This window comes from Falco biarmicus, chromosome 7 (genome assembly GCF_023638135.1).
Source record: "Falco biarmicus isolate bFalBia1 chromosome 7, bFalBia1.pri, whole genome shotgun sequence".
NCBI lineage: Eukaryota > Metazoa > Chordata > Aves > Falconiformes > Falconidae > Falco > Falco biarmicus.
In genome coordinates this window covers 65,083,176-65,155,264 of record NC_079294.1, presented here as the reverse complement: position 1 = coordinate 65,155,264, position 72,089 = coordinate 65,083,176, and the positions used below count along the sequence as shown (strand labels likewise).

The following is a 72,089-nucleotide window of genomic DNA, read 5'->3' as shown; positions in this document are numbered from 1 at the left end:
GAAGACAGAAAAGCTTCTTTTAGGGAGTCAGTATTAACTCGTGCCACTACGGAGACCCAAGAGGCTATCTATTACCACTGAATTCAGTGATTATTGATTACTCTTTAGGATTGACAAAGCCCGTGTGTGTATGGATTACCTGCCATATAAATGCCAATCATGTGAATTTAAGATTCAGGCCAATATGAAACTGCAAAAAAAAAAAACTTTCTAAAACATATTTCACCCTTTGTTCCCATCCTATACATCTGCGCATGTTCCTCCTGAAAATTAACAACTACTGCTTTGTACAGGCAGCTCAGCATCGACATCATGCAAACGGCATACGCAAATCACAGCGTGTTGTTTAGCGCTACCCCAAAGTGACCTGCAGAAAAGGGGTGTTTGCTCATGTTGTTGAGCTGAGGTGAGAACAGAGTTCTAATTACCTGGGTTTGTTGGTTGCTTTTTTTTTTTTCCTGTGGTAGTTTACAGTTGATTCTCATTATTAGATAACTGTTTAATCTGCTCTAAAAAATACAGTATAATTAGTACTGCTGCAATGTAGATACTCTATGAGGCAAGCAGTTCCAAGAATGGCAGAAGCCTTTTCAGTATTTTGTGAATATCTTATTTGAACCAAAATTCAGACACTGAGAAATATTTTAAAAACACATGAACGTGTATTTAACAGTCTTATACTACACCTTTAGGCATTAAAATAGTTGTTCAGAGTCCCATTTGAAGTAAATTAACATAACTTCATTTAAATCAACAGAGATGTACTGATTTGCCCAGTATGAGGCTTTGACCCACACACTTTTTTTTCAGTAACATACCGACTCTGGGCCTGATAATGTTTTCACTGAAAAAGAACACTTCAAAGGGATTTTTGTGTGCTTAATGAAATTCAGGATGAGGCCTTCTGCAAATAACTATAGTGAGTAATTTTAAAATATCCTTCATTAAAAGGACAAACTTTCAGAGCCAGCAAATGAAATTCTGTAATTAAAACAAGTTGGTTAAAAAAAACCCAACAACACAACACTGGATAGGTCTTGGACAGTGAAATAATATCCTTTAGATTAGTGTTTAATTGAAAACAGTATTTACTGGTCTACTGCATTTGATAGAGCTCTTTACTGTGTTTCTTTATGTATAATTGTATTTTGCAACCAATTTAAAATAACTAGATGGGTACAGTCCTTATATAAGGTGAAGATGAGTCTTTGCAAGGATATCAACGTCTACAGGGGTTTCTTTCTAACAGATATGAAAAAGTAATTTCCATTCTGCTACTTTCGTGTGATCCTTTCTGCATATAAAATGCCTTTCACATACATACACACACACAAGTCTCCTTACCTGAGAATTATATTTCCTAAAAACCAACATGCCCTACTCATTCTCTGCATCTTTGATTTAAGGAGAAGTTAGGTCATACTAACAACTTTTTTCCTTTAAAGGCATAATTTTTTTTGCTTTTATACCTATAGCTTTATTAAAATCTGAATGCTGCAATTATAAAAAAGAAAAAATAAGTACAATTCTGACTTCGTTACAGTATGTGTAAATTAACTACAAGATTTCCAAATTCCCAAGTGGCAAAGGGGAAGTTCAGGGTCAGTGACACTTCTCCTAAAGCCATTCCCTACCTTAGAGGTATCAGTGGTTTTACCCGACTTCAAATCACAAAGCTGTTCGACCTGCATCCTGCAAAGAACCCAAGAACCCAGATTTCAGCCATATCACTAGAAATCACGAGCTTTGTTTTGGATGATTATCTAGCCTACCTCCTCATCCCACTGACAATTTGTCTTCTTGCGTCTTTGACCAAGTTTAGTTTAGACACACTTGGATCAATAACCCTGTCTTTCTTCATGCTCATGAAAGATGAGTTTAATATGATGCTATTGAAACAGTAATAATAATGCCCTGCCACACTGGAGAAAATTCTGCTATAAATTGGAGCATTTCTTGGTAAAGATATTACATTTTTAAAGGTGTTTTTAAAAGTGGGAAGAGGACCTCAGTATGACTTATTTGCATGTGATTGACACAGGCTCTTTCCATTCATACCCATGGCCTGATTGCATTTAGCATATTGGCCTACTGTTACAGAAAAGCGAACGTCCAACTCTCTCAAGGTTAATTGACTGCTATTCTTTGAAATATACATGAGAAACTTTATTGACTGTCTCACATCCAACCTCACCTCACGCAGGAGAACAGTAACAGGGGAAAGGACTCCACAAAAGAACAAGAAGGACAAAGGTGAAATGCAGAGAGCTGCACTAAGTTTTGCCAAAATCCCTTCACTGTTGTTGTCCTGTGTATTTTCTAATTTTTTTATTTTATTTTTTGCAATTAGATGGAGTCTTTAATTTTAAGAGATTACTCCTAAAAATTTACCAAATTAACTAGTTCTCCTAGTGCTACAGGTTCTCAAGACAACTAAAACCAACAAACGGATATGCAGACGGTCCAGACTAATTTGCAAAATTAACACTGGTAGATTTTAAGCCTTTCCTAAGAGCAGTAATTTCTTCACATATGGAAATACTTCCATAACATTTTAAAATCTACACTCATACTGACTTTCATAAATAATTACTTTGTATCAGATATTACAATAGCAGGACCTGAATTACCTGAATCACATAAGGATAAAATGACAAACATGTCACATTGGCATGGATGCATTTCTGACAGAGTCCCATAAGGAGAGTAAATTAGACCATCTCATCATCCCTGAAATGATACATAACTTCCTTAGCTCTTTTACATCAAATTTCAGCCTTGCAATATTAAACCAGAATATGCAACTATATCTGCAAAAAAAGCATATAGATTATCTGCAAGAGTTCTGTGAGGGAAATAGTGCTTCCTCTGTGACTGTTACTTGCGATCTGCCTACATGGGTCTCAGAAGTGCAACATCTCCTGGACATATCTCATAGAAGAAATAACCTCACATAGGAACTGGCATTCTAAACTGAAGTCTTCCCCAGCTCAAATCTGCAAGAATTAAAATTTGCCTTAAATATCATACAACTTCTTGTGTTTTGAATGTTCTGACACCAGGAAAACAGCTGTAATTGTTAAACCTCAACCCACCTTGAAAATAATTCCACGTAAAACTGGAACAAAAGGGTTTTTTCCAGATAAAAGCAAGTATTGTTTCGTACAACACACTTATATGTCACTTCACACAACAGCAATTATTGTCATGCTCAAATTGGAAAAAGGGTTTGCCTTAGACTGCTGACACAGCCCTACCTGCACAGCACATCTCCCTGAAGAGTGTATATAAGCCAAACACACGTCTAATTTTTAGCACATTCCATGACTTATGTCTCCACAATGACAAGCATGCACAAGACACATTTTTGATGACAACGAGATAACCCCTTGTAATGCCTCCACCATGATAACTGGATTTTTTGCTAAGCTTTCCATGACCAAATTACAGCCATAATGATGACACACGCTGCACACCACTGCCAAGTGGCATAAAGTGACACCTGCTTACAACAGCTTGAAATAGAACTTGTCAATATGACCAGAAACATTACTGATAACTAAGACACTGTTTTTTCTAAACTTTACTCATACTGGAGAGTACCCGCTCAGCCTGGCAGCCTTTACAGAACCAGAACCTAGGTTTAGATCACCCAGAAACTCCAAGACCAAAGAAACATTTGTTATGTTGTTGATCGAACCAAAAAAAATACTACCCACACCATACAAAGGAGTACCAGTAAGACAGATCCAATTAAATCTCTTTGGACTGCATTCAACCTCCATACTACAGAAAACCCACAGACTCAATCTGTGCAAAAGCCAGAGGTAGAATATTTTCATTACTCAGTTCAGTACTAGGAGGTTAAAAATGCCAGTGTCCTATTCCCTTTAAAAATCTCTCATCTCCTACCCCCTACCTGCCAGCTGCATAGAGTATTTCCCTTGCCACTAATTCTGATAGCATGCCCTAATTAACTCATTTTATCTTTTGGTATAAATCAATTACAATTAAAATATAGTTTGTCAAACCTCAACGGAGTATTGTTTCATGTTAAAAACATTTTTACTCATGAGAGAAAGTGTGATTAACTTCAATAGAAAGCTTAAAGTTCAACTTACTATGAGCAGAGGGAATAAAGCACAATTCTTCCTTTGCAGAACACGTCAAGCTTCATCTCAGTGCAAGGAAATTAAATGAGTGAAGAGTTCTGTGCTGGTCATTCAGATCATTAACATGTGGCAGGATCTAGGAAAAAAAAAATGTAAAAGTTGGTTTGGGTTTGTTTGTTTGCTTTTTAAAAGCATGTGGTAAACAAGATCATGAAAGAATGTCCAACACTTCAAAAGGCAAAAAAAACCCCAACCTTTTTAGGCATTACACTATTTGAAACACATTTAAAATGTGAAGTACTGTATTTTCGTTTCAGATGGTAGAGAAAAACGCAACAAGTCCAATGTTTCACTACAGATAAGGGATTCAGATTCTTTGGCCATGAGTTAGTAGTAGCAGAAAAGTCTGCCAGAGCTACCTTGTTTTAAGAGCACCAGAGGTGCACTGAAGGTGCCCTGTCCCAATGCTTATCACCACAAAACCATTTTGAATATCAAATATAGAGTAGAAGAACCTTCTACACATTTATAGCATTATATGTAATACATAACACACTATTTTCCAAATAAATGTGATAGAAAGGGATGAAACATAAAAAAAGCTCATACCTAGTTAAGCGCAACTGTAATAAAGATAATTTTTCCCTCCCTTCAGGGTGGGGTAACACATCCCCAAAGTCACAGCCTACAACGGGGCAAATCCCAATCTAATGGAGTTAGCGGTGGCACTGGGTACGAACAGGAGGGTCTGGTCCCAGGGGCTGCAGGGTGCAGCGTGGGAGGCAGAAATCCATGCCCGTGCAGGGACACAGCTTGCTCCACACTACTGATTTGCAAGAAAAATGAGGAAATCTTTTAGAAAGATTCTTCCCCCTGGTTCAGGCTACAAATAGATGCCACTATTATTTGCAGCCTGTGCATAATCTGTGAGACCGCACAATCCAGATTCACTTGCGTTGGAATAGTATTTTGAGGGCAAACATCTGTAACTGTACCAGAAAATACTTGTGGTTTAAAAGCTCACAGCAACCGTGACAGGGAATACAAGAGTGTAATATTTTTAAGACCCTCAAGAAAACATCCTTACCATTTCTGATTTACACCAAGATACCATGGCTTTGTGATTTCCTGTATGCCTCTAATTCTACACAACACACAGCTTCTAAAACACACACACACACACTTATTGTCTTACACTAAACTGCTTTGTGCCTTTATGCAGCTGTGGCAGAACATTGCCGAGCGAGCTGAAAGCATTGCTACTTCTGTGATGCAAAGTACTGAACTAGTAGAAATCCCACCTGCCCATTAAAGTGTTCACAAAAACCTGAAGCGCAGCTTCATCTCAGCAGATTTTACACTAAATACAGAATTATCTGCTCATGCTACTTCGCTTTATGTTAGCTCAGGCACCTGTCTTTCTACAGGTGGTATAAATCTCTTTTCACACTTACATAACCCATTCTTTGCTCTGCAGAACAGTGAAAATAAAGCATGTGTATGCCACATACAGGTACAGGTACACACATACAAACACATTCACACAACATTTTCCCTAGATAAGTGACATGCTAGCCCCCTCTTACTCAACGTAGCTATGATTTCACCCAGTAATTCTGGCACTGCTCCACAATAGTCTTCAACATGATGATCAGCTGATTTTAAAATTCTTAGTCATCATAAAACTCGGTTGTTCAAAATGTAAGATGACTCAGGGCATCATCAGACACATGCACATGAGCACACAGTCTGCCCAGCCCATCCTGCCCCAAGTTTTCTGCTGGGTGCAATGATGTTCAGCATCCTCAAACACAGCACTTGAAATCTAGGTGGCTGTACTAAAAGTCAGTTTTTATTCCCACCAGTGAAACTGCAACGCAATAAAAAAGGGGCATCACTTGACAAATGGATTTTTGATGCACACTTACACTGTAATGAATAAGATCATTGTATTTACCATTAGCTGGGAGGTTGTGATGACTGCTGCTATCAGAAGCTTGAAATATTTCCTTTATGTATTTATCCTGTAAGATTCCATGGGTATTTTACTGCACATTTGTAACAAGTACAGCTCTAGATTACCAAACCACAGTTTTGTTTGACCCCAGATACCATGTAAGCTTTTAGTTTTCTCTAGTCTAAAGTACACTGAAGTATTTTTCTGCTTTCCTGCAGTTTTTAAGTAGATAATAAGTCCCAAACTTCACCAGCCTTTAGCTGAAAGAAGCTTGTCACGGTGGTTGGTAGCTAATGAAGATCCTTTTAGTTTATCTTCATCAATTGTCAAATATTTGAGTCCATGAAGTGGTGTGATGAGGTACAAAGACAGATATTTGAAGGGATTTTAACTCATTTGAGCAATTACATGCTTAACTGCCCTGCGATAATCTGTCAGTCTGAGTCTTTTCTACACAGCAGAAGTGGGGAGTATTAGAATAGCTGGATTTAGAACATAAAGGCCTGGCCTGAATGGAAGAAAGGCACCAGAGAAATTAATTGCCAGTAACAAACAGCAGGACTGCTTGCAAGTTATATATCACATAGTTACCTACCAGCAGTGGTAGAAGCCAGCTGTAAAATAACATACCGAAATGTGACAAAATAGTCACAGCTACAAAATCAGCAAATACCACGAAGAATTTAAACTAATGTTGGCTAATCAAGTACATTGTATTACACAAATTATATAGATACAGAGATAAAAATCTTGTATTATTCAAAGATTTGCTGAGTGTAAATTTCAATAAAACAAGCATGTCTTTAATTATAGCTCTAGGAGTTTTAAGAGGTGATCTTATAATTTATGCTTGTGTTTGTTTATGCACGTGTTTCTGCCATGCTCAAAATATAGCACTTGTGTAGATTCAGGAATAGAAAAATGAGTAAAACAAGAAAGGGAAAAAAGAGGATTCCTTTACACATTATTCTTTAACTCTGAAATATTAGAGTCAGATTATTAGAAAGATCTAATTGATAACGTAGATCACTTGTAATGGTATGGTTAGAACTTCCTTGGGTCCCATAAGTTCTAAGGGGAGCCAAGAGAGAGCTATTATAGAAGAGCCACCTCAGTTCTGTCCAGGCTCAGTGCTACCCTGGGCCATCATTTCCAGAAACCTGATTTACTGTCCTTTTTCTTTTCCTTCCTCTCCCTGTCGGGTCCCTGATGCCATCTCCTCGCTCCACCTGTTGCCTCGCTCCCTATGCAACCTGCCAATCCACCACTGCACAGCAGAGGAAGACCTCTTCAGATAAGAGTTGGTGGTCTTGACTGCCGGTGACTGTAGCCAGGGCACAGGAATCCTCCACAGCATCTTTTTCCTACACTCAGAATCCCGTCTAACTCTGTAACACTCTGGGATTCCTGCAGTGGGGAAGTATCAGTCCCAGCTGCGGTCTTTTTACATCAGAAATTAAGCAGTCCCTGACTTGCGCGCATGTCTGGGTTCGTTTTTCCCCCTCCCCTTTGGAATTACACCATGACACCAGCCTGAGGAATATGGACTCGAGCCTTCGACTAATGCAAGACACGTCAAAACACACACACTGAAGTCTCTCATTGCCTCCCTGGTAACACTGACCGTAAATGACAAAGTGTGTTTCTGTTCAGAGAGGGCCATTTCATCCACATTACTCATGTTAGTTATGATGTTTATTTTAGATTTGCTGTCTCCTAAGGTGCCAGCTCTGAGGGAGCTAGTTAGCATGGTAGTGTTAGGTACAAAGCAAAAGCCCTTCACCTCAGGGACCGTGCTTCAGTTCTGACCTAAGGTCAGAAAGGAAATAAGATAGGTAATCTCAGCTCTGTCCCTAATGACCAGTATTCCACATCACAATGCTACACATGGCTGTCAGCTTCTGCTCAGGAGAGGCCCAGGACACAGCCAGCATGGAGAACTAATTACCCTCCCATCCCAGGGAACAAATGGGCAGCCCAGCTCAGCAGGCTGGGATCACTGGCGAGGTACGGTAGCAGGCTAATAAAGTGGAGGAGTGTCACATGCATGGCTGTGGCATACAGTTCATGAGGCGCTTTATTTTCCCTTCATTAATGAGGATTTTATTTTAGGCTCACTGTATCACATTAACATATTAAAAAAAAAAAAAAAAGAATAGAGCTGATTTATTCAGTCAGCCTGGTGTTGCAAACATCACCTGCCTTTTGTTTTTACAGGCCTAATTCACATGGGCCAAATTAAGTCCAGACTTTTATGAGTGGGGCATAAAGGGCACAAAGAGCTGCTTCCCCCATCAGTGGGAGAAGGAACCATAAATTGGCTGCTTACACTGGAGAATCCAGAGGTAAAAATCATGCAGTGCCAGCAGCATTAGTTGGGTCAGACAGGCCATGTCTGAGCTGGATGGACTGGGATGTGTTCGCATTCCCTCCCAACAATAAGGCAGGGAAACCAGTAAGGAAGCAAAGTCTTCAAAGAGCTGCTGCTTAGCACTCTCCTCTTGCACCCCTAGAGCCATGACCACCATCCCTGGGTATCGCTGCACGGTGCACAGAAGGGTCTCTCCCTCCATGAGGCATCTGAGGCTAATTAGCTCACAACCCAATATTTATTGGGATGCAGCAGCTTACTGTAATTACAGCATTCACCAACCGCCTAGACCAAGGGGTAGAAATACCCAGCACCAGGAACACAGGTCACCGCCGGTACCTGCATGCACGGGTGCTTACAACTCCATCACAACCAGCACCAACACCAGGAGAGCCAGCAGGACATTTCTTTTGTCTTACACAAACCTTTACAGCAAAGCACGGAGCAGCAAGCACAAAAGAAAGGGGTATCTTAAAAAGTTAGGGGGTTATGGCTGTTATAGTAGCAACAGTGTTAAATGAAAATTAGATACCGAGGAAGCAATTACACATTGGGAAAACCACAGGTAATAATTACCAGAAAGTTACCTTCACACAGAAGCACTGGAGCAACACATCTGCCTACACCCCAAACCCACTCAGTGACCCAGCATCCTCCCCTAGCACCCACCTGTGAACATTTATACCTGGGAGTAGGTTGTGCCCTCTGCTCCCACCTGTGTGGGATCCTGGGAAATGTAGTCTGTCAGGTGGCCCCTCTTCTGCATGGGTTACTTTGACTCCATAAAATAACATGATTTTAAAGGATTTTAAGTATTTATATGAGTACATAGGATGCTAGGCTCTTTCTCAATTAAAAAGAAAGTCTGAACTTCTTCAGGTGATAGGAATTATAAACACATCTTTAAAAAATAATAACTGAATTGGGAGGAAGCTAAGCCACATTTGTCTTGACCTGACTCAGACTCAGCAACATAAACTAGTTATTTAGAGTACTGAATTTCAGAGCACCAGTGTAGCACAGGTGAATGCCACAGTAGCCACATGCCCTTGTTCTCAGAAACAGATTTAAGAGTAAAGGAGAGGGACATGCAAACAACAGCCATCCAGTATGAATATATCAAGTTATTGTATATTCACCTCCTTCCACAGGAAATGAGTTACTATATACATTGCAAGCAGTTCTCCCCTGTATGGACCAAAAACCTAATTTTTAAGATGCCCAGGCTAAGAGATCACTCCCTGTGCTCTCACTGAGAAAGGATGTACTGGGCCATAATACAGCTCTCCAGTGGCATTGTCCCTCGTGTTGTGGTGACACTGGGAAGGACCGCACTATAGGAAATGAACCACTTAATCGTAAGAGTAGGCTACCAACTTTGTCTCTATATTTCATGTCTATCATATCCTAATAGCAGCAGCAGCATGAGGAAAACACCTGTAAGCTTCAGCGGTAATCAAGGAAAATTAATCACACTGTTCCCACCCTTTCTGAAGAAGACAAACCATTTGCAACTGGTGCAGACTTCCTTCCAACTACATGTCACATTAAAATGTCAGATCAGCTGGGGATTAGATCTAAAATCAGTCTGGAGTCTGTTTTACTGGAAAACAATCAGCAGCAGCCTTCTTATCGCTGTGAGGAAATCTGTGCAGACAGACTACTAGACCAAAGATGACAAGCAATGCACCCTCATGGGTTTTTTTGTGTTTTGGTAGGAGCATGTGCCTCCACCAGAAATAGTCATCTAGTTCTTAGGTCTTCAATTAAGCTTAAACATTAATTTTACTTGCTGCAATGTCATTAAGCCACAAATAAATGCAGTAGGTTCCAAAACTGAATCACTCCTTGTTGAACCCAGTCCTGGCAGATGCTCGTGTTTTTCTGGATGAGAAATAAAACTGGCAGAATGAGGCACAGGCTGGACTTTGTGTCTCTACACCCAGTAGCAGAACTGAACTGGCATATTTAGAAATAAACAGTGGTGAGACACAGATCCAACACAAGGATGCCCTGGTTCATAGTATCCCTCTCCAGACCATAACACAGAGCAGTGATCCTTACACAGGACAAATCTTAATTGCACAGGTTAGTGCACTGTGTTCATAATTTGATAGGGAAATGGTATACTGGAAGGTACAGCAGTAAAACTACTGAACTCCATAACTTGCATTTAGGCAACTGTAAAAAAGGGTAGTGAATGGATTTTTTTCCCATTGAATTCAGTAAGGATTTCACCCCATATCTTTTTAGTTTGCCAGTTCTATAAGCTCAATTTACTGACATGCTGCAGAAAAAAGGACTAAAGTAGCAGGTGTATGCTCATCGCCTTAATTCACCTAGTGAGTCCTGGTGTAATAGAGATTTTATATTGCAGCCAAGTTTTTCTGACAGAGGCAAAACCATCTTCCAGTAACACTAAAAATTCCTACCACTTTCATTATCACAGCACATGGGAGCCTTAGTTGATGACTAGAACCTAGCACAGACAAGTAAGAAAGACAGAGCAAGAAAGGAGTTTCCAGAATGCAGCGTCTTCTATTTCAAAAGTGACAAAGACAGCCCACTAAAAACTAAATCTGCAAGAAACGTGAAAGACAGAAGTTTTGTCTGAGATCTATTTCGTATTCTTATTAGCAGCATTCCCCAGGGTCAAGTAATTTTGAGTGCAATACAAAGTTGATAATATGCTGAGTATAATTATAGTGAGGATTGATTAAGTTGGTAGCCAAAGTACAGTAGCTTTATATCTGAGAGAACATCATAAAAGAAAACCACATTAAAAGTTTTGGAAAAAAACTATGCACAGGGATTGACAACTAGCTCCCTGGTGAAATAACATCAAAGCTGATATATATTGTATGCAAAACAACCCACAAACAGAGAAATTATTATAATTCTTTTAAGGGTTCCATGTCAAAAACTTAAAATCTGCATACATTAGATGCTGCAAAAGAGAATAAAGTATTGACAGCTGTAGCTATTCCATGCAATTAAGCTCAATGTGCCCCCTTTTTCAGTGGCTGTTGAACAACTATGTTTGCCTTTGGAATTTTCTTATTAGTTTCACAGGAACATTTGGCAACAGAAAAAATTTTTGAAGAAATCATTTCAGGAACTGATTCATCCCTGATTCTAGGGGAATTACAAGAGCTAACAGTATAAGGACTCATTAATCCAGTCCACTGTTTTAAAGTATTTCCTCCTTTTGTTTTCTGTTTTTATTTCACATTTACCTTGCAGTCCTGCTCTGGGTCTGACATTTGCATGTGTTCTGCATTTATAACAGTGAATCAAGCTGGCTGAAGCCAGCCAAAATCTGAACATTTCACATGCCTGAGTCCTGCCTCTCTGACAGGTAGAACTCATGGATACAACTGCTTAATTATTATTTCCAAATCACGTTCACTTAAAAAAAACAAAGCAAAGAAACAAAAGATTATCTGTACCCATTGCTGTAAAGTGCAATGACCACAAAGACTTTTGAGCCTGGTTCTCTGATGGGCTGAAATGCTGGTCTCAAAACAGCAGTGAACTTCTTAAGTGCCTCCCTTTGTAGAGAATTATTCCATGAGTGCAGTTGTGGATGCCAAAATTGATGGAATTATTCAGATGCTGAACTTAAAGCATCTGCTTTGAAAGACCCGCATTACCAGACCAGCTTGCTGCAGGGACAATATCATTCTAGTCTGAAGTATGAAATATATTTGTTTTCTTTCCATTTTAACTGTATAGCAGGTATGGTATATGACTGTGAAATTACAGGGGGGTTTTAGGAACCTAGGACCTTCTAGTTCAGCAAAGTCATGTCCCAGTTACTGCAGGCAACTATTTCATAAAAAACAACTTTAAAATAGTTCACGACTCATCTTAATGCTACCAAAGCACTTTCCCCCTATTCCTTCGTTCTTCTGATTTCCAGCCTCAGTATATTTGTAGCTTATCATATCTATCTGTCCTACTGTTCTTCCTCTGTTCTAATACTATCCTGAGTTATGAAGACCTGGGATAATGTCTACATTTTTAAAAAAATATGCAAGAATATATCTGCATGATCAATGAACAGGTTATAACCATTTGAAAAAAATCCATGGGGCAGAAAGGATGCTAAGTGTCACTGAACTGGATATTACTGTGTTGATGTATAGATGCAGCATAAAAAAAGGTAATGTTGGCTTGTGCAGCAAAATTATATTGACACAATTAGTTCAATGCTGGTTTTAGAGTTTACAGAATATGACCTCTGGATTTTTCATCTTCAAAGGTTACTTCTAATTAGCATCCAGTGATAACATGTTAGAGATGCTTCTTTAAAAGATATCATAGCTCTAGCAATGAGTACTGACATGGTATCTATCAAAGTCTCATGGTGCCTGCAATTCTGACAAAAGGCACTCCAAAGGACTGGCACGTATCACCTCATTTGCATTTTTGCATTTCATTATGCTCATAATTGCATACCACCACAGCCATTCTTCCCCACTATCTCAGAAAACATTATCAGCAACGTCTGAAATAAATGCTTAAATGTCAACAATTGATGAGCAAGAAAAGCTGACCTTTGCAGGATCTCATTCTTTTGAGAATTGCCCTGGTATGACTCAGTCCATAACTTTCTGTTTGTGTTTGATAACACCAGAACATAGTTGCTGTATGGATTGTTTTTATGTATTGGAAATAGAAAGAAAGTCAAAGAGCTGTAAAAATACAATCCGTTTATACTAGCAGTCAGCTGGGATTGACTGAACATTTGCAATGGCAATTCTTAAAGTCACCAAAACATTAAAGTGGACATTAACATTAAGCTACAATGGAATTTCTGTGGAAATATGTGTTACATGCACATTAGAATTAAAGTTAATTTATCCATAACTGATGTTATGATAGTGAACAAAACATCCTTCCTTCCACAAACATGCTGGTTTACACATTGTGAGAAGTGTTCGAGAATTATAAATCTCTAATCTAAAACCAAGGAAAACTATTCATAGTCATCTTACATATACTGCAATATTGACTGGCCTTCACTAAATTGACCTAACATTTTACTCTAGTTTGTTTTTCTACCATCATTTCATGGCTCCATTTACCTTGATTTGCATAGCAATTTTGGTGCACATTTTTCAAAAAAACACTAATCAATTTTAGTTTAAAATAAATTACACCACCACAGAAATTGCTGCCACTGTCCAAAAATGCTAATCAATTTTGAATATCTACATCATGGCTTGCATCCCAGATTTTTTCCATCCAATCCACATCAAAAAGAAATGATAGAAAATTATGTTAACATGTTTGACTGCTTGTTTGCTTGTTTTAGTTGAGGCATTGGTTATGCTTCAATGGCAAACTAATCGCCTGTTTGGAATCTCATCCAGTTTGTGTTACTTTTTTTAATGGCAATATGGAGATACTGCAGAAGATTTCAACACAGTCCGTAGTGAAAGTTGTATATTCTCTACCAGGAGCATTTTTCTACCTCATTTTCAGAGGTATTTATAGAAAGCAAATTAAACTTTTTGTTTTGACCAGTATTACATTCTTCTGTGGAAGGACTTCATTTCCCTGTATTAGAGTTTGTTCTAATGAGGCAGAGACTAGAAGAACAGTTCAATCTGAAAAATAAAGAACCAAAATCTGAGGAGTGTCATTTTTTCAAGGACTATAAAGCATCATTAGTGGGGGTTTTTTAATGTTTCAAATGAAACAATTATTTTAAGCTGCTATTTTCATCCACTTCATGTCTTTGGTACACTCATAGCTTTCAGTACCGAGTGGGTTCCTTTTCACACAGCTTTCACACAGGTTCACACTTATTCCTAATTACTATCTGTTATGGTAACAAAGCTACCTGCACCTCAGTCCCCACATCGGTTCTGTCTTGTGGCTACACCTTTTGTGAATATATAGGGACTTTTTTTCCTTACGATAGAACTATGTAGTTCAGTATCCTGTAGAAACAGCTGAGCTACTTCAAGATTAATTAACCTTAGTGAATATATGCTAACAGAGCTATTGAGCTTTGGGTACTGCAGCTAATTTCCATTTCATGGGTGCATCGCCTCCAAGTGAAACAGTGTACAGATAAAGTAAGCACCAAAGATGAGCCCAACAGTATCCACAAATCCAGAAAGAAAAAAAAATTAACTCTTGTTCTCTGCAATTAAAAGCATCTTATAGAGATTCATTTTCACAGCCAGTACTGTAGTTCAGTCTATTAACTGGTCAATCCCTATTTTGAGGAACGTTAAACAGCATTAGTATGTCAGTGTTCATACGTAGGTGTATGCTGACTTGACTTTAAGGGACCAGGATATCACCCGAGGTGACTAAGGACCTGAGAGGATCACACTCGCAGGTAGATTACTTTCTGAGGTTTTCCTGCACATTACTTTGCAGACAAAAGAGCTCTACCTTTAGAAATAACTGGTAAAAGGCATGTGGGAGAAAATCCAAGACAACTAACAGAAATATGCATTAAGATTTCATTTAAAAGTCCTATTTTGCACATGCGACAACACATGAAAGAGGATTATTCTTCCAAAACAAACCATTGTATTGCACCGAGTCCTGAGGAGCTTCCTAATTCATTGATTCACCTCTTTTGAACTACACATCTTTCCTATTGTTGTAATAAATGGCACAACCTCCAGACCTCTTTTAATATGGCTCATGTGAAATAAGGATGCACAAGCACTATATATTGCATTGTCCTTTCCTTGTTTAAATAGGGGGGGGGAAAAAGGGAGGACAATAGCAATAGGCTTGGATCCACCAACTATATCCATCATCCTTATGCAGTATGAAATACTAGAAACATTTCAGTAGTACTGACCAGCATTTTCTAAAAAAATATGTATTGGTTCCCCTATTTTAGACATTTGAAACATCACTTTTTAAAAGCACTTCAACATGATTTCCATTTTTAAATCTCCTAGACCTCATTAAGATCGCATTCTTTGTTTCTGGCTATTGAGAGAACTTGAATAAAGCCGAGACTCCTCATTATAAAATTTTCTGCAACATGATTTAAAACAAGGCATGAAAAACTATCTATAAAAACAACTTCCCACATGGATATGATTAACAACCAAGATGGAAGCATTTCTTGTTGTCAATAACAACTTCCAGTAATGATTAAGATGGGCCATTATAAATGGGGAAAAAAACCATAAAGCAATCCCCACATAAAAAAAAATAAATCAATATTTCATATGAAAAATAGCACTGGGATTATGTAAAGCAATTCTTAGGTTTATGTCCTTTTTGTCCAAAGTTGGAAAATGAATCTTTTTTTTAGTTATGGTGTGTTTACTATAAAAACATTTGTCACTGTTCTTCATTGAGAGATAAAATGCTGGAAATACACAGTGCACTTATTGGACAATTTAACATGCTGGGGTCAGGCACTCTGAGACTTCACAGTAGCACAACAAGAACAGATATTGAAGATGCTCGAAATCCAGATTATGGCTTTCAGAAGACATGGCGTATTGTTCACCCAGGTTGAAAGCAGATGTATGTTTATATACTTTAATCTTGGCTCAGATGTGAGCTACCATGTTAACAATTTTGTTGCCAGACCGCCCTGGCTTGGGATTTAAATAAAAACAAATTACAGGTCTTAACAGTGATAGATGGACTTCTCTTACATTTGTGTAGAGTATTTTTGCCTTAAGATTAAAGGCTTACGCATTTATCTGCATAAACTAACCCCTGGAGTAGGGTACTGCTGACATTTTCCAAGAAAAATGAATATCCTAACTTATTCCAAAGAGAAGACTTGGTATTTGTATGGCCAGAGTGACCTTTGCAAGTGCCCTTTCAGATTAGGTGCACTACATGGAAAATTGTGCTCTTACAGTACTCCATAAATCATACCTACCAATTTTCTTTAAAGGGGTATGTAAATATCAGTGTACCAGGTGGGTAAACAACACTAACCTCATACAAATGGCTTGAAAATTGAAGAAAAGCACCTTATTTTGCTGCTGAAATTGCTTTTGAAGCCCAGCATTGTGGCTTGGGTTGTAGAATACATGAAATGATTTGTGCACTGGGAATAGAAAATGGGTTGATGATAACCACACTCGACACAGTTCCTATGTTTCTGAGTTCTTTCGATGATCAAAGATATCATTGCTGTATATTACTTTTCTTTGCAGATCCCAAATGCATGTGAATTTCAAGTGACACACATTATCTGCGTGTTCCCAAAATGGACAGACAGCTTTTTAGTTTGTATTTCTCATTTGAGCTAGTTAATGTTTCTGGTCCAGTTTCAGTCTGAGTCTTCTTGCAATAGTTATGTAGCATTTCCATTTAACAAAAACAAGGCAGAGAAGTTCATGTGCTAAAGAAGAAAAAAATATGAAGTTACAGCCTTTGAAACTGTCAAAAGTGTTACCTGAGTAAGTACTGACTATGAAAGTGAGAAAATGTGTTAATTGTTGTTGCGCTGCAACAGGTAATAGAAAAGATTCTGGATGGAGAAAAAAGCCCTGGATTTAGACACATCAGCACGGTAACCTGTACGCCACGGATATCGCAGCACCTTGGTGAAACTCCACGAACCAACCTCAGATGTGATCCACACAGGCTGATTTCAGTTTTAACTTCTGTAACTTTTATTAAATCATTTCTACGCATGTGCTGTTGTCATTGCATTGCTTATCCCACAACATTCTAGATGATTTAGCATAAATATCTACAGCAAACATGGGTAACTCACTTTGTAATGATATTGTAAGAGCAGAATTTGCAGCATTCTCGGCCAAGGTCTATAATCTCAGCCTTACCTTTAAGTACCTGAAGAGACCAAATGCAACTATCTGGTTTATTGAAGGATTGCTTTGACAACTAGCAATCAGAATTCATGTAAGTCACATCCTAAATACCTTTCTAATAATTTTTCAGGCCTGATTCACCTGTGTCAATAAAATTATTCAGGATCCTCCTTTGGCATGGCAAATGGCAACAGCAGGAATGTACAAATTACATTTCCAGGAATTTCCAGTCATTTTGGCTTTATTTTTACTATAGAGATGGACAGCATTTATAAGTCCTGGGCTCGCTCACCTTCAGTTGCACTGATTGATACTCAAACCCCCTGAGGACCAGGCTTTGTGTGTCAACATGGTGCCAAACCCCAGACCAGCTCCTGGGTTGTTCTGAAGTGCGGACCTCAGTGGTGCGATTGCAATCCTAGTAGTAGTAGAAGCTGAGAGCAGACACAGGATGCCCACTTCATGACGTTGAAATAAGCAGATGAAAATTGTAATCAGCCATTTGGAAAGATGAAGTGTGAGTAAAGAATAAAAGCCATAATCCATTTTTAGCATACACTTAAGAAGGTGCCTTAGAGTTATATTGTGTATCAACATTTCCAGTGCCCTCCTTCAAAATCCTTAAATCAGCTCAGCTCAGAGTGCCTTTGGGGCATAAGACAGAAGACAGAATTGCTCACAGGAAAGTATTTGAAGCATTTCTGAAAACAGATTTATTTTTCACAAGGGGAAATAAACCCAACAACAGAGGAATATCATCTACCTCCCAAAGAAACACAACACTGGAGGGAGAAAAGAGCTGCAAATGCTGTAAAACCAAGCTTGAAGCATTTCTGGTAAATTTGTTCTCACTGAGAAGGGAAAAGAGATCACAGAGGGGAGGAGGGAAATGTCTGAGGACATCCTCAGCCTACACACTTCTGAAAAAATCAGTGTCTGTCTCCCAGAGAAGCCTCCCTGCCAGCAGCAGATCACTCACTCATATTACCACTGGTCCACCCAACAACAGCTTCAGCAGGACAAGTCTACAGAGGAGATCCAACAGCAAATCCAGCATGTTTCAGGCAAGATTTAAAACCAGCTTGAAACACTTATAACATTTCCAGTCACAAAAGGCCACACAAACACCCCAGAGATACAGACTGCCTTGCTGGGAACATGCCACGTGTTTATCAGCTGTTCTCACCTCCTCGCAGCCTATGACTTGATGTGCTCAGCAGCACTCTGAACTTCCAAGAGGTTGGAGTTTGGAGAAACAGTGATACTGAATTTCTGCTCTCAACAGCCAGTATCTTAAAGGCATTTGCTTCCTGCTGCTATTCTGTTTTGGTTTGGGGGTTGTTTTGTTTTGTTTTTTTTCTATTCCTGTTTATACATTGCATTAAATAGGGTTAAAAATGCTCTGAGAAGATGTTGCAGTGTCACTAATGCACTGCGTGGAAAAACTTTGGGAACAATTCCATTGGTTTGGGGTTAACAGACAGAGGAGTTGCCATAAGTCAGGTCCTCCACTCCATCTAGAATATAAGGACTTAGAATTTCTTTAAGATTAAATCAGAGACAAGCATACTTCAAAAAGGGACAACACAGCCCTGTTATGATAAAAGTATGCAATGCATTTAAGGAAAATATTTAATCCTCAGAGCCTTTTGTTAATGGAAGTCTCAGTTCTCATCTGTGTTTTGCACTGATGCTGATTTAAGACAAGACCAGGAATAATTAAATTCAACACAAAGACTCACATTAGTGTCTGGAAACTTGCACCATTTCATCTAGCTCTGAAAGGCCTCATTAGAACGGAGCAGTGAATTACCCTTAACTTTAGAAATCATATGGAAACACCTGAGAAAAACTCCATATTGTAGGAAAAGGAATAGTTAGTGGGGTTTTTTTCAGAAATGCCTATGTGAGTTAGGTAGTATGGGAGCTTATTAAAAACCACTGATGTTTGTATGCATGAGCAACTGAGATGTTTTTGAAAATTCCCACCTTTTACAAACATGTTAAGGTAGTAATTTTCAAAGGAGCTTATGGATTTTACAGAGATGTGTTCAGTTATTGGTAGATTTAAATTTACTCACAAGTCGTTGAGAGTTCAATGTGATTACTCTGAGGTATAAAAAGTAAGCAAGTACACACACGTTTGTAGGCTCAAGGCTGAAAACAACCCTGGACTCAGAGGCAGGCAGAATACGAATATTTTCAAGGTGACTTCTTCATGTTAGAAGCATTTTTTGAATGCAGCACAATGTTACATACAGCATAATGTTGGAGGGGCTATGGAACACGTGTTATTTTCTCTAGTGGGGACAGGAAACAAATATAATGCTATTATTAGTTATCCATTTAAAGCACTTTTGAGCTTAGGAGGAGCTGCATCATGCCAGGCTTTAGAAACGTCTGTCTCCAGTCTCTCCAGCTTCCAATATTTAAGGTCTCGTTCATTATTCTAAAGCCTAACCCAGTTCCCAGCAAAGTCACTGGTTTCACCACACTGTAAGAATGCTACTGGAGCCTGCATCCAGCTTTCACAAAATCACTAATTAAAAAAGAAAGTCTGCTGGCAAAAATACCATCTTAAAATGTCTGTTCTGCAAATACCTTGGTAAGCTATAACTCACTTTCTGTTTACTGAAACCTCAAAACATCACATGACCTTGCATCTACTTGCACAACAGGGAATAAAAAAAAGAACTGTATTTGACAGGCACTGCTAATAATGAAAATGTTTTTAAATGTAAGCTCTAGCTGTGTACCAATCACTGCCTAATCAGGGTTATGCTTTTCAAATTATATTGTGTCTTCTTTCACCTCCCGCCTATTATGTGAAATAAAAAGAGAAGTGCTTAGGCAAATCCTTGATCTGTTCACATATATTTTTAATATTAATATGTCAGAGCAGTGGCAATAATGATATTAGGCAAATGACGGAATTCTCCCCCAGCTGGACATGTTAATTGAGAAGCCAAATTTTCGAGGCAAAGTTCACGTCTGTGCAGATGGCAGGACAATGCCGGATGGCAGGCCTAGGTCAGTGTCAATCCCACACCCGACTTTAATGGCTCACTTCTCTGCTTTTTCAACATCGGCTGGTCCCTGTGGGGTGTATAAGTTGGGGAAGTCTGTGTCTGCGGGTTTTTTCTGCCCTTGACTCTGGTGCACTAATTTCACGCCGAGAAGATGCCCCTGTGTGTGATAATAAAAAAAGAGGAATTTGCACTCAGAAGCTCAAACGAGAGAGGTGGGTCCAGCATTGCCCTTAGAGCTGAAGTAGCTGCCTTAAAACCAACACCATACTCTTGCTCTGGCAGCCCTTCATCCAAAGTTTGCTGACATCGAGGGGAGCATATTCCCCACTAAAATCCTGGTATTTCCTTAGTTTAGTAATATTTTTGGGGCAGGGTGGTGGGGCTGTCTTTATTTACATTTATACCTAGGCCACTTAATATTTTGGCCAGGCTGGTCAGATTTCAAGATGCTTTATTCTGCTGCAAGCATATAAAGGTGTTTTGCCCTTTGTCAAAAGGACATGAATATTGTTCACAGTTATATAGGTATTATATTATATCCTTTAATGTGATCTGTGATTCTAAAGCTGGATGTATATACTTATATATTTAGAGAGATATATAGCTATACCGCGTCACAAAAAAGACTTCAGTAGTTTCAGTTTCCTAAGTGATATAATTATTTATTATCTCTAATTAAAATGCAGAGCTTGGCTTTCTGCATGAGACTAGATGAAAAGCCTTTTTAATGAAAAGAGCAACTATGAGCTCTAAACTTCTTTATGGAAAAGATAACTTATGTAATCACTAGTAACCTTTTTCAAGAATATTATCTCACTGTTTATAAAACAATACCTTCTTTACTTTAGAAATTCCCATTTACATATGAAAAAGAGCTTTATTTATTGATGCCTTTGACTGATGTGCATTCCTCTTTCAGGAATACTCTCTTTTTGCCATCTTATATATGCCAGAGCACCTACTTTCCTTTTGCCGTTACCTGCAGTGGTATCTTAAAACCATTCTCTGCTTGAATTACCAATAAGAACAAAATTAGCTCATTCTTCAAATAAAATCACCTCATATTTCCTTGGTTTATAATGTTATATTTAAATGTTTTCTATTCTTATAGGTGAAAGAATGCCACCTTTAACCACTAGAAGCAGGTATAAACAAAAGCAAAACCATATTTGTTTTCCTTTCTTATTGTATGAAAACCTTTCCTTAACATGTCCTGCAACACACACACATACACACAAACACACACACATTTCCTGGTTTTATAAATTTAACTACTTGATGCATCAGGAGGATATAAGCAACAAAGAACTGAAAGTACATTCCAGTAAAACTTGCCCACATCTACATTAAAGATGAGTAACAAACTTATATATTAACATGATTTCTTTAATTTTTATATTGATAAATTCTCCCTTTTATTTCTAAACAAAGAGGGGATGCTATCATTTATGGAAAAAAAATAAAATATTTGAAGGCTTTATGGACTAGTATTTTTCTCATATTTGTGTAATTTCCAACATGCCTACGATCCAAATCCGACCCACATTAAGCACTGCTAACATATTTTTCTGCTAAACTTACAGCAAAAATGTCAACTAGTTTTATATTAATAAAATACAAATGTACAGTATCTCATACTATAGATTGATGTGCAGCCAAATATCTTATGGACATTTCACAAACATACAAGATTTGATTCAAAGCTCACTGTAGTCAAAGGAAAAGACTTGGACTGGTTCTAATGGCCTTTCAATCAAGCTCTCGACTATGTGTATTTTTTCATGAAATGGAAAAATTCATCCTCTGAGGAATTGCCTGGTATGACTGAAGGCAGCAAATTACTTCAGTGATGCTGCATTTGTGCAAATCTGGGCAAAATTTGACCTTGTATACTGACAAACAGGAAAAGAGGTAGGCAACGTGTTTAACTAAACATCTCTGTTGTGCTGTAATCATCTGGTCTTGTGTTTCACTAATTAATGGCTGTGTAAAGCAAGACCATTCAAATAAACATCATTTTAAAATCCATTTACTCTTTTCAGCGCTTGCTTTGTAACTTTTTACTGAATATTGATTATCTTTTAACTTACTTCCTCTCTCAAACCAGTACCTCACCATAAGTAATTCTATTTCTTTTCTCCAAAAAAGAGGGCAACAATTTTGCTTAAGGACATAGTACCAGCCAGTGCAGATTTTATGCAACAGACTCCTAGTTACCTGACTTATATTTTTCGGGACCTCCTGTAAAGCTTCTGTAGCCCTCTCTGGGTGTGAATATCTATAAGCAAAGTACGTATGTTTTCAAGCATATACGTGCGTGTACTCCATGACATTATATAGCCAATTGTACCATGTTTAATCTTACAACTAATCTAGTCAGCAAATGGAAAATAATAATCTATGTACATCAGTTTAAACTTGGATAGTCAATCAGAACAACACTGTACACAGGAAACAGTATGCGTTGATAAAACAAACATTTAACACTGGTTCACAGGCAGCAGATGGGTTTATATTAAGTTGTTCTTAATTTAATTCACAATATTCTTAACAACATTTTATTCTACTAATGAAAATATAACCATATATCTTCAGGAAGGACAACCAACATCCGGGAAAACAGATCAAAAGAGCACAGAGTAATGTAAAAGCCATTCAAGTGAACAGAAAATAAAGACAGCTACTATTTACTTTTGAAAGTATTATTTAGATCAGTGATATTTTTATGTCTTCTTCAGATAGTTAAAAAACATATATGTGCATATTCAAGATGAACGGGGAGGGGGGAATCTTTCAGTAGTCATTCTGCGTACGTGGTGAAAGACAGACCTGATGCAATGCCCCAGCAGTCAGTAAAAAGCCTCTAACTCCAGTGGGCTTTAGATTGGTACTAAAACTACTTGACTTCCAAAATGGGTCCCACATAACTGATTCATGTATTTAGAGCTGTACATCTTTGAAAGAGTTCTATCAGATAGCATCCACTAACTACAGGCAGCTTTGCTTCAATTGTTCTTAATATTGTAACCGAACCTCATCCAGTTCATCGCATTTTCCTCTCCTATTAAAAGCCCTAAAGGTTAAATTCATCCCCTCCAATAATAAACTATCTTCGTAATTCACTTTAAGATGAGAGGTAAAGGATGGGCTTTGCATAGGACCATTAAGTTTACATTTGCAAACGCCTGGCTCACTCACGCAGGTTACTGCCAGCACATGTTGTTAGCTAGCATATAAACTTAGCTGTGAGTAAGCATGTGTTCATAACTGCATTCACTTAAACTGAAAAACCTCTAGTAAATTATGCTGGTCTGTTATGGGTCTGCTATTATTGTATAATAATTCAGATTCCACTACTTTTTGCGATTGAAGTCTTAAAAAATTTCCCGGTCAATTTAGTTAGGAGGAATCCATACACTAGAACTACTCAGGTTTGAGTTAATCTCAGATGATGCAGATTTGTAAAATCACACCACGAGCCAAAAAAACCCCAGGCAATCCAAGGAAATTTGGGGAAATTCAGACCATTCTTTCCATTTATAATTCAAAATAACATTACACAAGCTTAATATCTGACATCATCAGATACTTTCCAGCCTTTTTTCTGTTCCTGTTACTCTTAGCAACTGTGTTGAACACTAATGCAGTTTGTGTGTTATTACCAACAGGAAATCCCTGGCATCAAAGGATTAATTTTAGTCTTTGTCTTGCTTTAGTAATAGGAAATAAATTTTACCTAGTCATTGTCCTAGTCAAGTCAAATAAAGAAACTGTATCTGCTGACAAGCCGTTATTATCACAGTCAAATAGATTAGCATTGATTTACTGTAGGTAAGAGCTATTGAAGGGTCCGTTCTGTATGTGCTCTGTAGCAGCATGATTATTTACTGTAAACCTACCCTCTGATTTTCTCCTTAGGCTAGTATTGTTATTATTAAAGCTAATTCACATGAAATTATGGTAGCTCTCCTGGTCTACAGTCTTTGGTCAGAGACCTAAGCAGGTGTTTGCTTAATAATTTGGTCAAAGATCAGTGAGTGAAAGGTTAGGCCATAGAGGGGAAGAATGGAGAGGTCAGAGCACTTGCAGGAGGGGTCTGAGACTTGATCTTCCTGAGTCTGGAACGGTCGAACCTCAAGGTCACCCATTAGTGATCTTGCTTTAACGGACTGTGAGATGTCGACCATAAATTCACCATGCCAGCACCTTTAACCCTATTAATACTTCGACTACTGGAAATAAAAGCAAGGACCCAGAAGGAACCAGCCCATGGAGAATTATTCACAAAATGTCTATGAGATTAAATTTATCTAATAAACCTTACAACTCTCAATACAGCTCTCCAAGGAAAAAACTTTTCTTCATGTTACCCTCTTACGGAGATTCATTACATTCTATATAAAGATTGTAGATAAATAAAGACCCTTCACACACAACATGCACGTACATGTGATAGTCTCTAAATAAATATAAACATACTTTGCAATATAAGATTTTCTCAGATAATAGAATGAAAAATAATGGAAGCAGAAACAAAACAGAACCATCTGTTCCCAAAAGCTGTACCTGTCCATGTACACATAGTCAAAATTTTGTAATGATCATCCAGAATCAGAGGCTAACAGATAAGAAGTCACCTGCCTATCGGAAGCAGACATGTTTTGTCCTTCATTGAGTCAGTAACTATGTTTTAATGGTCAAGGATTTTCACATGTAGAAGTCTGGGATCACCAAACTGTAACTGTCAATTGGGAAAAATGATACTGCCTACTTAGGAGTTTCACCTTGAAAAGCACTTCTTCCACTCTCCAGCTCCACTTCAAGGTGGAGGCATTCATACTTGCTGAATCAGTCCTGAGCTGCAGGGATTCAAATATTTTTAATATCTTGGAACCAAACTGTTCAGACTACTTCAGCATTTCAAACAATTTCAGATCAAAAATATGTGAAGCCACTTACTACCACCATATACCACAACTCCCTTTGGATCATCCCACATCTCCAGACCCTGGGAGAGTCACCTTTTAATGTGTCCAGGATCTTCTGGACTGCATGTGGCCAGAATGAGTTTATATTATTAATAGAAATTGTGCTAAATGTGGGCATAGCACTCCTCAGAAAAAATACAGATCCTAGTTTATCTAGAAGAGATTACAATCTACCTTAGAGCCAGAACAGTATGTGGTGACTGTTCACACAGAGGAAGTACTAAGGGATAGCTGATGGAAGGATTTCTCAGCCATCTGAGAAATCAGGGTATTCGGCTTGTAAAAGAAGTAACATCACAGGCCAGGCTAGGCAAATGTTTACTGCTGTTATGATTAGGATGTCCATGGGACAATGAGACAAAGGCAACAGACTGCTTCCCCAGAGAGTTCCCAGGGATTCCTGGCAAGCAGCTCCTTCCATTGCAGGATGAGGACATAAGAACTTACAGGCATCAAAGTATCATGAAAGGGAGCAGAAGGGTAGGAAGGGTGAGACATAAAGGAACCATCCACTTGAGATAAATGAAGACATCACAGCAGAGTAAAAAGAGATAACAACAGACAGTTAGGTGCAGAGTGCTAATTGGGAGTCTGAACTGAATCAGTGGCCCCAGCCCAGCATTAATGAAATATTCATGGACGGCCACACAACACACTGTCAGTAAAGGACAGGTTGCTTTGCCTTTTAGTAAGAAGAATTTTACTATATCACAGTCCCTTCTTTTCCCTGCCCTCACAACTCTGAGGCTGTAGTAAGGAAAGGCATGCAATTGCTGTAAAGTGTGTTTTCTCCATGAAAATTTCATATTGGGTACCTTGGCTGTCGAGGAATAAAAAAAAATTAATTATATCATCCATAAAGGCCAACTACACCAGAAACTGAAACATCCTAGAACTTCACAGATATCTTTACTGAATGTCTAGTCATCTTTTCTTTGCCTTTTAGCAGATTTTAGCTTCCAGGTCTTTCTATCTCATGAAACCTCTGCAGACATCTGAACAGAAAAAGTTTTTCATATGTGGACAGGAGGGAACATGGTGTTTCAACAGAAAAGTAGCCTTCCTATGGACAAAAATTCGTGGGTATTTCAAACTGAGAAACTAAACCTGACAGAGGCTGTCATCTTTTACATGGTATAAAGTGCCCACAATCCCTACAAAGGATCAACAGGTTCTGGGCTCCATCCAGAGCCCCTCGGAACTGAGCCCTTCAGCCAGAATACTTGGCTTCAATTCGTATCACTTGAGCTCAGATTGTTCAGATGAGCTTAAATCTTTACATAAACTGTTTGCTCAATTGCACTGCATACCGTGCATGCTGCTGTGTGCACCTGTTTGTTTTGATAGCAAGCACAATAGGATATTTTGTGGGTTGAAATGATCCACTGTAACAAAACAGTCTTTTTAATTAAAAACAATTCTGGAAATGAAGACACAAAGAGAATATGTAGAAAAAATCCTTTTCTAATGACTGAAAAGTAAAATGTGTCAAAATATTTTTAGAACCTTGCAAGCATTTTGGTGACAGAAAGTCAGTTTTCAGAGAGGAGTTCTGGTTTTAATGGGCATAAGCTTCTGTCTTTTAAATGATCTCTAAAAGATATTCTAAGTAAATCATTAAAGTATTCTGTTTTTAAAATAAAGATAAATTAATTATTAAAGGAGACTCTGTACTTACTGTGTTCCATGTTCTGCTTGCTAATTAGGAAGGAAATGCACTTTTAAAAAATCTGATCAGGAGATAAGATTTCCAGTCTACTTAATCAGTATGGGTTGGAATCTACTCACAGAAAGCCATATCTCATAATACTTCTCCATGTTGAGCTTTCATTAATTAAAAGAGGAATAACATACACAAAGCCTAAGCTGAAAGACAGACTGACCATGTTCATCTTTAACATGAAATCTTATACTTCAGGGGTTCTGTTTATAACTGCAAGTAAACAGTACCTTAAGCCCCGAGTTTTACACAGAACTCTACAATACATGAGGTCAAAATACAAAGCTAATGATAATCATGAATAATTATTTCCTACAAATCATTTAATATACTTCGTACCACCGTGCATTTAAACATGAATTAACACAGAAAACAGAGAAAATGATTCGTGTAGCGTGTTGTTGCAATAGGTCATCTCATCCTATTCAGTGATGGTAGAACAGTCATTTGGACACTTGTGTACAGCAAGATCTTGAAACAGAAAATACCTATACAGGCATGGAGCTGTAAGGATGCATTAGTTTCCCTTCTAGATTATAGGCCAGAGATGAATAGCCATCTCAGAAATCTTTGAAATGACAGAGATAAAATTCTCTAATTTTCCTAATGCTCACCACAGAGGTAACATTAATCCAAGCTTGGAAGAGGACAGCAGAAGACAGAGAGAAATGTCAGCCCCAGCCCCGTGTCAGCCGTAAGGCAGAAGCTCCTGGCTCTGTAAGGCAGAACCATCGGCACAATGTAACCTCTCGCTACATCAGGGAAGGTGGATTAGCCACAAACCAGGATAGGTGATGTTCTATGGATTTGTTGCTTTCTTTAGAGTAGAGGAGACCGGTGTTGTCTTCCAGAAATCAGTTCACTGCCCAGCACAAAAGCTTTGCCCTTTTGCCCCCTTTGCACGCAGAGAGAGGGGATGCTAACATGGTAAAATTCACTCCTGGGCAAGAGGCCAGAACAGGGCCTATGTACTATTAAGCCTTCAAAATAGGGTTTAAGTGGGACTTAAGTGGTGCATGAGCCTTTTGTTGGCTTTCTGCCCAGAAATGAACTTTACCCACAGAGAATATTACATGTTGTCCATGCATTGTCTACCATATATGGGAGCAATGTAATTCCCCTTTGTCACCCTGACAAAACGCCCAGCATCACTTAAACTGAGTTGTTCTGAATGGTCCAGAGTAAATTATGCCTGCTGCACATAACGCAACCAAGCAAAGTACTACTAATGCAGGAAGCAAGTATGCCTTGATGGTGAAGGAAATTTCATCTTCTCAGGACTGCCATGCCAACATGGTAGACAGTATGGGCCCTTATTATAGAAGGATATGGTTTCCAGCATTTACATGTATAAAACAGCGTATAGATTTTCTGCAGGTCTTTATTTTGACCTTACAAACCAAAAGGAACCTCATACTATTATGTTTATGTAGCATTCTTCATTTTAAAATGTAGCTAGACATATTCCCACATTCTTCAGTGTGCTTAATTTTATGCACATGAGTAGCCTTTCAGCTTCAATAGAATTGCACAGGCAGTAGAAATAAATTAAAACACCATGTACGTCTCTCAAGGAGCAAGGCCCAAAGTTGTACTTGCATTCCCGAAGTGAAAGCTTTTCACTTTTTTCATTTTATTTCTATGGTTTTTTGCTTTGGCACTAGGGCTGTCTCTTTCCTGATTGACTCATTTTCCTTTGAGAGTTGTTTAGATAGGTTACTAAGGAGGTTAGAAAAGACAAGAAACAAAATGACTTGCAAGATTATGCACTATATAAGAGAAATACATACACCCTGGACATTTCCCAGCCAGATACGGTCTTAACTGGAAAAGGGATGACAGGGAGGAAAGCAGAATTGGGAACAGAAACATCAGATGTCCTGGAAGGAATGATAAATCATTATTTGCTATTGTAAATTCTACTGGCAGCTTTTAAAAGTGACCACAAGTAGTCTCTCTGACATATAGTGAAGGCATCCAAAACTGCTGACAGGTTCGTGTATACCAAATTAATTAATACTTTGTATTACATAGACAATTATTAAGGGCTTTGAGTTAGAGTTCCTACATTGCTCTTACTTCGAAGCAAGCAGCTGCATTTTTTTTCCTGATTACACTTTCTGTAAACGGCATGTGGAACCTGATGATTATCATTCATTTTTATTTAGTTAGCAGATGGCTTCCAGCAGCAATTCCTTAAAAGTTTCCTCATTTATAAAATATGAAGTGGCTGACCTAAGTTAAACCAATTAGTAACTTTCCTTTATCATTTTTCCAGGTGCTTTCTTCATTAGAAGATATCAATCAACTGCAGGGCAGTAAACATGCTAGTTCTGGTATTTGTGGAATGCTCAGATCATCAATTGAAGTACACACAGTTCAAATCTGAAATATTAGCAGTTCAAAAATCCATTAAGATCAGTATCAGATGAGTTGTTACAATAGCCATATTGAAATGTGTTGCACAGAATCAGCTTGCGACACCTTGGAACTGAAAGAAAATATTTCCTGTTACTACAATGTTCATACAAAAACTCTAGATTGCATTCAGTGGGCAAGATAAAATGTTTTTCACCTGGAAAATGTTCTCTTTTAGTAATACCATCTTCATTAAAAATGTTCAGATTAGTTTCTTCAGCTGCTCTGTATCTCCCGATACAGAAGGCAGAGAAAATGTTTTAGGATGAAAGTATTCTTATGCAGTACAACTGAAAAGTGATTATCTATTTGTTAAAAACAGACAAAGATTTTAGCTTCTTTCTACCACCAGGATCTTTCAAGAAGATACCAGTTTTCGTTTCAAAAAAACCCAAAGCCACATTATTTGAAATAATGTACATGACTCAGACTTTTACCCAGTCTAAATTAATAACCCGAGATGTACTTCTGTCAGTATTTCTGCATAACTGTATCATATACCTCTATAGTCTGAAAATTTCAACTATCCTTCCAATCACTCTGGAGTGGAATGCAGTTACAAGATTTTGTATCAAGTAGAAAAGAAAATAACCTGTATACTTTCTGAACTGAGGAATATTAGAAAAGACCAAAATCCTGATTCTGTAAATCTACACCATCAGGTAAAGCTTCAACTCATATGAGTAGGACCCTGGCAGGACCAGGCCAACCATTCACCAGAAATGTTGATGTAATAAATTTCTGTTTTGCAAAAAAAGCAGGTTAAAATTATAAATGTCAAATATTAGTAGTTCTTTTTAAAAAGGCATCTTCCCTGACACTTCACCCTCATCCCTTGCTCTCCTCCCCACGGATGGCAATGAGGTGCACAGTAAAAGAAATTAAGATGATAGTGTTTTGACAGGAGCAAGGACACTCCAGTTTTCATCCCTGCAGACAACAGAAATGACATCACATCTCCTCAAACTGACACATTAATAAATTTAGTATCACCTGAACTTTTCTGGAAAAGAGAACCTTTTACACCAGCAAGTTATCTGGTGTCAGTAATAATAGGATTCTGTATCATATTCTGCTCCATATATGATGGCAGAATTACCTTTTGGGCCCTAACAAGTTGACAGGGGTTCATTTTGCTTCCTCTTTTAATGACATCTTCTTTGCAGGTGAACTGCCGATGTAATGACTTCCTCTTTTGCTTCTGAATACTCTCGAAATGTCATCATGACCCAAGACATCTCAATCTGGCTTAATGCAAACGGGAAGCAAAGGGTTTTTAAAGGTGAAACTGATCTTGCTAATGAAGAAGTATCACTCTTCATCTGGACAGGGAGCACAAAGCTTGTTAGATCGAGCTAGGTGAATGTCACAGGTTAGAGTTCAAGCATAACACAGAATTGTGACTAAAGATGTTATCGTCTATTTATGTAGAGATGCACAATCAAAACAAAGTAATAGAAGTCTAAATCTAAGTATTTTGGAATGACCCAGCAAGATATGAAATAAGCAGTTTTTTGGAGAGGTCAGCATTTTGAGGACCTTAATCATGAAAAGTTCAAACATTTTAAAAAAGAAGACAATAAACACGTAAGAATATGTTTTACAAAAAGAGAAGGAATAAACAGCAAAGGGAGGATATTGGATGCTAGTGTAGCCCATTCATTGCTCCAAGCTGGAGAATTAATGCAAAGGTATCTGATTTGTATGTTTAGCTACAGCATTTCAGTTGATAAAAATGCTTTGTATTTGCCACTAAGTTGGATTATTCCCAAAGTATATACATATATATTTTTAATGCACAGGAGAGCCAATTAGGAGGCTCAAGCAATGTGAGGACTGTTTTTCAGTGCAAGTGGAAAGCAGCTTGCTCTTCAGACATACAAAAAGTTTCTTGAAGCCATTGGAAGCTTCTGGGAGGAGCAGGGGGGGGCGGGGGGGCGGGGCTGGGTTGTAAACCAAAAACCAAAAACCCACAAATACCAAATGCGGTCAGATTACCTTTGCTGGCTGAAAGCAGGCATACCCGTACTGCCTCATCATCATCACCTTTGTGGGAGATGGCAGTCCTCTCGCTGAGGGATCTGCTGGGCTGTGGGAAGCATTAACTTTCAAAGCCTTTGCTGACTGTATAGAAATGGTAGTGGTAACAAAATTCAGCTTGCCTCTTTGCAGATGTTTCTTACATGTTTAAACCATTTAATAATGTTTTGCTTACAGTCCAGGTCCTGGTGATACTTTTCTATTTAAAGCAGCCCACTGTTTGCGGGATGTCTCAGATGGACACATTGTGTGAATGGGCCCAGATTGAAGCTAAGGCAGAAATTGTTCAATGATTCACCAAGAGGAAATAAAAAACAAAAGCCTACTGGATTCAAACGCTTGTCTGAATCAGGGAACATTTCAAAAAACACCACATGAATATTTTAAGTGCCAAAACTAAAATGGAGATTTGCAAATAAAGGCTCAGATTTTTGAAGGAATATTTGCACCATTCATGCAATCTTCCTGTCTGCTTGAAAACAAAAACTATTATTTTTATTATGAAGGTATATTTGAGATGATCTGATTTAAGTTTTTGAGCAGTTTTTTCACAGAAAAAGCAAAATATGTTTGCACTACATTTTGGTTTAGACACACTGTTTTATAAGAGCTTTTCTTTATTTACTCTTGCTTTCCCAAAGATGCTTAGTGGCGTTTACTAATATAGAATATAAAATCAGATAGGAGAAGGTCTAAAAAGAAGATTGATTGGTTTTAAAAACAATATCTATAACTATGATGAGCCCAGTCCCTGACTGAAATCCATTAAGATCCTCAGACAGAAGATACTACATAAATTAAACTACATCGTAGTAAATTTTACCCAAAACAACAGTCAGTGTTTACATTAAAAATAAAAAAAAAACCATGGTGTATCAAGTCTTAATACTAAAGGACTCAGATGAACCAAATGGAACAACTAGAGGTTATGCTCCATAGCAGTGGGTCAACTTTGCAAAAACTACTCAGCAGAGTTCACTAGAGGTCACCACAAAAGAAAAAAAAAAAAAGACAGGTGAAAGAACAGTGGGTTCAAGAATCCAAACTCAATTATGGAGTCCAGAAACCTGCTGGCTGGCTTCTCCACACCATGTAGACAAAAAATGGCTCAAAATATATCAGAATTTCATACAAGCAGTGTAGTTTCTTATTACACAACTAGAAACAAAGGACAGCTTTTATGCAACAGCAAAAACTTCCAGGCAATACATCATGCAGTGGATTGATGCTAAGATTGTTTGCTGGAGGACAGCCTTTATTCATTCTAAATCAATGAGTGCTACAGAATGGATGATAAACTCGCACATCAAACTCTGAAGTTGCTATTCAAGTTCTTTTTCGAAAAAAGGTGGTTGAATAGAAGATTTGATTATCTAATACCCAACACAACACAGAAAATGCAGTACCTTCTTTCTCACATGTAGAGAAATTGGCTAATGAGTTTAATCCACTTACCTTGAAAGAAAAAGTAAAGTATTTGCAAATAAGTTTAAATGAATTTTCAATTAAAATATTTATGAGTCACGGCCTCTGTGTTATTTTAGGAAAAACAAGCAATTACACTTAGTTCTAACAGGTGGAATAATGACTTCTTCACCTGTCAACTGACAGCTTAAAATTCCCACACATGTAGACCATTTCTGTTTCATCTTTTCTTTGAATTTCAGCTGCTTTGCTTTTCAATGCCTGTGCTTTGCTGGTGTCTCCTTTGTGTCTGAAACTCTCACACTGAGTTCCGCCTCTTTGGTGCTGGGCTTTCTTTTCACAGTGACATTTCAACATAAACAGTCAATATTCATTACCTCAAAGGAGACTTCCCTCCTATTGCTGACCAATTAAATACCAGCTGAGTTAGGCAGACAAAGGTAAAGAAGCTGTAACACAAGGCTAGCTTGGAGCATAGTTCTTCTCTCCTTAACAGAAAAAAAATGTATTCAAAACAAAGAATTGATATTGGGAAAATCCGAAGCAGAGCAAAACAGTTTCTTCAGAAGTTTATGCTCCTCCTTTTTATCTTACATGGTCCTTTCCTAGTGTTATTTAGTCTGTAGGCAGGAATAAAGATGCATATGTATCACAGGGACAAAGACAGATCACAGGTATTTCTCTACAATCCCACGTTTGATGAAATAACAAGGATGTAACAAAAAATAACATCTAATGTTTGATGCCACAAGGAAGGGGTTTTCCCTTTTCTTTTCTGAGATGTGAATAAGATTCAGATGTGGCTTGAATGTTATTGTATTATATACAGTTCAGTAAAGGCTATTTAATTTTGTGCTATGTAAGGTTCAACTCTGAGAAGGAAAATGTCCACCTAAACAGATCATGAGCAAGGGTGAAGAGGTGCACTAAACTTATGGCTGATGAGAACAGCCTGCTGACAGATCGCCTGGAGGCTGATAAACCTCCTTCTCTTCCACAGAGTGGGAGGGGATGGGCATCAGTGTCATTCACTGTCTCCAAAATGTAGGTACAGCCTTTAGGGGAAGGAACAGTTCTACCCATGGCAATGCAATTCAGGCATGCACGTAGTTTCACCTCCAAAGTGCAGGAGCACTGAATCATAAAAATACCTAGCTGAAAAGGACTCGGAGAGATCATCTATACTGCATACCTGCCTCGAGGCAGGATCAGATACCTGAACTATTCCTGACAAGTTTGTCCGACCTCTTGTTGAAAACCTCCAGCAGCAGAGACACTACAGCTCCCTTGGCAATCCATGCCAGTGCTTAACTGTGGCTACAAGTTATTAAGTTCTTCTTACTGTCTAAACTAGATCTTTTTTGCTATGAATTAAGCCTGCATACACCCAAATTGGCACATACCCAAATGGAATCCAGAAAGAAGACCAGTGGTATTTTGTCCCATAATATTTTTCAAAGACCTTAAGCATATGCAGTAGGTATTGGGTGATGAGGATGTTCAGAGAACAATTTTTAAAAATACAGTAATGATTCATAATCTGAATCCAGAAACTTAATTATTTGTCTTAAGAAATGTATTAGTAGAATAACCTAGCAAAGACAATGAAACAGTTCGGAATATGAGGCTACAAAGATCGGTACCAAATGTGGTGCTAACAAAAATTAGTCTGAAATCAAAGGATTTAATGATTGGACAGTACAAGATCAGGCTGAATTGTCACAGTCTGAAATAGTGTGCTTAATGATATTAAATAGTTAGTGCATTTTTATATGAACATATAAGCATGTTTTGTTCCTTCTTGTGAAATAAAGAGATATTTCCATAGCACAAAGGGGCCCAATCCCACAGCCTATCCTCAGTGGGCAGTTTGCTTAAGCAAGAAATGCAATGTCCAGCTTTCTCAGAGGATAGAGACAATACAAAGAATTGGTGTAGACGCCTTATGTAAAGGTAACAGCTTGAATCCCTGAAAGCATCCAAACGATTTTTACTTAAATGGAAGTGACGCTGCCAAGAAAGAAACTTTATCCTCATGAGAGATCTTTATTAGCCAGGGTACTTAACCCTAAAGATGAGGAGAATTTAATAATCACAGGGTTGTTTTCTTCCTCTTTCTTTCATTTGTGCAACCAGCAGCTAGAGGGCACAAAAGAATGCTTTTACCTTATGATCTATTATATAAAAGAGCTCTACAGACTGAATAAACAAAAAAAGAAATCAGCGCTAATATCATAGTATACGACATATTTTGTTTGGAATCTTAATCTGTATTCTCTTGCGCAAGAAGCAGTAGCGGTTCAGATAGACAATGGCATGACAACAGAAGACTAATCAAAGACCTTTATCCCACTAAGAATATGTACTTAAACCCCAGAACATAGCAGGTATTTCACGCCGCAGACACTCTCTGTGAATATGGTCATCATTACTTGCCTTAACTGTTTTGCAAAGCTCTTTGTTTAAAACTAATATAAACACGTATTTAACCTCCTTCATTCTTACATCTTAAATATTAATGCTGGCTGTGATTCCGCATTAATAACAGCTATTATTTTTGCATTAATAAGGAGCTTACAAGAATAAACATGGAAGTCATAGTGCAGTCTTCCTGTCAATTAAAAAGAGAGTCAGTTGTAGTTGCAGAGTGCTTTATCTTATCATTTCACTCAGGACATTCCCAGGTTCATGGATCTGATCTGAACAGCTCCAGTGATAACAAACATGTACGTACACAAAAAACCATCATGGCAAGAAAGCCACAAAGGAGGTTATCAGTGAGTTGCCAGTTTTGGAATCCCTCTACTTTGGAAAGAGCGTTATCACCATAAATTAGGTCATTTATGTGGACAGTGTGAGCATAGAGCTTGACATTTTTCCACCAGAGATCCTAATAACCCCAGGAGGGGTCACAACTGTTGCTGTGCTATAAAATGGGGTGGACCTTAATAGCAACGTGTGTATTTGTATGTGTGTATATATATACATATAGTTAAAAAGCAAAGCAAAACAAAGACCCTTTCCCTTCACCCCTAATGAACTGCACCAACCCCCTAGGCTGAAATGACTTGGATCCGGATAGAGTGCCATTTGCCAAATTGTAAATTGCCTACATTTATTTTGGGAGTGCACTAAACAGAGTGCTAATTGCCTTGTTTAGCACTTTCCCTTCTTTCATTTGCACTGGTGTAAAATCTTAGTAAATTAACTCAGGATTTTATTATGTAGGTAGCATTTGAACAACTGAATCAGTGAGAAAGCAGCATCAAAGGACTGATAAAAGAGGAGTTGACTCTACCCAGAATGCCATTTATATGTCCCTTGAATTAAAAAGGATGAAATTAACTTTTAATCCTTTTGCTTTTCATATAGCTGATCTTAACATAACATGTATTACTCAGTCATTTTATTTGCATTTACTCATTTTAAAATGTTAATAACTGTGGTTGCAAGCTTACTGTATGGGAATGTGCAATTGCTTGTATTCATATACATAAGTGTGTAGGATTCCTTAGTAATTTTTTTGAACTGCAGCCAAACACAGACTTGAGGCTTCTGTTTATTGTCAAAGAGAACACCCTGAAGAGCAATTCCCATCTAACTGTTCAGTGGGCTATGCAAAATTAGCTGGTGGCCTCACACTTGCCCACAGCACCAACGGTATCTTAGTTTTATACAAAGTCCAAAGAAAAAAGGGGGGCGGGTGGGGGGTGGAGGTGGTGATCACCATATTCTCACCTCTACAATAATCATCTTTCCCATAGGGAAATGAGAAATATATCATTTATGCTGGGAACAAATTCAATGACATTATATATAAAAAGGGTATTTTAGATTGAAATCTTGCACCAGAAACATTTCCTCTTAAAAGCCATAGGCTGAGGACTTCAGCGTGGTAGCACTATTGCTTGTGAACACAACTTCATCACAAAAGAATGCAGACTGAAGACCACAGAGTCAGCAGTGAGTCAATCTGGGCTCTGTTCTGAACACACCTGCTGGACAATTGCTCTCTTTAGATGATGGATTTCAGCAGTGAGGAAGTATCTGCAGTGTTCCACTGACAGAATCTTAATTTTCCTAAGTTCAGAAAACCTGGAACTTTTGGCCAAAAGCCTCATCGGTACAGAAATTATAGATAAAAGCCTGTTTGTTGCTGTCAGTAAAACACTGTTCTTCCCAAAATTTTATTTACTCTTTTCTCCTTTCAGTTTACTGTCTTTTCAAATCATGTATTTGCATAAGTGAGGAGCTCAGAATCATAAAATATATAAATTGATTTATTAAAGTTAGAACAAATGTAAGAAACTATTAAAACTCAATAAGTTTTCCTAGTTTCTGATAGATTTTTTTAAAGGCTGCTTTGCTGATTATTTTCCCCTCAGTACTTCTGATTGTAATGGGAACAGGTGACAAAAAACAAGTTAGTATCAGAAGTCAGCGAGTCCTGAATCCTTAGCTTCATATGTAACTTTGAGTAAATAATGCATCATATAATTACAGGTACCCAAACCTCTATACATTAAGATACCTTATCCAACAGAAAAAAAGGGTTTGATCTACAAAGCAGCTTTTTTAGTGATATTTTTAAATTCTGTTTCCAGACCAGCATTCTTTGGGAGGGTTCCAAAGAAGTATCTGAACTTTTGGATGCTTCTCCCAGCTGAACCGCCAAACCATTTGATGCAACTCTATTATTATTTAACACCTGGCTGCACTGCTATTAAGTGCTGTGTAAATAAAATAAGATATGATTTAGTGTGTGCTGGCAACTATTTGCTAACAAAACAAATGTTTTCTAATGATTCGCTGTGCATAATTTTATGATAAAGGACCAGAACTACTCCTTACTTTATAAAGGTGAATATGCCATGTTTCTATGACTGCACATCCAGGCACACTATTTAGGACCACATCTTCTTGCTGCAAGAGTTAGTGAGTAGGAAAGAACTAAGTTATACATTTATTTTTATCTGTGCAAGAATATCATGTTTAATTAGGATGTGATATTCTTGTTAATGTTGTGGGGGTTTGTGGGGTTTTTTTGCATTACAGGTAACATATAGCACTCATTCAAGCACTAGAACTCCAGGATGTTTCCTGCTGATAACACATGTAATGAAAATTTACTCTACATCTAGAACTTTTTCATTGTAATCTGAAAGCGGTTAAATTTAAAGTATTGAAGAACAGCTACAATGGACACCAGAGGCAAAGTAGCCACAGAATACATAAAGCTCATAAGCACAGTCTTTCCTCAAGTTGCTGTACAAATCTAGCAAAGGTTAAGTCGGTTCTGCCAATTCAGTGAAGTGAGCTACTAAGCCCATAAAGCAGGTAAGTACGTTTACTACAGAAGGAAGATCTAGGACATGGGTTGAATAGTCCTGAGAAAGGAGTAGTCAGGAACCTAAGGAAAGGATTTTGGTTTTAACTAGTCCAATGTTTGACCACCCTGGCCTCACAGTTTCAGGAATATGCTTTTAATTAATTTATCTAATACTGAAAAAGAAACTGGACAAAACAGCTGCTTTCAAGTCCTTTATACTTTTGTATTTAATCACAAAAACAGTTAATGCAGAAGAAAAAATACACAAAGGGGAAATCCTCTATGAATATAGTACAAAGATTTTTAGGTTCTAATATAGTCCCTGATCTCAGGCAAAATGAATATGCTGAAGATTCTCCACCAAAAGATTACATGCAGAGGAGCTGGCTACCATTAATGTTTCAAGCAAATGCTGCCCAGCTCCACTTTGTAACAGAAGACCATTAATAAAAAATATATATTATTACAGCTAGAAAGTGCAAAGAACTTTACAAGTCTATCGGTATAGTACCTTCTCCACAACAATTTTTACTTCATATTACCAACAGGATTTTCTCAAAAGACATAGTCTTCAAAATAGAAACAATCCAGGCATGATGGTTACACTAAGAACATAAAACTAACCCTGCCCAGGTATCCCACAGGCACCAATTTTGATATTCCTTCCTTGTTCAACATTTCTGTTGGCAAGTTAATTTTCAGAATCAGTTCTAGGATTAGAGCTTCCTCCATCGCCACTCCTAAGCAAACACTCTGCTGGAGCACAAGGTATTTCCTTTCTGAAACAAATTTCTGAAGTTCATTTATAGAACAGAAGTGAATAAATAGGTATGAACTTGAAGATTTTCTCAGAATCTGTTAGTGGTTCTTTTATATTTACATTTTACTTACAAGCAACTCTAGCAACTACCGCAACATATCCCTATTTAGTATATATATACATCCCTATTTAGTATGTATATATATATATATATATACATCCCTGTTCAGTACATATATATACACACAGGGCATGCATGTAGATGCAAAAAAAACCTAATGGCGTGGGTTTTACATAGTGTCAGATTTGTGGGTGGCATTTCCCTTTGCCTGTGAAGGATGCATGCTAGTCTTAGAGTACCAATCACATAGTACTTTCTGCATAAGATCATGATCTTGCTCATGGTGAAATCTTCTACAATAATATGGCTAAAGGACATTCTACATGTCAATAAAATGAAACTTTTGTCTTAGCCTTATTCTCTAAGCACCATTTTATTTCAACTTTTAAACAAAATTAGTGTAATCTGGATGTAGAGGGAAAATATTTTGTTAAAATATTTAAAAGTCTAAGTCACGAACTAACAATGCTATAATGTAAAGTCTTAAGAACCTGAGGCATGAGTGCTGCTGAGAGAAAAGCCTACTGTGAGAATAAAATAATAAATACACCTGCTACTGTTGGATCAATCTTTTGTTGATAGTAAAGGATACAGGAGTAACTCAGTGAGGAGTCATTGTGTAGTGGCTCTTCCACCCACCTGGGTTTTTAGTGATGTTTTCCATCTTGCCACAGCCTTCCTCCTTGACTCCCCTGGTTCAGCTTCATACAGATAACTTTAACTCATTCAAATCATCATGGTAACTGGAAAATAAAGCACTCATTTTTAATCAGTCTTAGTACTTGTGACACTGAGTCAGCAGAACTTTGAGATGACTCTGCCTGCATCTTTTTCTTTAAAGGGAGCACACCAAGAACCCAGCACTATCTGTAAACACCACAGTTTTTCTTAAACCAGACACAAGAACGGTGAACTTCTTCAAATGGAAGAAACCTCAGAAAAAATAAGGAACACGGAAAAAGGAATGAAAAACTTGGCAAAATTCTCTCCCTGCCTCCTGTGTCCTTACAAGGTGGGTCCTTTCTCTCAGGCTTGCTCTCAGATCAGCAGCTCAGTGACTTTCTAAATTCTGACAACTTGCATGCAGTCCCCCGGCTCCTTATGAAGCACTGTGCTTTCACTGCCTCAAAGTCCTGTCTACTCCCCATCCTCAGCAGCATCTCAGCCTTAGCCCTTGCTGAAGGGTCCCTTTTCCCATGCCTCATCTTCTGTGATCATGCCCAGATGCTCCTGGGGAAGGAATGATCTCCCCTCAGTCCAGAGAGCTGACGCAGAGGACAGCAGTCAGAAGTTAAACACCTCCCTAAGGGAGCCTCACAGGCCAAACACACATACTGGCTCACACATAATAAACTCCAATAAAACAGGTATAATACAACGCAGTACCTCTAGGCTATTATTTCATAAATTATAACCTTTAAGAGATACCGTTTCAGTTTTACAAGTCTGCAGGAAAGCAGCTTTCCCCAACAGTCCTGCTGGAAATCCTGCCTCGACCTGGAGCCCCAGGGATGCTTGTGGGCAACCTCGGGGGAGCCTGGACTTCCCTTACTGCTCTCATCAGGTTCTTACACATCAAAACTAGCTAAGAGATCAAGTCACCACGTCACCTCCATACAATACTGTCACACAAAACAGGACTGTTTTTCACCCACAAAGTGCTTCGCTCTAGAAATGCAATATATTAATGGAGAGTATTGGTGAAAGTGCTTGGTATTATTTACCATATTTCATGTCTGCAAATGTTGGCACAAATTTTAAATTATTTACCCAGTGCTGGAAACAGATTAGTGACAGAAACACAGTGGCACCCATAGGTCCTTACACCCATTTCTGACCCCCCAGCAGCAGCCAGCGGTCCCTCCCAGGTAAACACTGGCAGCATTTGATGTCAGTCACAAATGACGGCAGCACCAGTGAGGAACAGCTAAAGGAGGTTTGATATTTCATTTCGGTGGGCAGGAAAATTAAATCCGCAGTTTGTGACTCTTAGGAAATTAAGTTTCTATTAGGAAAGGGTTAAAGACAGATTATGTAAATAGGGATATTGTTATTTGTCCCATATGTAGCACTGTGAAGACTGCTTTCTCTCCCTCCCTCCCTTCTTTTTTTTTTTTTTTCAGTTTTTCTTTTCCACAAATTGAGAGATTAACCTGGTCTCAATTGAAATGGCAGCCCATATCATACCTTCCCTTGATCTCACAGCATGGCTAATAACAGCTGGGGCCTACCAAGCAGGCTTCTTTATTTTTCCTTTATTGTTCCAGGCCACACAACCGTGAACCTTCAGCATGTTATGTACTTAAGCATGGTCAGGTTGATGTCATTATTTTCTTATTGTTGTGGAGCTCCCTGGGTGTTTGCCCATATTCATAGAGAGGGGCTTGTGTGCTCTTTGTAGGTTAACCTTTTAAAAAGGAGATGCTCGACCACTTGCAAATGTAGCCCAGGGCTGTGACATTGCACTAGACCGATTGGTACGCTTCAAAACACATATTAGCACCACTTGTGCTATTTCATCTTTCTTTTTAATTTTAGCCCAGTCTTGTTAGATAAATCTTATCTGCACCACAAGTAAATGCTTGATAGAGCACATTTTTAAAGCCTTTAGAAGGAGGAGGGGGGGAAAGCGTGGTTTGTCTGGGTCACTGTGTGCTTTGTCTTAAGTTTCGGCATAGCTATTTGCCAGTTTATCTGTCCATCGTCCCTCCATCTCTCTCCAGCTACCTCGCAGCAAACAAGCCACGAGCATTAGCACTGAATTGTGAGAGCTACAGGGGAAAGTGCTTCTCTGCATGAACCATAGCCACATTTAGCTTTTACAATCCTATAAAAATTGGTCTACTTGCTATCAGTTCAGCCTGGAAAGCAAGCAGTGGCTCTCAATTGCCTCCAGCTTTGATGTAAGCACCCCACAATATTCCCATTTAAACTGCAGTGGATAGAAGACACCTATAAAAATATTAATTAGCTCCAGTTGACACCAGATGCAGTTAACATACTGTGCGCCAGCTCTGAAATACTAGAGTTTTTATTAGGTAAGCTAATGTTTATTGCAATCATTAAAGCCTGAGTCATAAAAGGCTGAGCACAAGAAAGATGTTTCAGGTATTATTCCTTTCACGTATCAAACATAAGTTTGCTAAATCCTACTTCCAGGATCAATTATTTTGGAAGTCATATTGCAAATACTATCCTTCAAAGACTTTGGCCAGATTTTTTCATGTGCTCAGCGGGGCCGAATGTAAATGAGTAAGGGGGTGAATCTCCACTGGTTTCAATGAATTTTGGCCTTGTAACTTTAAATGAAGCAGATACAAACAGCAGCACAGATTACAGGCTTAATGTCTGAATTACTTCAGTAGTGTCAATTATGATAATGATAGTCCTGACACCAATGTATCCTTTGCTACACTTTCTTTTGTAGACTGGTTGATCCTTTGCTTTTTTAAACTAAGAGGTCAGGAAGGTGAGCTGTACAGCTGGGCAGCAAGCAGCCTTATGTATCTGGGTCAGTGTCAGTGCCCCAAAGGTGTATCTTAAGTTACTCGTGTAATGGGAAGCGGAAGGCTGCCTGTGCTCGTATGCATGAGGATTAGGTTTATGGTTACCACCAGTCTGGATGCACGACTTGCCCCTTCTGTAAAACCTGTGCTGCACAGGCAGGAGGGGAAACAAAATGATGTAGAGATCTTTATAGGACGGAGGCGGGCTACAGTGGGTTTCACAGGCCTAATGACACCTTTGGAACCTCCTTGTGTCTTTACTGGATACAATCCAAATTGTCCCATTAACATTTCTTCCTGCAGAAAAGAAAACCAACAATTAGGCTTAATTTTTTATAATTTTGGGGGTCCTTATTTATAACAGAGTTCTGACTTCATAAGCTACCTCAGTACGTATGTGTGTATGTCCAAGCAATAAGGATAGGTTTGTCTGAATCCTTTGCACATGACCACGCAGTGTGTTTGGCTGTAAGGAGCATGGCTGTGTTGCCTTACTCTTTGACTTGAGTTTATTGAGCCAAACAGAGCCAACCAGTTCTCTCTCTTCTGTCCATAAGGAAAGAGGTTGAATGTGAGCCACTTCTATCACACGTACAAATCTCCCTGGACACCCTGGCTTATTCCAGAGTGCAGCTAGGAGGATAGCCAACATCAAAAAAGTTTGAATGGCCAGGGAGTTCAAGCCTGATGGCAGTCTCAAGCCCCAAGCCAACACGGAGGTGAAGGCAATACCAAACTAGCACTGTCATTCCCCTTTTTTATTTTCTGACTTTATTTTTTTGTCAAAAGCCCTTGTTTAGTCCACAAGACAATACAAATTTAGTAATACACTAAATTCATTTTTCTCTGATGTTTTGTACCTTAGCAATTTCACTTTTGCAGTGCAAGTAAACTTAAGTTCAGGTACAATAGTTATTTTCGTTTGAAACTGAAGCTGAATATTCCTTTCTATAATGAGACATTCTGAGTAAATGTTTTCATTTCCCAAAATGTGTATGTATATATTTGTAGGTATAGACACACATTTATGCCTCTGAAATATTAATGTGCAAAACATATCCTTACTTCAGTTTTCTTTAAGCAAATTTATAATCATAATCACAAGCGAATAGAAGTAAAATAAAATTAAGATCTCCCCAGATATAGATTTTAATGGTGTAGCTGTAGAGAATGACACACTGGCTTTTGGAGTACAGCAATGAACTGCGAATTCATTAAAACCTCATCAGTCTAATCTTTTATTATCTTAAGCAAGGTGGTATCCCCTGAATTGTTCTTTGTACATTTAAAATAATCCATTTACCTGAAGCTCAGTTTTTAAAACTACTTTAATCTATTCCCAGATAAGCACGGTTCAGCTATGTAAAACAGCACGTTGCATTAACACAGGTTTTATGTTGACTGAAGCCCTTCAGTATGTTGTTATGCCAAAATCTAGGGTCATATTGCCTGGTGTACGAAGCCCATAAAAATTAAATAAACCTGTAGGAAAATCAAGGCTTTCTTTCAAAACGTATTATCCTTATAAATTTTCTTATTTTTTGTGGACCAAAAAATATTCTGAATTTCACTGAGAAATCTCCAGTGTCTCTTTTGAAATCTTTTAGTTCCATCAAAAATGAAGAAACGCAACACTGTCAGAAGACATTATTTACTATGAACCATGGGCTACCATTTGGAAAATATGACTTGAACAGGATGTCCTTTCAGATAGCAGTGTGCTCTGGTTATGATTCCATAAGATCTTTACATATTTTAAATGATATTCAGAAATATGCTTATGCTTTTTTTTTTTAAGATCTTATTTTCTTACCTGAACTCTTTTAACAAAAGTATTACGGTAAGTATAAAAGCTGTCCAATTTTTTTCCAACCTTTTGCTTCTTTCTAAACCACAGTCATTTTGTTAGACATTGAAAATGTCTTGATTTAGTTGTCTTGCTATTTTGGGCCTGTCCTGCCCCCTGCAGTGGTAATAAGGATGGGGCTTCCTGCTGGGTCCTGAAGAATACCATTTCACGGCCGCCACATAGCTGGCGGCTTTTATTTATGGAGCCAAGAAAATGAATGGGTATTAGTGTCCAAACATTTCAACATGCTCCTGTGGCCATGCACAAAAGGGACTGATTTGCAGCAAATTTCCACTTATTTTCCAAAAGTATTTACCTTGCAGAAGCTTGGCTGATCGCTATAATGGCATAGCAGAGGGGAAAAATGACCATTTCAGAACCCAATTTTTATATATGTTTCTGAACCTTAAAAGTGCTATACTTCTGAATAAAGATAATACTCTTGGTTGCTAGGCTTTTATGGATATGTGGCTAATGCCAGCCCTTTTTTCTTGTGTGTCTTTACAGCAGATGAAATAGGCATTACCTAAGAGCAGAAAGCTTACTCTGCGATGGGGACTACATGGGTGAAGGTTCTTGCAAAAGACCAAAGTTAAGGTCCTTTTAAGCACTGTGAAGGCCCTCAGCATGGCACATCGAAGAGGTGGTTTCGACACCTGTACTTTTACCTGCCTGCTGAGGGCAGCACAGGGTGTATTTTACATCTTTGCTAAACTACCCCAGGAAAGCTGGGGGAGATTTTCAGTCGGTGTTCTGCTGTGCGACGGCATGAAAAACCTGCATCACACTACTACAGTGACAGAAACTGGTGACATCCGCACCACAATACTATCCTGACAAAAACGGGAAAGATCCACACCACAATACTATACCAAGAAAAATTGGCGAGATTTGCATGCGCCCTGTAAATCACTGAAATGCAATAACCACGAGAGGTTATTGAGATACGGTTGCTGAAAGTTCTGACCAGACTCTACAAAGTTCAGGAATGCAATTCAAAGTCTTGTGCTCATGTCCTCTTAAATAGTTCCAGATGAGCCTTGTGGCAGCAAACTTTAACTGCAGCCATCATGTGGGTGCTAGGTGATACAAAGGCTTTGTTAAATAAAATGAAGACCGTTCTTAGTTCTGCAGGTGTTTGCAGCTACCAAATTTCAGGTGCAATTCCATGTATACACACACACAGGTGGAGATTGTGTATGCCTGAAGATCCCCACCATAATATTTCTAGGAAAGCCACAACAAAAAGGAAAGCTGAATTTCTTGTACTGTAACATCATTTCTTGGAAGTTCCCGGCAGGTAAGATGTGAATTCTGGATAACAGAATCACAACAGTACACTAGCTGCTATACAAGTTTATGCAGGTCACCAGATATTGCAGTCTGCAACCCCTGACTCTGAAAGAAAGACTTCTCAATGACAATATCTTTGCAGTATTTTTTCCATTTTATAATTTTTTTTATTAAGATATTTTTTCTAAATATAAACCACATCATTACTGTTTATGGTTGGCTCACCTGCATTGAAATGGAAAACTATCAAATTATTTCCAAATTGATTAGTTCCTTGTTGTTATCTGTATTTGTTGCCTTTCATGCTGGAAAGTTATCTGGCAGTTACAACAACACTCTTGATTTAGCTCCTGGTCTTAAGTGTACCTCTCTTTCCCCTAAAATCTGTTTACATAAATGACAAAACCAAAGTGTTATATTTTACCATAGTGTCTGAATACCTTATAAACAGACCCATAAGGAAAAAATTCTGAAATCCTAGATGTGTAACAGCACATCTGGAGCTGCTTCATAGTTACAGCAATTGCTCCTTATTCCTTTGCTTCCTATTTAGATTCGTTCTACTCAGGGTATCCATCTAAATCTATTCTCATTCAGGCAATCCCAAAGAAACAGTACACAATGTGGGTAAATCCTCTGCAACAAACGACTCTACCTCCTCCTGTTACCCTACCTTCAACTGCTGGTATCAGTTTCACTATATATATGAAAAAACAATGGAGGAATGAAGTGTTGGAATAGAGAGCAGATAAATAACCTCATCTGTTTCAACATCCTTTAAACTATGCATGAGGCATACCAAGAGAAAGAGCAATGGATACGTGAGAGATGCCTTTACCGTTTCTCGCTCCTAGGGTTTTACAGGATTTTGCTCCTCTTCACATTGCATGGCAGAATATGCCACACACCAGGACACTGTGTTGGAAGGAATAAACAAAAGGTGCTTCTGGAAGAATATTGACAAGTCTCTAGGAAAGGAAAGACCCTTTTTGCAGGCCTCAGTTTCCCCCACTAGAGAATGAATATAATAAGGCTCACAAGAGATTTTTGCGAGGGCTGCTATGAATTCTGGACACACTGAGTATTTTTGAAAGTTCCTACTCAGTGTCTGGTCCCTCTGTAGGTGTGTATGATAATGAAAACCTTAGAACACCTTTAGAAACTACAAATTACTTCACAGCTAATGTAACAATTTCATTTTCAGAAGCAATCAAGGCCAGTCAAATATCAGACATAAGTGACCTGTTTTATAACAAACTATAATCTTAAAAATTTTAAAAATAAGAATATGCCATTAATCCCCCTAGCTCATAACAGTGCAATTAAGACTGTGAATTGGTGAATTATTGTATTTTAATCTGGTTAAGAATAAACTGTCCTGAAAACTCTCATATCAAAGCTTGTACTTCCCACTAAGACTTGATCTCATTCCTTTGTAATGAAGCAGGCAAACTTTAACAAAAAGAATACCTTGCATTCTTTTGTCCCCTTTTTTAATATATCTTGGTTTAGTCAATGATTGAGGAAGTCTATCAAACCCTGCTCAAGGTCCTTTTTTCAATCATTAGATTTGAATCATACTTAAAGCCCCTCTCATTAAAAAAAGGTTTAATCTTGTCAGGTTAGCAAAAAAAATAAATAAGTAAATAAAAAAGAGAGAAAGAGAGAGAGAAAGAAGAAGAAAGGAAGAAAGAAAGAGAAAGAAAGGAAGAAAGGAAGAAAGAAAGAGAAAAAGAAAAAGAAAGAGAAAAAGAAAGAGAGAAAGAAAGAAAGAAAAGAAAGAGAGAAAGAGAAAAGGAGAGAAAGAGAGAAAGAAAAGAAAAAGAAGGAAAGAGAAAAAGAAAGAGAGAAAGAAAGAAAGAAAAGAAAGAAAGAGAGAAAGAGAAAAGGAGAGAAAGAGAGAAAGAAAAAAGAGAAAAAAGAGGGAAAGGGAGAAAGAAAGAAAGAAAGAAAGAAAGAAAGAAATTTTGCTTTTTTTCCTGGGGTTAAACATTACTTTTATCCGACAATGGCTTTGCATGTTACGGTATTAATTTTGCAATAAATTATAGTGCAGGTAGGTGGAATTACTCACATTGCTTGACCAAAGTGTCTGACCTAGCCAGACCTCTGATTGATGAATAGTTTTTCATTTTGTTCTACTAGTCCTATCAGACAAAATCGAAAAACTGGGTGAAAAAGATCCTATTTCATGTAATAGCATTTTGTTATATATCATTAGCACTTAATTCTGTCACCAGTGCCATGTCTGTGTTAACTAGGCCTTTCAACTTAATCCTTTCACACCTCAGTGTGACATACAAGGATGCCATGAGGTTATGCAGGGAGAAAATTAGAAGGGCCAAAGCCCAACTAGAACTTAATTTGGCTACTGCCAAAAGACAATAAAAAAGTGTTTCTATAAATACATTAGCAACAAAAAGAGGGCTAAGGAGAAACTCCATCCTTTATTGGATGTAGGGGAAACATAGTGAGAAAGGGTGAGGAAAAGGCTGAGGTATTAATGTCCTCTTTGCCTCAGTCTTTCATAGGAAGACCAGTTGTTCTCTGTGTCCTCAGCCCCCTGAGCTGGAAGGCAGGGACAGGGAACAGAATGAAGCCCCCATAAATCCAAAGGGAAATGGTCAGTGACCTGCTACACCACTTAGACACACACAAGTCTATGGGGCCAGGTGGGATCCACGCAAGGGTACCGAGGGAGCTGATACAAGTGCTTACCAAGCTGCTTTCCAGCTTTCCATCACTTACCAGCAGCCGTGGCTAACCAGGGAGGTCCCAGTTGACTGGAAGTTAGAAAATGTGATACCCACCTACAAGAAGGGCCAGGAGCATCCAGGGAACTTGAGACCTTACTGCTTTCTGCAGCTACCTGAAAAGTTGTAGCAGGGTGGGTGTCCGTCTCTTCTCCCAAGTAACAAGCGATAGGACAAGAGGAAATGGTCTTAAGTTGTGTCAAGAGAGGTTTAGATTGGATATTAGGAAAATTTCTTCACCAAAATAGCTGTCAAGCATTGGAACAGGCTTCCCAGGGAAGTGGTTGAGTGACCAGACCTGGAAGTATTTAAAAGACATGTAGAAGTGATGCTTGGGGATATGGTTTAGTGGTGGGCTTGGCAGTGTTAGGTTTACAGTTGCATTCAATGATCTTACAGGTCTTTTCCAACCTAAACAATTCTATGATTCATCTTGGACAATCAATGCACCAAAACTCTTGGTCCCAAGGAGACAATTCATAAAATACTGCTATTTAGCAGCTCAGTCCATGCCTCCAAGGAGAGGTCTCTTAGAAAATTAAAACTATGATTAGAGCATGATTAGAGCTACCTTTGGTCTAAGTTCCTTAAGTGTTAGTACCAGTGTATTCTCAATAGCTGCTTTAGGAAAGGCTGCGTTCAAGCCCATGCAACTTTGGATATTCACCTGAGCAGCTATTGCATACTGAAGTTCAGGTGGGTGTTACTTCCCTATTGTTGTTATCCAAGATACTCAGAGTTAATTCAGTTCAGATACATGTATCTGTAGTATAACACATATTTATGGCTGTAGACAGTGTCAAAAGTTTAGGCTTGTTCAGGACCTCTTTTTGGCATAGCTATTACATATTGGTGAACTTTGTGGTTACACATTGATTGTTTCTTCTGGGCCAGAACTCATGCTTAAGTCCAAGCTTTCCTTATAAGCACAACATTTAAACCACAGCCTGAAATCAGGCGTGGGCCTGGAAGAAGGTCTAGAGTACTATGAGTAAGTTCAGACTCACACTACCCCCCAACATGTTGTGGCTCTTGTCACGCTGCTCCAACCAGCAGTGTGGATAAGACAATCATACACATGGCTGTGGATGGTCACCTTGAAACTTTCATCTTTTACCTCATAAAGCTTCGTGGCAACATCACAAGCTCTACATGGTTTGCTTTACAAACTGGGTAACCATGAGAATGAAACTCTAATGCAAGTAGGTCTCATATTAGGGCTTACCAGTGACTTACATGAAACCTTGCTCCTTCTGCAGGTGTTATAAACTGAGTTAAATTTCAGTCAAGACAGATGAAGGGCAAAATAGTCAATGATCTGCCTTTGCTTTGAAGCTGCAGTTTTGTTATTGTCAATCTTACTACTTGCAAGAGGAGAATGAGGCAGCAACTAATAAACTAATAAGAGCACACAGTTCTGGTAGTGGGGATTTGAGTGGGTGGCAAAGCTAATCAGAAGATAGAAAATAGGTTTGTGAAACTTTCAGTGTTCTGTGTCAAAGGACTCAAAACTTACCAGTTTTTCATCTTTGTCAACATTTCCATGACAGTTAATCAGAATCACAAAGTACATGTAAGAATTATTTATGTTCTGCAGAAAAATATATTTGTCTTTTTATATGTAGCTTTACATATGCATAGTACATAACAATTTCTCATAGATTTAAACTACTAGATCATGTTTGTATTGTGACACTACTTGTGCAGATTATCCTTGGTGCATGGCATACCCTCTCACAGTTATTATGTCAAATCATCCCAGAGACATGTCTCATTCTAATTTCGCTTCCAAAGCATCTCCCTCAAGAAGCGACTTAACAAAACTGTTTTCTTCTTTGGAAGAAATTTGGTTGCTCTCAAAACTCTCTCAGAGTTCGTGGAAAAGGCAAGGATCAATTCAAATGACCTAATTACAGGATTGGGGCCCTAATTTGTGAGAAGTTTTTATTTTTACATTTCATGCTACAACAGCATTTAACCATGTTTTGCACATGCTTTTGCTTTTCAACCAAGGACTATTGTTATGGTGTCCCTATCTTTGTCCCCTTCCTCACTGTTTTGATGCCAGCACACTGGGTCATGTGCTATTTGGACTGCAAGTTCTTTGAAGCATAAGCTGGATATTCCTTAACTAACCAATGATACATTTAGTAAAAACAGGAGGTAGGTGGCAGGCAAAAACAGTGTCATAGAGACATATTTTTTTCATCCTTCTCTCTACAGAAGTAGCTACAGTTAATTTTGAAGGTCCTGTTTCTGACTTTTATCCTAAGTATAATTTCTTGTTTGGTTGTGCTCTTTTGTTGTTGGGTTGTTTTTGTTGCTATTGTGGTTTTTTTATACCTGGAATCTCTCTGGAATCTTTAGTCTGAATTAAAGTTACATCGCCATTGCCTTACCTCAGTCGCAGTGAATGTATATCCAGAGACATTCCATGGTTCCATTGGCATCAGTCCATCTGTGCACAACTGTAAATGACATGAAAAAAAATCTGGCCTCTGATATGAAAAAGGCTATTTATGCACTTTCACAAAGGAAAAAAGTCTTATAACTTTGGGTCTACACAGAAATGAGACACAAATATGTTAGTGAAAAGCCCCAAGTTTTCTAAATGTAGATGAGCACAGATTAAGAAAGCAGTAATTAATTTCCTTTGACCTCAAGCTGAAATTCCTTTCTAAAGCTGTCATAAAGAGAAAGAGGCCAGAGAGAAGAAGTGAAACTGTGTAACAATGCAATTAAACCCTTGTAATGAGGTCAGCCATTGGACTTGTTGCAACTGATATCATTATAGCAATGAGAAGGCATTATACAATGGCCTGATTTTTTACAGGATTCATTTTTTCTTTAACTCTTTAACAGTCAGATATGTATTCTATAGCTTTATAAAATAATTGTTGTTAGCGACCAGAAGAGTAGGCACAAGCTTTATTGTCTTACTAACACTATTTCATAAGTTCTGCTAATGAATGCATGAAAAAACTCAGTGACAGCAGACCACAGGACAACTTTGATACAGGCAACCCTTCACTCAGACTCTGTGTCGTATTTGCTGTTAGAGCTTCCTCCCAGAAAGCAACTCCACTCCCTCCAATTATGGAAGAGAGTAATTTTTAGCAACCCACTGACAAATGGTGATGGATAGCATTTGACTCATGTGGGAGTTGTGGTGCTCAAAGAAAACATAAGCAGACCTGTAGGACTAACCTGAACCACAAAGAGTCCTAAGTAGTCTCAATCTCACTTGAAACTTGCTCATCCATTGAGGGTTCTGGGAAAAGAATTTGCTCCACTGGAAGAGTATTCATTGGTTTCATGTGGTCTGCAAACCTAAGTTTTAATTGTCTGGTTAGGCATTAAAAAGAAATAGAGTTGTGAAACTCAGATTTTGGCCCACTTCAATGAGATTTAGATAGGGCATATTTTACATAAAGTTTTCATTAGATAAACAGTTTTTCAGGTGGAAATTCAAACTTAAGACATTTTGTCTTTCTGGAGGGAGTGTCCTAAGTATTGGACCTGCAGATGACAACCAGCTCTGCTATTACCTCTCTGACTCACTTGGACCCCCTACAACTGACCTCACATTACCCATTTCCTCAGCATCTATTCACAGATTGGTAAGTAAGAAGTCGTGGTTCTTCCTTCAGCATGTTTATATGAGCAAATCCTTCCTAGTGCTTGTAAGATAAGCCTTGGGTGCTTAGGTTTAAGAGGTGGTGCAGGGTTATGAATCCAAAGTGGCTGCAGATATTTCCATCTTCTCAGAATATTTCAGTCATACCCCTTTCTCTGTTTCCATAGTTATTAGTTTAGGTGTCCCCTTGCTCGGTATGCTGGTTCCTACCTTGAGATGCCTTGCAATAGCATAGAGAATATACACACTGAATTCAGGGATGTGTATTCAACGATGGAAACAAGGGAACACCAAACTTACATCTTGCAGCAACTAAATCCATTAATTTATCTTAGAATCACTTACTTCTATTCACATACCAAGGAAGTGTTTGAATTAATCCAGATTTTATCCCAGTGCTTTGCCCTTTCCCCATGAAGTTTTTATGGGGTCAGCAAACTGCATGTAAAGCTGAAGAAAGGTGCCTGCACCAGAAGCAGGCGCTACTTTATCCTGTTGCAGACCTGCTGGGCAGAATTAAACTACCTTACATGTGGGAAAGGCTCTCAAAAAAGCAAGAGATAGCCTACCGTAGTTACTGTTCTAGCTGGAGGAATACATTTGCAGAGTAAGGAGGGAAAAAGTTAAAGGAGAAAAATATTAGCTTATTGGGCCCTAATTAGTCATACCCCATTTATTCCTTAAAAAACAATTGGAGTAAGCCCGAAAAGAAATGAACTGGGGCATTTATATAATTCCATGGAGAGGAGATGATTGCTTGATGAAAAGTCTGTTCATTGACTTCAGTGGGGCAAGGAGATTTCAGACCTGAGCTGTCTCTTTCTTGAGGCCTAAGTTCTTCTGGTCCTTGAAAATGTCAATGTGTATATGAGCATAAAAAAGAAATTCAAACTGATATCAAATATTTCTAACTCTTCCCTCCACATTCCTCAAATTGTTCAGCTTAAACCATGTTGAAACAAAAGTTTCAAGTACTTTTACCTTTTCTGAACAAGTTCAACATTCCTTGTATATACATTATACTTCTAAAAGAACTATTAGAAGATGGATTACTAGTTGGAAATAAAGGCACTATTTTCTTGCAGTCAGAGGACTGAGTCACCAGTTCAGATCCCCTTCCTTTCACTGGTGTACTGAGTAATCGTGTGCCTCAGTTTCCCCTCAGTGAGTATATTTTTACTTATATACACTTACGGACCTCTGCAGAGAGCTGCAAGCTTTCTATGAACCTCTGTATTAAGTGCAAAGCCATAGCATTATTAAAGGTATTTTATATAGAGACAGCCGAGTGATGTCCTATAAACTGTCATTTCTCTCCAAATGGACCACAATATAATATTTCCTCCAGAAATGCATTTATTATTTAACACTTTTCCTTGAAAGGTTTCTTTTACATTGCAAATGCTCAGAGTTCTTTCATAGGTCTTAGACTATTGACCCTTTACCTTAAAACATGTTATTAATGCTTAACGTTGTTATTAGTATTCAGGGAAGTAATGATTCGTACTAAAATGGAAATGTACAGCAAAAACACCTTCTATTTTGTAAAATAATTATGTAGCCTAATAATTATTTCATACGATTCTTTTTGATTGATAGGGAAAGGGCACCAAGAAGTTTGGAATCATGATTCTTTAAGGTCTACACTCAAATTGCAGCCACCAACACCATTGTTTCCAACAGTTACATTTTATAAGAACGGCAACAGGATGATCCCTGGTTCTGTTTGGATGAGGGTTACATCAGATAAGGTATACTTAATTAGCTTGCTTTTTTTTTTTTTTTTTTTTTTTTTTTTTTGAATGGCATGGAATTATAATTCTATAAAGGGCAATACAGCATTCTTGCAATTTCCAAGTCAGTCACTGGTACCCTGGAGGTCAAACATAGTTCAAGTCTGCAGTGAAGTGAGACTACCTCCTTCCACTCTGCTGTCATCGCACCTGACCCTAACCTGGTAAAAGCATCCCCAGTGGTGCCGAAGAGGCCTTTCCATTCTCTGTGTACTAGCTACACTGGTCTTTCACATTTAACGCTGCCAGATAAATGTCAAATTGCAATGTTCTTACAATGCTTAATGGGAACCAGGCTGAGAGTGCTTGAACTTGTTTCACTTTGGAGAAGTTTTTGTCACTTTGGCTTAGATGGAAAAACAAGTTCTGGATCAATAATGTTCATAAATGAAGTAAATTCACTGAACTGGGCTTTCTTAGTTGATTTGCTGCTTGCTAAAAAACTGGAAAACCTATCTAGTTGCATGTGTCTGTGTTAGTACAGAAATAGCTACAAGATTATTGTTCCATGTTTTACAAAGATGGCTAGTTATAGTGTTATTCTTTTTTGAGTGCATATAATATTAGAAACTTTAATAGTTTTCATCACAGATTTTTAGACCCTGAGACAGCTATAGCTGGGTGTCTGTACACATGTAGAACTATTTAAAATCATTTTTCTTGGCCTGTTTTGTTGCCAATTTTTCCTTCAAACACAGTATTAAAGTTGAAAATAATAAACTGAAGCCAGGTTTTACTATTCAGAGTACTACAGCAATGAACTGCAAATGAAAGGAAAATTACAGCTGCAAATAAGTAGTATACATGTACACAGCTAAACTAATTGTAAAAAATTTTAAACAAACGTTAACATGAATTTGGAAGAAGTACTGAGAAGTCTTTTCCATTGTAGTGCTAATGAAGAGAAGGGCTGCTGACCTCTTTCCCTCTATCCTTCCCAGCACAGATCCCTAAGCAGGGAGAGAAAGGAACCAACACCTACCATCACTAAGAATCCTGCCCATCAATCGGCTGACCTGGGAGCTATTCAGATATTAAAGTGATAACTGTCACAATAAAACTTCAAGAGTTGTGGTGGAGAGGAAGAGAGGAGACATTCCTGTTAATCCCACCTCAGCTACGCAGCCACAAATGCACTGAGTGGAGCACAGCTACTTTCCTGGATTCCTACTTCAGTTCCTACAGGGCTACCAAAAGACATCAGCAGTGCCAATAAAAGCAGTAAAACACCAGCAGCATCAGCAGTAGGAGCAACAGCTGGCCAGATACAAGAAAGGAAATAAAATGTACCATCTGAGGGTAATCAAAGGATTAGTTATAACTCGTGAGTCACAACTCCTTTCTGGACAGACTCCTGCTTTGATCTAGCTACATATGGCCCTTTGCTCTGGTTCTCTGCTAGAAAGAGCAAAAAGAGAAACACAGGAAGTAAGTGTTAAATGGAAGCAGTAGGTGTGATGTATTCAAAGCTATTTATGTATTAACTACTTTGAGACAATTAGGTGGATTCAAAATTACATGTTTTACTACATAATTAAAATTCAGGTAAGTATTTACTTTGTAGAAGAGGTTACAAAATTAATAAAGAAGAATGTCAGTCATCCACCTAAGACATTACCAATGACATTAGTAAGCGAGATGGGAGACAGGAATAAAGGAAATTTCAGATGTTTTATGAATGTTTTGTTACATCTCTCTTTAATAATATTGTGGTAAGTAATGAACAAATGAAAGAACTGCCTTATTTCAAGGCTAAATTTTTCTGGTTTAACTTCTATTAGCTCTAATCATCCTGGCTTTTAAGCTATGGGAAAAGCCTTTTGTTAGCTGTTAGAAACGTCTTGCAGACCATGAGTAAGCTTCTAAGCTTCTATCAGGCAAGTGTAGTAAACTCTCTAAGTTTCTCAATAGGAAGAGTATTTTTGAGATCTCAAATAATTTCTCTTTCTCAGAATGCTCTTAAATGTTTTTTTGTTTAGTTTTTAAGTAACTTTACTCTTTTTCAGTGTTCCCTTTCTTGTACACCCAAGGAATCTCACCTTCTTGTACTAACTCTTGTGTTCCATTGTGACTATCATGAGTCTTTTTCAGAAGTCCCCCTTTCTCCAAGTTTATAAATGTAATTTACGTTCCTGTTCCTAGATGCACGACTCTACATTTACATTTAACTGTGATAATATAATGTATCAACTATATAACTAACCCATTATTATTGTTATTTACAACTTAGCATTTGCAAATTCTGTTGAAAGGTTTAACTTTTCTCCAAAACATTAACTTCATGCTATATGCATTTCTATGTGGAACCATAATAAAAATACTCCAGCGAATTATGATTTCTCATTTAGAACAGATTTTTAGATCAACTAATCAATTTTAAATCTGCTTAGTACGGACTACATTGATTTTTGTATTACATTAACTTTTGTAAGGAAGTCATGCAGTGTCAAATCAGTAACAAAATTTTCATTCTTTCAGAGCAATTACTTTTACCTGTTGGAGTTGATATAAATTCTAAAATGTTTAATGACATTATAAGTCTGTCCTGACAATGTTATGATTTCTGTTGGACCTGAAACTAGTTCACAAATATGTAGGAGGCTTTTTTCAGTGCTATAGCACACATTAACACTCCTCCTACAGCTTATGCAATGATGCAAATGTACATTCCAATAATAACAGTATAGATGTGTTTTCATATATGCCAAATATATAGAGAGCCTATATATAGAGAAGGGATATATTTAGCCTCTGCTTCCATCACCCTGTGAATGTAATGCCAGAGGGAATAATTAAGGGGCAAGACTGGTTGACCTAGACATTGGTTGACCCACCCGACAGGCTTTCAGACTGAATTCTCTGGTCTGCTAAAGAAGAATGCCTCACAAAGTGTCTTTAAAGCATCCATGGAAGACAAGAAGAGGGTTCCCTCGCGACTCTGTGATGATGTAAGTCTGTCAGAGATGGCTCAGCTATTTGCCATCAGAAGGCATTTCTGCCTCCAGCATAACAGGACAATCATATATGGAAGGCAGAATGGGAACTGAATATAGTGAACTTCACTACCTTAGATCCTTTAACAGCAAAAGTTGACTTTCGCCTGTGTAACCAGAACCATGTGAAACTGAATCTCCAGACCCTTGTGGCTTCCCACTTTGTTCTGTGGCTTTGACATACTAGGAAAATGTGGCTTGATGGTCTTATTACCCAAACAATAAATCCATCACAAGCAACAATCTGTCAGACTTCTATTAAATCTGATTTATATGACACTGACCTGGTTTCAAAATGGTTATCTGCCACAACCCAGTCAAACAAGAGGACTGCCACCAGTAAAACTTGTTTTGTCCCTCCAATTAATTTGTTCCTGAGTCCCTATGCTGAATCTGTGCCAGAAATACTGCTCGGAGGTGGCACTGGGGTTTGACCATAAGGCTTGTGAGGAGGCTATTCGTTTCACACAGGCTACTGACAAGTCATCAGATACTAAAAAATTCAGTTTGCTGATCGATACAGTCTGAATACAACCTCCAAATCTACTGCAGAGATGAAAGTCCCTGTGTCAATTCATTAGTCACCTTCTCTTTATTATTAGGAAATGCAAAACAGTAAGTTTTCAGGAAAGATATTCATTACTAGATCCCAGCTGGAGCCTTTCAAGATCAGGGATTAAAAAGCACATAAACTCACTGTTTCCAATTAGGCACAAATGTCTTTTTCTTCTCTCTTCCTCAACAATCATGAGACTTACACTGAATGTGGCTAAAATGACACGTTTTGCCAAACCACTTGACAACTTTTTTGACCAGATAACTGATAGATTCAGGTTATTAATTTCTGACATGATTTAACCCCAGTTAGCATGACTCCACAAAAAGACTTGTACAATCCTCCTTTTCCAAAGCGTGCCATACCCTTTACAGTGTAACCTTTTCCTGCACTCCCTAGCAATTCCCATCTCAGGGACTGAATGTAGAACATAGAGCAGAAGACAGTCAGATCTAAAAAACAAAAAGCTGGAACCTCCACAAGCCCAGTTGCCTTGCAATGAAAATTCAGGTGCCCAAGATTTCCACAGCAGGTAATCTCCAAATGACATGCAAGACCATACATCAGATCTCAGGCATGAATAGTACAAGATCTTTTCCCCATTCTCACCACATTCTTATGACTCCTCCTACTGTACCTAAAGTGTTCGGGGAGGTTCCCCATTTAAAGCCGCATGGCTTATACAGTCCAACTTTCTTTAGAGCAGGTCACCATATTTCAAAGGCACAATTTTTAAGTCTGCTTAGAAACCTCTCTTAAGGAAACTCGGTGCCAAATTCTGCCTTACCACTAAAGCTGAATTCCAATGGATACTCACTCATGATCCCCGTAGAGTCAATGAGACTTCTGCAACTATCATCAAGTTCCAGTTCTTTGTATATTGCAAATATTTTTACAGTAGATTTTTTAAAAGTCTGTTTTCAAGTGAAGGATAAGGTTCAAAAGAAAATGTTAATGCTTTTCTTTCTTGAATGTCTGATCAGACTGGCTGGGAAGAAGAAATTGGTGTACAATTTTGTTCCTGTTAATTTTGTGAATAGTCTTGTGCTGCGACTTGTCTAAATGCTTTGTGACTAGTGCTGGTCTTTTTTTTTTTTTTCCCACTGACATGCTCTTGCCAAGGATATCATTATGACATTCTGTAGTAACAAGCATTCTTCTGTTCAAATTTATATCAATTAGTTTGGGACAGTAATTCAATCGGACGGCCCACTGGATTTTGAAAGACTCGCAACGATGTCAAAGTGGCGACCTTTTTCCTCCACTCTCAGCCAAAAGCCATTTTTTAACAAGGAGCTCTTGAAAAGAAATGCCACTTTGATAATTAGTTATTGATCACGGACAATGCGGCGACGAATACCATCGGATTAGCCAGACGCCAGTGGGTCGCGACACGAGGGTTTCCTTATCGCAATAATCTATGAAAAGAAATATAGAATAAAGGTCATTAAGGCTTCTGTTTTGGGAACATAACCCAGATAACGTAACTTCCTTATTAAAAATAAAAATACCATAGCATTGTGGACATGATTAGTTTTGTAATGAACCTGTTAAAAAAACTTCCAGCTAAAGAAAATTTGGGAAGTTACACTCTTTAGACAACTACACTTAAAATTATTTTAATAAATTAACCCTGCTTTGGCCAGCAGTCTTACCTCCCTAAAACACCATTATCCTTCCCACCCTAAAATGTCCATTAGAAACTATTTTGGATCTGTGCATAAAAACACCAGAACAATTATTGACTTAAAAAATAATGGATTTTTTTTTCATCTAATTTAGGAAGCACTTCAAGGCCTGCCTGAAATTGCTTCATGTAAGTTATTTAATGGAGAAAAAATGGAAAAGAACAATTTTATTGCACTTAAAAGAGCAGAAAAGAGGAAGGAATCCATTAGTTCTAGGGTTTCTTTCCAGAATATTAATGAAACATAGCTTTGCTGAAATGTGCGAGAATATACAACCACCTGTGCTATAATTTTGGCTGACTTGAGAGACTATTAGGTAAGTACTGAAGTAATACAACTATTTTTGAGGTATGGGGGATAACATTAGAGTCCTGTTGTAATTGAACTCTTTATAACAACATAGGTAATACCCATACATGATTGGACTACCTAGTGCTTTACATTAATAAATATATTACTTATAGATCATCACTTCAAATTCAGCGCAGGGCTTTATTACTTTATACGCTTGCCTAGAATAGTTATAATTTCAGCATGCCAATGAGACAGAGAAAAAACATTACGGTCACAAAAATAAAAGTCCAGAATGACTGACTTACATAATGTCACATAGGATATCAGAAGTCTGCAAGTCTAAAAATCAAACCCAGATTACCTTGTTTCTCATCAGACAAAATGGTTTTCTTATAAACTGATGACTAATGGCACTTAAAGCAGTGTGAGTAGTCTGATACTAGTCAACATTCTCCAAATTACACTGGTATTATATCCACTTACTATTGCATAATTCCTGTCTGTTTCAGCACACAAAATAATGACAAAATGGACACTAAGACAAGATAAACCTCTCAAATCTGAAAAGTTTTTTCACATAGATGAGGAGTCACGTTGATGGGGAAGAGTAACGTACCCATTTCATGGGTAGCAAGCATTCATTCATTCCAGGGAAAAAGAACTTCACATCATTAGACTCATGAAACCTGTCATAAACACAATATTAATTTATTTTTTTAATTCAATATTATTTTCATTATTAATACAGTTCATTATTAATACAGTGTCATTTTATTGATATTATTAAATTACTATTATTTTAATTTATTATAAATTAGCTTTTTTAAGAGCTTCCAGAGCTTAAGTTTTATACTCCAGTGTGTATGAAAACATTCTAAAAATGTATGCAAGATAACAATTAGAACAGTTACTCATTAGCTTCATAAAGGTAATCTGTTCTAACTTTCATGGTCTGAAGGTTATTTCATTTTTATTGCTGTGACTGCATGAAATACAGTCTTAAGAAGGAAACTAAGTTGAGGGTACTGTGTGCCCACGTGAAAGGTAACATGATACAAAAGTTTTGCTGTTGGCGAACAAGGATAATTCTGCAAGGCGGATGCTTCATGACCCTTTTCTGTTGTTATCTTGTTATGGGGACTTTGGCAACATAATTCACTTTTAGGTGGCTTGTTTTTCTGCCTGTCTATTGTGAACTGTTATTTTATGGTTTGGATTAAGAACATTAAACGAATAACTGTAACACTGTTCTGAGCTGCTAAGGGAGAAACACTTCACCTGACAGCATGCAGATGGTTTCTGGTCTTCCCAGTTTTCCTTTTGTAAACAGGAAAGACCTACTATCACAGTCTTCAGGCAACCAGTGGTACCCTTTTTCCAATGTACAGATTAACATTAGTACCTCTTACTTAATCTCTATAATTTATGCCTGAAAGCTTTCAGTGCATACTATGAGATCCACAGAGGATATGTGCGCATGCAGAACCTCTTCTTGTGAGTGTAGGGTAAGGAGGACAAACTACTCCAGCACAGCGTACCCATCCAGTACACAATTCAGTTTACTAGTTCTTCTCTGCTTTTTAATAGCTGGATCCTGAATATTCCAGAAACCTCTCCTTTTCCTGACATGCAGACAGGCCATTCAGGGACAGTGGAGCTGACCTTTCCCGTGAAGAAAGACCACAAATGCAGTGGGACATCTCTCCTTCCCGACCACTGGCCACAATCTCTGGAAATCTTCTGAACAGGATAATAGTATTACTATAGATATCATCACTGTTAAAATAAAGCATCAGATACATCTCTTCAGATAAGCTTACACCTTGCAATCTCACCTCAGTACATCATTAGGCAATGGAAAGAATACTGTCCGTCAGAGTGGTTGTGTAGATACCATGGTGATGGGCATGTGATAAGATACAGTTTATTTTTACAACACGGCAATAATTATTACTTGCCTATTTCCCACAGGGTGTTCTAAGGACTTATCAGTTAGTGTTCGCTCAAATCTGTAAAAGGCCGTATAAGTACTGAGTAGTAGTAGCATTATTACCTTATTATGATATTGACTTCATGGCATTGAACTGCGGTACGCTTCTCTGCTTAGGTGTAATATCACCATGAAGTGTTTATATTCCTTTAATGTAAATGCTTCCTTTTGAAGGTGAGTCAAACAGCTTGTTGTTACACGTGACCCACAACATAATTTATTTACATGAGCCAGGAGACTCTAAAAATATATTCTAGGGACCTTTCCATTTAGACTTATGCTTTTACATTCTCAGTTTGTCCTGAACAGTGTTTGTTGACATGCATTTCCGAAAACCTGTTTGGCCAATCCATACAGCCCTCTAGGGCCCTGTGTTTTGCTGCACCAGTAGGCATGCTGTCATTACTTTGGCACTGAAATATAGCTGACTGTAAAAGCTGGGCTACTGTTCTGTTGCTGAATTCACCTGATTTGGACGTGTCTAGCCTTGTCCTGAGACCAAAGACTTAACAACTGTACAAAGTCAAACCTGCAGTCCTGTGCACTGATTAACACTTAAACCAAGTGCAAGCCCACCCCCCACTCTCCCCCCCAAAAAAACCCTCAGAGCCACCTGATCTGTCAAGTTTGCTCTTAGTACCCATATTCCAAGGTGACAGATATTTACTCTCCTCCCCCCAGCCCTTACATCTGGATCAATGGGGACAGGCTTTCCACCCCTCAGAAGATTCACTTACATTAAGTGGTGAGGTGGAAGCAGTGAATGAACAATAGACGGCTGTCAGGCTCGACAGCAGGGCATGGATGTACGAGCGTGGAGCTGACAGCGAGGGCCTCAGAGGGTAAACTGCTTTGCTGGAACTAATTAAACAGATGAAATTATTACATGAATATGCAGATGTTGTTTACATTTTACCATATGGTATTATTTCAGGTAATAACTCGCAGGAGGATCCCTTCCTCTCATCAAGAGGAAATGAGTTGAAAAGGAGGCTCCACGTGTCACCTTTCAGTTGCTAGGCAGACATTGATATGGCAGGCTTCTCTCAGAGTCATGGGGAAACTCTTCTCCTTGTAGCTATATGACACCAGAGAGGATTTGCATTCTTCCTGCTATGCAGTGTTGGAAGACATTATCTTTCACTAAGCGCAAATGTTAGGGTTGAAAAATCTTTTCAGTTATGCATAGAAAGCACGCACTTTTCCAAACGCTGATTCCCATTTTGTGCTTTACAACCAAGATGCTGCCAATTCATAGTCCATAGGTAAGAACTGACAGATCTGTCCAAATATGTAGAGGCTGGAAGTACGACAAAGTCTGACATGTGGCTGTGCTGGTTAGCACTTACTGCTCTGCAAACCTGAAGTGTTGATAACAGAGGCATTCCTTTTCAATAAGTTTCCATTTATCACACTGAAAAAGTTGTTCTCTAGAATTAGAGGCACAGGACTACCACAACCAAGAGTATCAAAAATAAATAATTATGTGATTTTGATGGGTAGTCAGCTAGAATCTGACACAACAAAATTGCTGTACAACCTAGGTTGCCTATGATACGCACTGTGAACAAGCAACACTGCAAACGTTTCTGAAAGTGTTAATTATGGAAGCACAACAGTGAGAGACCATAGCCAACAAGTGCTGGAACCCCCTGGTTTGGGAGCTACTTGTTACTAGATAAATGGAAGGATAACTGCAGAAATGTAGTCATACTTATGCTACCTGCATCCAGTCCCTGATGAAAAAATATCACAAATCTTGAACAAGTAAATATGGAAGTAATTGCCAAACAAGACTAACAACCCTGCTCGTGAACAGATCATTTTGCATCATTCTTAAAGACTAACATGCAACTGTCCTGTCATTTTATTACTAGATTATTCAAAACTCTTATCCTAAACCAATATTAATGCAAGCAATACCTCTTTCAGGCTGATTCAGCATCTCATTTCTACATTGACCATTTTCATACCCTCTAAGAGATCAATGGCACCACCTTTTTTATTAGATGCACAAAATATCTGTTTTACTCCCTTTATTGCTTCTGAATGTTCCTAGCTGATATGTGGACTGACTGTATTGATCTTTCCCCAAAGGCTCAAGTACCAGATACATTTCCGCAGCTCATTGATAGGGGATAATGCCAAATTACATCACCACTGCACTGACAGATCGGTTGCACATTGCCACTGATACATTTGGCTTCCAAATATCTTTCTTAGGTACATCATTTTAATAGAACATTGGGGTCACGGGCGACATATATCATTTAAGATGCAAAGACATGATGTCAGTGGTGCAAAATGTGGTCTTGATCAAGCTATCATACTGTATTTTTGAAATAAGAAAAATGTTTTCTCTTTACCACTATTTCCCCTGTAAAAATCCAACTGAATAGCCATTATAACTGCCTCTGGCCAATCTGAGTGCACGAACAAGATAAAAAACAACCAGGTCTCCTTGACTTAAAGATAGATAGCTTTATACAGAGCTAGTGTTGTAAGTGCAGAAAGGATTTCTTTTACTTCATCTTCTGACATAAACATTTAGCAGTATAACATATATATCAAAACAAACCAGAACAGTTCACTTTATGTACATTCCCTTTGGAGAGGAGGTGAGAAAACAAACACAGAACAGATGTTAGTCATGCTTAATGTACTACTGGAGGGTACTTGGATACTAAGGTGATGAATATGGTAAAAGAAATGAGTATTCTCTTCTGCAACTGCTACTCCAAACTGACAAAAAAGCACTGAGAAGTGGTTCATTGCTCTGCTCATCAATGCACCACCTAAGAACCAAACACTGAAGATAAACACTCTGGGTTTTCCTCAGGAAACTAGCACACACAACAAACATTGCTACTAATTGCTGACTGATATTCACCTTTCTCTCTTCATTTGGTATTGTTGAAAGTTAGCTTTGATCACTCAAAAAAACACATTCTTCTGCAATAAATTAAATCACTGCAGCAGTTGTGAAAAGTTTCTGTAAATTCCTACAGATTAACTTGTCAAAGTCTTTGTCTTTCTTGTTTCGCTCATAACGTTATATATGATATTATACAAAGAAATCTTATTTTAGAAAACTACTAATTTTTCACTAGAAAATAGTCCTCTGGGTTGCAGGGAAAGCCACGGGTTTTGTTGGGCACATAGGGGGTCCACTTATCTCATCCCTGCCTGAGACCTGCCACAGCACATTTTTGTATAACCACGGGCACATCTTTCCTGCTAACAAAAACACCAGGTTGCGGAGCAGTTCTGATCTCTTGTTATGAAGCCTATTGTCTGCCCACAATGTATACTATGTTTCCTGGACCTACTGAAAAAGAACCCAGGGGGGGTAGAAAGGCAACAGCATGGAAATAAATTCAAGAACTTCAGTATCAGCGTAACAGAACTTGCTGCGAGTGATCAGAGGTGTGGATGAGGGAACAAATGAAACAAGTGTTACAACAGGAGCTGAGAACGTTCTGTTGTTGACATCACAGGAGGTGGAGAGCAACTGCACACAGATCACTGAGCAGCCACTGCCTAAGGCTGTTACTGCTGAGCAGAAATCATGATACAGCTATTATTAATAATAGTATAATGGTGCTCAGAGGTCTCTCAATGGTGTTAGAAGCAGCAAATGAGACACCAGATGAGGCCTGGAGAATAAGGTCCTGCCTTATGCCTTTCCATCTTTCCCCATTTACCTCCATCAGACAGGCTTTCTGCAAGTCTGTGTTACTTCAAAGGCCTGTATGTTCTATAATGTGAATACAGGATATGTAAGTAAAGTATAAATGAAGTACATAAGTATATACATCTATCTAGTATTCCTAAAATTTACCTTTTCTTCTATTTACTACAACAGTGAATCACTACAAGTCATTCGCTGGACTTTCTTTCCTCACTTGTTAACGTGTCCAAAATTCCCCATCTCAGCCTTCTGGCTGTCATGCAGTTCCTTTAGTATTACTGTACCGCTCTCCTTGGCTCACTGTCTGAGTACTGTGAACTCATGTGGACACAACCGTGCTTTCTTTATGTTTGGAAAATGTCCAGCACATTAGTGTTACTGAAAAAAACAAAGTTGGTAAACTTTGTCTTCATTTGTTCTTACTCTTCTTTTGTTCTTCCAAGAAATCAACTTCACTTGGCAGGCACTAACTGTGTAAGATAACTTACTAATACTGCAAGACATACAATTAAAAGTAGCGTGTTCATCAAACACACATGTGATTTATCATGCAGGGTTGAGCTAAACTGCAGTTTCTTGCCTCCACTAGAAAGTCCCAGGAAGCAAAGGGCAACAGAATGTCCATTTGCTTTCCTCATACCAGATTGTTTCAGTTTCATACTTCAGTATTTTGCCACCTGAGGTTTAAACTTTCCCCCATGCATGCAAAATGAAGTAAAACGAGTCATAGCAAAGACAGATTTGGCCTGAAGCCTCTTGGACAAAAGCCCAAACCTAATAGCAGAAATAATTCAGATAACTTTGCATTCAAAATAAAGCTATATAAAGGAACTGGTATGTTCCCAACATGGAAAAGCCACAACTGTGTAACATTTCACTTGTCCAAACTCCATGATGATCTGTGTTAAAGAGAAAAAACTAATGCCAGTTCTGGAGCTGTGTTATTTCCTTTATAGTATTTCACTTTAACAGATGTGATATATCAATGAGGATTTTGTCTTGGTTTTTTTCTATAAATGTTATTGTGTTGATATCTAGGAGGGAAGAGAGATACTTTGAGTTTCATATATTATGTAGAATTGTTTTCAGATTGTGCTAAATCACTAAACAAAACAGAAATCTGCAAAACATTCCCATTTCCTGAAATACCAATCCCCAAATTTCCAAGCCTTTTCACAGTTGCCTTTCGTCTTTCCATCAAGTGAAAGCATCTTCAGATTCCTAGAGAACAGCAAAAAGATATTTCTTAAGCTATACGGGGAGGAGAGAGGGTTTCAGATATGAAGCAACAAATAAGCAAAAATTGCAGACAAACACAAGAAGAAAATAATTTAAAAGTGCTTTGGTTTAGAGAGAGGTTTGAGGACCAGCTTCTGTTTGAAAGCCCATAAATTATGACCCTTAGTGTTTCAGCATCCTCATGCTGCAAAGAATTCAAGCACATGTAGTCCTGCTAAAGCTCACCAAGGAACGCACCCACACACAGCTCAGAGCAAGACCAGGCCCCTTGCCCTTGTTTTGTGGAGTTTAGTCCTAAAAGTAGCTAGGAGGCAGATATCTGGGAAGCTAAGTCAGGGCTATTGGCACCACCTGCTCATCTGCCCATAGACACAGTCAGCTGCTTTATGAAAACTGCTTCCCAAGGATGCACCACTGATACAGACACAGAGAAATACCTTACCACTGCTTAATATGTTTTGTGTTTCCAAATAACATGAGTTAACAGCTGTGTCCTACATTTCTTTTTGGGGTAGAATATTGTTGAAAGGTGAAATAACATGTAGGAGGGGAAGGGATCCATGTGTGGTATCTATTTTACAGGCCCCTGGCACACTTCTTGCTGTTCATGCTCTAAAATGACTCTACTCGTAGAGGTTACCAAGAACTCTCTACTGAGAAGGTGATCCATATGCATTCGTATATGTCTGAATAGTTGCTATGTCCATTTGACTAATAAATTTACTTCAACTTATTTTAGGAATAGTCTAGAGGTACTCAAGAACAGCAGACACAGTACTAATCTGAACAAGGTAGGAGGGAAAAGGAAAACTCTGCCTAGCAGGCATAACCCTATGATACGCTCCAGGAGAAAATGCCATGCAGCCCAGATGTAATCCAGGAGACAGGCACTAAAACTCCCTTAGTCCCATCCCCAGGGTCTCCATGGTTCACACCAAAAGGGTTTTCATCTGAGGTTTAGTTGTCCCAGAAAATAAAAAAAAAAATCATGTAGGTATAAATATATGATCAGTTATTTCCTACATGCTAATCCTTTCTCCCTTCATTTCAGAAGATCCTCCTCCTATTAGTGGTCTATACAAGGCTCAGCTTCCCAGACCTGTGGACTGCAAAGCTGTGGATTTAATTTCCCATTCAAGTTCCTGTTAGTGCTTAACCTCATCTGAGATAATTATTTAACCAAGTTTAGTTTTTGCACCTATACATTTCCTATTTTTCCATTGTACAACCATATAAACAAAAAACAGAACACAACCTATGGGCTTTTAAAGACTGCAGCATACACATGGCATATACTTAAAAGTCTGAGTGACAAGTTCTGCAAACAGACACAGGCACTCTTCAGCAGCAGGAGTACAATGAGGAGAGCCCAGATGTCTCACTGACCTGCTCTGTTATTTGGCATAGCAGAGCTGCTATTACATTGACTTCTTGTGGCAGATAACTGACTGTCCCTTTGGTGCTCAAAACCATGATAAACACAAACCTGTGGAGATGCCATCACAAGTATCTCCAGCCTTAAAATGTCAAAGAAAATCTTTGTGCTATTGCAAGATGTAAATTTGTGGAAAGACTTCGCTGCATGAAGGACATGTTACTGCAAAACTCTTCAAGCATCAACATGTCTCACTGAAAACAACACGTATTTGTTTCTTGCTGGATACCATTCTCTGGTCTATGCCAGTCTGAAGACATCTTTGAAATTATCTGAGTACTAATTGCATACATGTACTGTAACAGTGGCACTGTTGCACAGGTCACGAGTCACACTGAAGCCATCCTCCTTACCAGTATTTTTCAAAAAATCTTCCAAATCAAAAACTATAACTTTTTAATGGAGTGAAAGAAGCTGTGGAGATATTGTTATCTTTGTTAAGTTTCTACTCAAGTACAGTCACAAATACCAAAAGAATATTTCTGGCAGCATTTTACACGGTGACTAATGCAAAATATTTCAGCTGTGTCAGCATCCATCCAATCCCAGATTACATTTTGGCATTTCAGACAAAAGACATCCTGGCAAAAATTAAACTGAGGAACAAGTAATACGATTATGACAATTTATATTTGTAACAGTTGTGAATGGTAGCATCAGTGCTTGCTAATCCTTTGGTAAATTCTTGTTACCTTTCAGTTCCCAAACATATCTATGCAAGTATAAAGCATATTGGAGGCAGATGCTGCAGCAGATGAATGTGCTTGCCAAGTGGTGTTTTGTTTGTTGGGGTTTTTTCATCTAGGTATTCTTAACTGTCATGTTACATGCACCAAATGGTTCCTACTGCTGGCACACTTCATGCAATGTTCTGGACACTGATTAATACAGCTGGTTTTTTCCCCATTTTTCTCCCTGTTTTCTTTCCCACATCATCATGTTAGGCCTCATCTTGCAGCCTTTACTCAGACGAGTAATATAATTTACTCCAGTGGCACTACTTACATGAGTAAAAGAAACAGCAATAAGCTTGAATGAACTGCAGAGTCATTATTTTTGAGCTGATCCAGTAAAGCTTTGAGGTTTTTTTCCTTTCTTAACCTTGAAACATCACAATGGAATATAATAAAACAGGGAAAAAAAACCTGATTTCATGACAATCACATTTAAAATTGGGTTTCTTTTACAACAACTCACATTAACAGGAGCAGAGCATCTGCTCAGTTCTTTTAAGTCTTATAGGCAAGAGCATAAAAGAACCCTGGAAATCTTTACTTTCGCTTATTACTTGAATTTGGAGAAACTTTAGATATCAATAATGTTGTACCTTTTTGTAGTTTTATGCTGTCTCCCACCATTAAAAAATCAGAATATTTTTACCTTAATTTAATAGGAAGGGAGTTTCACGTTGTCTCTGATATTCACCTGGTTTGCTCCTTAAATATCTGTAGGGGCTTGAGTTTGTATTTTTATAAGTTTGGGAATGCATTCATTGTTACTGTTATTATCTTCTGAAATTATAGAGGGGTTGGCTGGCTTCATACTGAACATAGAAGAGGGCATCAATGTCATGCATTACTTTGCAGGCTGTTCCTGTTTTTGAAAGGAGTGAGTGTACACACGTGTGCATGCAGGTATGTATCTTTACGAGAGCATGGATGTATGCAAACAATATTGTCATATAAAAAGGCTGGAAAGGTTTGGGAGCTCAAAAGCAGTATCTTTCCCCTCTAAACTGCTTTATTACTGGCATTCCCTCCCTCCTGGGCATGTGTTCAGCTGAGACTAGGCCAAATTGGCAGTCATTTTCGAAGTGCTTGGCAGCCCCATGATCCCTGGGAGTTTTCAGCTGACATCTCTCTCTCTCAACCAGTCTACGCAAGGGTCAGTGGGAGACCTGACTCCCAGGCCCGGGCTTGCTCTGACTGTGTCATGAGTCAGGACCAATATAAATTAAAACCTTAAAGCCATACTGTGAAGGCATTCTTTACCCCCTGAGGTTTTTTATTTTTTTCCCTGTGACAGATTGCCTTTCTACCAGTTTCCTATTTTTTTAATCTTAGATAATACAGTAGCAAGTATGTTCCTCTGAGTTGAAGAAAGGGGGAACATCTGGCAAAGAGACAGTTAAACTTCCACCAAATTTTTAATATTTTTGGTAGATTTGTTGATGCTCAAGAAGCAGGAGTGAAATAATAATAATACTAGGAGCTGCTTATCACTTACAAACAATAGTCCAATGACAATGTTCACACTGACGGAAAAAATGGGAGTAGAAATTAATAGTGACAGTCCTGCAGGAAACAAGGGAGAAATTGGATACCAAGTTATAAAATACAGACTAACCCAATAGGCACATGCTGCTGTTATTATATTAATATTGTTAAAAATATCAAAGCACTTTAAAAATGGAATTGTACTGTAGGTAGACAGTATTATTTCCACATTCTTTTAAATAGAAATTTTCACTCCTTGTTTGGCTTGGAGGCATGGATGTAATTTGTTGCTCAAAAAACAGTAGCTGAACGCTGTGAAAAATAAGACTCAGGATTAAAGTCTCTCATCTGAAGGACAGAATCAGGCTACACCGAGAGCTCTCTCTGTTATTAACAAAACCATCTGAGTCACTGCAGATATGGATTTCACTGATGTTGTTCAAAAGTGGGGTGGGCTGTGTTTGTTTAGTTAGTTAGAGAACAGGGAGAGATTGTTTTTCCTTCATGCAAAAATAAACAGAGAAAAAAATGATCAAACTCATGTAAATAAGGAAGCAAATGTGAACCTCAACCCATCTCACCCACTGATGAACCTAATCCCACAGCCCAGGCTCAGACAGGTACGATCCCTCTAAAAAAATCACCAGACTTCTCCCCATAGATAAAGTGCATAATATGAGCTGTACATCCGGAAGGAAACTACCACAACGTCGGCATTAGCTACTCAAGATGTTACTGCAGCGCTGCGTTCTCCTGCTATGTTTGTACAGCACCTAGCACAGTGGAGGCCGATCCCTGACGCGCGCAGCACAGCCTGGATAATATGACACCTGGCAGTAGTGTAATTTCAGCTAAAATCAGAGGGTTCGGGAATCAATGTGGCTTCAGATAATGTCTCAAGAAGGAAGGGGTTGCCTGGGAGAGTGCAAGATAGCCCTACAAGAGTCTTCTCCTCCATGCAGTCCCCAGGTAAAGATGAAGGATGCCCGTGGCCTTTGCTTCTCCCCGATGTGAGAGGCTGAAAGGCGAAGCGAGCAGCAGCACGGGTGCCCAAGGCAGGGTGATGGAGGCAGCCCCAAGAGCAGCCCAGCGCCCAGCCCTGCTGCTGCTCCCTCCAGCTCCAGTGCCTGGTGCTGATTAAAAGACCCCACCAAAACCCACAAATCAAATGCTTGACATTGCCCAAGAGCATGTTCTCTTTTTCAGCTGATCGCAGACAAAAATATCTTTTCTCTCACAGTGGCTTCAAGCAAAACCCACAATCCATTTTCCTTCAAAGAGGTTTCTCCATGCAAATAAATTCACCCCCTGTTTTTAGCCAGGATGTGTTCTCTCCCCTCTCAGCACTCCGTGAGACAGACCTTCATTTTCTACCAGACAGCAAGACTTGACTTAATAAGCAACGGGGGTAAAATATCCACTCTTTACACATAGGGTATCCTGAGGTACATACAAGCATCGCTCTAAGATGTGATAAAGTAATCTAAAGCCAGGCCCAGCCTGCCAGTTCAAGCCTAAAGGGATTTGATTCAGTGTCAAAACCTTTGGCTCAGGAGGTCACTCTCTCTTCTTGCTTTTCTTATAACAAAGGCAGAGGGTTGGGGGGGGGAGGGTTTCCTCCTCCTCTTTTTTTTTTTTTTTTTTTTTTCTTGTCTTGTGAATTCATCAACTGTTGTTTGTTGAGCAGCGGGCCTTTATTCAGCCTACTGAAACATTTTCATTAGATGGAGGCCTCTGAAGTACGCTGGCGGCTGGGACCGTGCGAGGACAAAATCTTAGGCCTCTCCAGAAGCCGGCTGATTGAAATCAGCACTGTGTCAGGGGCTGTCATATCTCAGAAAAGACATAAAACACACGGAAACATCAATAAGCAACAAGCCTCTGACAGCTCTGAGACATTCCAGATGACAAGAAGAGAAAAGGGGTAAGGTTAGGGCTCATGGGGGATATTTAAAATGCCTAACAGCCAGCCGAAGTGTTGGCAGGCTTCAGGGAGGCCCAGAAAAGACAAGATAAAGTCTATCAGGTTATCACCTGGTTCGAGACGGATCCCTCACAGCAAGGCCACAGGGATGAGACAATGACACTACAGCTTTTTTT

General features: G+C 38.4%; 1 long non-coding RNA gene across 1 annotated transcript; it reads right to left on the bottom strand.

Annotated features, from left to right (window-relative positions):
* Window positions 1–42,788: 42,788 nt before the first annotated feature.
* Window positions 42,789–58,842, bottom strand: LOC130152034 (uncharacterized). The gene is made up of 3 exons (XR_008822861.1): window positions 58,254–58,842; window positions 50,857–50,925; window positions 42,789–42,859 (listed from the first exon to the last, which is right to left on the bottom strand). It is a non-coding gene; the product is annotated as an uncharacterized LOC130152034 (long non-coding RNA).
* Between the last annotated feature and the right edge of the window lie 13,247 nt (window positions 58,843–72,089).